We start from the raw sequence: 72089 nt of genomic DNA, 5'->3' as shown, positions 1-72089 counted from the left end.
AAAAAGTCAATATAACTTTTCACACCGGTTCAGATTTAAAGTTTAAACGTGAAAACTACTGAAACAAACCCGCGGGGAGGGGGGGGAGGCACTAGAATTGTAAACTGATCCCTATGTGCCGCACCAAAAACGAAAATAGGTGGCTCTGGAACCCATATTTGATCCTAAAATGGGGTCTCGAGAACTGCTCTAGGATCAAAGAATGCTCAAAGCATAATGCTCTGGAACGGCACAATTTCCTTGTTTCGCAGCGTGAATATGTTTGAAATTGGTCATTATTTGGAACGAGAAAATTAGTTTCTATGGCTTTCTAAATTGGTGATGCTCTGGAACGAAAATTTGAAAATAGGGGTCTTGACTGCGGCTCGATCGTACATTTTATACAGAGTGCCCCACGAGGTGGGGGGGGGTACAAGGGGATGACGTATCACCTGGATGTAATCAAGTTAGGAGAAATAAAGTCAAACAAATTGATCAATAGGACAAACAACAACAAATTAATTCATTTATTCCAATGTCATCTGAATTAAAATAGTTTCAGTAGCACATAACAACCCTTTATCAAGGGTCATTAAGTTCTCTACATCAAAATGCAGCACGCTTAGTTAGACGTCCGCTTGTGTTTCAAGGAACTCTTACCAGGTCCTTATCGAATAAAGTGCAGTACCGTGTGGATCAATTTCCTGTTGAAGGAAGTCTGGGCGAAAGAAAGTCTGATTTCGATATTTTTGAATTAAAATAATACAAAATAAGCTTCAATAAAGAAGCCTCAAAGAAACTTGTTTAATCCACCATTTTCAGTCCCCAAACTCATATTTCAAGTTTTCTCTTTACCTTGTCTGTCTTTCCTAATCCTTGTTTATTTTTGCATGATTCCCACTTTGACACCGAAACATAACTCTTCCGACGACTTTATAGTAATCATCGTTTGTCAATATTTATTTATCAAATTTGTTTAAATTTGTATTGAATCTCAAAAAAAATCAGGACCTTTAAAGTGTCCTGGGAACGATTCTTTTTCACTGGAGATGCTCACCTAAAATTTGACATTAAAAATATATTTTTTACCTCTTAATGAAGGTTATTTTGGAAAAAAAAAAGTTGGCATGCAATGAAAAAAAAGGAAATAAAGAAAAAATGTTTTCATTACAAAATGAAGGTTATTCTGGTCCAGAGAAATTTTCACAAGCAAAGAAGGAAACTAGACGGTAAAAATGGAGCTTTGAAAATAAGTGTTTCATTTTAACTGCCACCAGATCCTGCATGGTCTCATATTTAAGGAAGTGGGCAATTATGTGAATGACTGATAAGAATAATTTTATCAATAACAGGATACTTACGGATTTTGTTCTAGTTTTTCTCCGGAAAAGAAGATTTAAATGTTTTTTAATGGTTTTAAAGGTGCTTCTATGACATGAACTCAGCAATAATAATTCCAAGAAATTGATTGAGATTTTTGTGTTAACAAACCATTACCATCAATGGCATTGAGGTCACGACATTGGACCCTTTTGTTATTTGAACGAATTATAATATAGCTACTTAAACCATAATCAGAAATCATTTATTACATTTAAACAAATTGTTTATTCTATTTAACTCATCATTCATTTCATTGACTCGTGAGGAAATATCATTATGAGATCCTACACCAGATGTATCATCAACAACTAATGTGAAATCGATAAAGTAAGAGCACGAATCTTTGATAACGTGATCAGGCGGAGGTTCACGTCGGTAAAACAATTTACATGACTCATAAATATTTGAAAAAATCGTTAAGAGTGGATGACATACATGTATAAATCAAAAGAGGACTTAAAACGAAAAATACCTAAAATTCATATAAGACCAGTAGTCAGTGGTGACCATAATAACGCTATCTTACAATCAACATTGAGGCAGGATAACGCTTCCCTGATTGAGGTGACTGACGAATATTAGGTACATGGCTCTGGGAAGTGGGGTGCTCCCCAAGATTTTGTGTTGGGATTATGTTATCTCGAATGACATACCATCGATCGCTTTATTGTCGGATTCGGAAGGTATGATAGTCCGGGTTATAATTGAGCAAGGTGCCACTTGGAGAAGGAGAAATTTTCATATAGTGCCTCTAGACCAGTTTTTTACGCTGAATATGAATATATGAGGCAAACAGGCTGTATCCTGAAAATTAACCTATGAGGGCGCTTTTTTGAAAATGGCCGCCGAATTTTTGAATATTCGTACATAGATTTTGATACAAGCATCCAATTGCCATGAAATTAGTGTCATATGAAAGCCAATTAAATTTCCTACAATTTGATACTATTTATAGGGGATAAGTAGGTCATTTGGCTGAGATTTTAAGTAGAAAAATGCATTTTTTGTAATTTTTTCCCAAAAATTGAAAATTTTGCAAATACATGAATTGACATAATTCTAAGAAAAATAAATCAATTACCTTGAAATGTTCCAGAAAACTTTATTGATATACTATTATCACATGTATCAAATTGCAAGTCTGTATCATTTTGTTTAGCGAATTTATAAGGTGTCAAACTTGAATTCTTCAATATCAGAAATGTTGTTTTTTGTATGCATTTCCATAGACTAATATGTATAACATGTATAATACATGTATGTATGATGTTTACCGGTAGTTAAAATTTAAATGCAATTATCTCCGCTTTTTAACCACTTGGAGAGTTAAGAGTAGCTTTTCTTTATCAGATACATAAAAAAATGTTGGCACATCAAAGCCTGACCCTCTCATGGGGGTGGGTGTCGAAGTCACCCCCCCCCCCCTCCTGCCCTACTATATCATGTTGTTGTACACGTTGTACATTGCCTATTTGTTAGAAAAATAACTGTTTTGGGAGTACAGTACAGCCACTTTGATCGCTTTGAAACTACTTGCAGAGAAATAGTAGGTTTTGTTCTACCACCTACATCTAAAGAAGTGGCACATCGAACCCTACCCCATTGGGGGGGGGGCTTTTGCTTAATATTGCCTATTTATTCGAAAATTCACAATTTTTGACCCAGCATTGAGGCCAAAAAGCGTTTGTGCTTTGTTGTACACCCAATTTTATTGATTTGAAACCACTTAGAAAGGAAAAATTTACCAGCTACATATAAGCGCTGGCACGTCGAGCCCTAACCCTCTCAGGGCCTGTCTAAGTCACCCCCCCCCCCCCCTATATCATGTATATTGCCTATTTCATTGGATATTTCACCATTTTGGATCATCCATTGAAACAAAAGCGCGTTTTTACTATATAATACAGCCAATTTTATTTTCTTACGATGACTTGGAGACGAAAGAATAGGCTTTGCTCTATCAGCTATAAAGAAGTTTTGGAAAATCTAGGCCTATCTCCTTCAGAATGTTCAGGGGGCTGTAGAATTTACCTTACCAATTTTCGGTATTTGACTATCTGTTCGACATTCAAAATTTTGGATCACCCATTAAGGCAAAAGGGCGTTCTACTATTTTAGTACAGCAATTTCTATTTTCTTGCAATGACTTGGAGAGGTAAGAGTAGGCTTTGCTCTATTAGCTCCATATAAAGAAGTGTTGGCAAAGCCTATCTCCTTCAGGTGGCTGTAAAAGTTACCCTGCTATTTTCGGTACTTGGCAACGTGTTGAAAATTCTCCATTTTGGAGCCCCCATTGAAGCAAAAAGGCGTCTCTGATATATTGGTCTGCCACTTTTATTATCTTGAAACCCCTTACAGAGGAAAGAATAGGCTTTGCTCTATCAGCTATAAAGATGTGCTGGCAAATAAAAGCCTACCCTCTTCTGGGGGCTGTCGAAATCTCCCCCCTTTGCATTATTGCCTATTTATTGGAAAATTCACCATTTTTGAACCCCCATTGAGGTACAAAGGCGTCTCTAAGCAGTGCTGGCACATTGAAGCTTACCCATCTGGGCGGCTGTCAAACCATCCCACCCCTTTAGCATTATTGCCTAATTATTTGAAAATCCACAATTTTTCAAGCCCCATTTGAGGCAATATGCAATTCTGCTGTATGAAACACCCGATTTCATCTCCTTGAGACCATCTGGAGAGAAAGGAGTAGGTTCCCCTCTTTGAGGTATATATGTGAAAGCGTCGTGGTGTAGCGGTTCTGACTCTCGCCTTGTAATCAGAGGGTCGTGTGTTCGAATCCCACCATGGCCTAGCGTCCTTTGGCAAGGCGTTAATCCACACTTTGCCACTCTCCACCCAGGTGTTAAATGGGTACCCGGTAGGATGTGAAAGCCTATATGTAGTATGCCTAGCAATGGAGTCTTGGAACTCTTGTTGGAATGCTCCCCAGGGAGTGGAGAAGGTGCATACATTGTATGCGGGCATGCAAGGATCAGATTACCGGGGCAAATATGTCTGTAAAGCGTTTAGAGACGTCGTTCCGATGTATTAAGCGCTACATAACTGCGGAATATTATTATTATGTCGAATTGCTGCCATATCGAAGCCTGACCCACTTCAGGGGACTATAGATATTACCCCACCTTTTTTTACGATTTCTGCCAATTCATTGGAAAACTCGCCATTTTGGAGCCCCAATTGAGACAAAAAAGGTGTTTCTGGTATATAGTAGAGCCGCTTCTTTATACATGTATATAGCTGATAGAGGAAAGTCTTCTCTTTCCTCTCCAAGATTTTCAATGCGTTAATTAGCTGCAGAACTATATATCAGAACCGCCTTTTTGCCTCAATGGGGGGCACCAAAATGGTGAATTTTCCAATAAATAAGCAATAATAAAAAGGGGTGGGGTGATTTCAACAGCCCTCTGATGAGGATATGCTTTTATTTTCGAGCATGTATATATATGTAGCTGTTAAAGCAAAGCCTTTATTCTTTTCTCTCCAAGTTGTTTCAAGGGAGAAAAGGGGCATTCGGAAATGTCTTTTTGCCTCAATGGGGGCTGCAAAAATGGTGAATTTCAAGAAAGTGGGGGGGCGGGGTAATTTCGACAGTCCCCTGAAGGTAGTAGGCTTTTATTTGTCAGCACATCTTTATATGTAACTGATAGAGCAAAGCCTATTCCTTCCTCTCCAAGTGGTATCAAGGTATGAAAAAAGGCAGAATTATTATCAGAAATGACTTTTTTCCTCAATGGGGGCTTCAAAATAGTGAATTTTTCAATGAATAGGCAATAATGCCAAAGGGATGGGATAAATTGATAGCCTCTCGGAGGGGATAGGCTTTTATGTGCCAGCCCTTCTTTATATGTGGCTGATAAGGCAAAACCTATTCTTTCCTCCTTAAGTGGTTTCAAGGCAGAAAAAGTGGTAGAACTATATATCGGAACGCCTTTTTGCATAAATGGGGGCTCCAAAATGGTGAATTTTCAAATAAATAGGCGATAATGCCAAAGGAATGGAGTGATTTCAACAGCCTTCCGGAGGGGGAAGGCTTTTATTTGCCAGCACTTCTGTATATGTGGCTGATAAAGCAAAACCTATTCTTTCATCCCTAAGTGGTTTTAAGGCAGTAAAAATGGAAGAACTATCAGAAACACTTTTTCGGGCTTAATGGGGGCTTCAAAATTGTTAATCTTTCAATAAATATGCAATATTGCAAAAGGGATTGGTGATTTCAACTGCATCCCTGAGGCGTAGGTTTTTATTTGCCAGCACTAGTTTATATGTGGCTGATAGATCCAAGCTTACTCTTTCTTCTCCAAGTCATTGAAAGAAAATAAAATTGGCTGTACTATATAGCAAAAATGCCCTTTTGCCTCAATGGGCGATTCAAAATGGTGAAATATCCAATAAAATACGCAATATACATGATATAGAGGGGGGTGACTTAGACAGGCCCTGAGAGGGTTAGGGCTCGAAGTGCCAGCGCTTATTTATATATAGCCGGTAAATTCTTCCTTTCTAAGTGGTTTCAAATCAATAAAATTGGGTGTACAACAAAGCACAAACACTTTTTGGCCTTAATGCTGGGTCCAAAATTGTGAATTTTGAAATAAATAGGCAATATTAAGCAAAAGCACATCCCCCGAGAGGGGAAGGGCTCGATGTGCCAGTTCTTTAGGTGTAGGTGGTAAAACAAAACCTACTCTATCCTCTCCAAGTAGTTTCAAAGCAATCAAAGTGGCTGTACTGTATAGGAGAAATGCCTGTTCTTGCCTCCAAAAACAGTTATTTTTCTAACAAATTCTAACTTCGACACCCCCACCCCCATGAGAGGGTCAGGCCTTGATGTGCCAATATTTTTTTTATGTATCTGATAAAGAAAAGCTACTCTTAACTCTCCAAGTGGTTAAAAAGCGGAGATAATTGCATTAAATTTTTAACTACCGGTAAACTGCATTATAGATACATTTATTATACATCTTATACGTATTAGTCTATGGAAATGCATACAAAAAACAACATTTCTGATAATGAAGAATTCAAGTTTGACACCTTATAAATTCGCTAAACAAAATGATACAGACTTGCAATTTGATACATGTAATAATAGTATATCAATAAAGTTTTCTGGGACATTTCAAGGTAATTGATTCATTTTTTTTAGAACTATGTCAATTCATGTATTTGCAAAATTTTCAATTTTTGGGAAAAAATGACAAAAAATGCATTTTTCTATTTAAAATCTCAGTCAAATGACCTACTTATCCCCTATAAATAGTATCAAATTGTAGGAAATTTAATTGGCTTTTATATGACACTAATTTCATGGCAATTGGATGCTTGTATCAAAATCTATGTACGAATATTCAAATATTATGAAAATTCGGCGGCCATTTTGAAAAAAGCGCCCTCACAGGTTAATTTTCAGGATACATCCTGTTTACCTCATATATTAATATTCAGCGTAAAAAACTGGTCTAGAGGCACTATATGAAAATTTCTCCTTCTCCAAGTGGCACCTTGCTCAATTATAACCCGGACTATGAGTGTGACTGTGACATAGAGGTTGTTTTGGTCTCGTTTTAGCGAAATATCATGTCATACATTTTGACATATTTGCCCTCTTTCTAAGCATATTTAGTACAGTCATGAAGCATATCGATATTTTCGCTAATATATTATCTTTCATGTAGAATGTTGACATTGTGTATTAATTGCTGTTATTTACAAAACAGTTCAGGATTCATGAATAAAATACTCTGTTTTAAATTATTATTTGCATAATTCATGCAAATTAGGTAATAATAAACAATAATATCCCATTCAATTTATGTCAATTTTTCTTCCCTTTCTTATACCCTCAGTCTTTATTTCCTATTTTAGGGCAGTTCTGGTTTCTTATATACTTGTTTTCACTGTATCGACCTAACATGCAAATTTATGCAAACTACTTGCTTATTTGCATCGATACAGCGTGTCTCTTTGGATGAATCCTTTTCTTTTGACTCAAGGAACATTTGTGCAAGTGGGACATTTTTTACTAAAAAATGCAGCGTTCACCCCTTTTTTACAGTTAACAAGTCTACTATTAAAAGGGCGTCCTTGAGAGGTGTTGCGAGCTTATGGCAAGCTCAAAGATTAAGACTTTTCAGTAGGAAATGAAAATTATATATTTTGGGCAGTTTTTGCAGTCATAATAAAAATGTGCTTCTAACTGAAGATTAAACACGCGCGCCAAGTGCGAGCTGAAATTTATTGATCAGAGCTGAGATACTTTTGTCGAAAGTTAGTGGAATGAGACAGCAGATAATCCGAAAAAAATGCTGCAGAAGAACAATTGCAAATAAATATGTTGCAGTCCAGAGTCGAGAGATTATGATGCTGTCCTGTCCATCAACTTTCGACAAAAACCTCTCAGCTCTCTATTGCGATTTGACAAAGGAATTGGTGCGTTGAAGGGAGAAAGGACCAGATACATAAAGAGAAATAGATATTGATCGGGAGCTACATAATAATAGTAATGATAATAATAACAACAACAATAGTAATGATAATGATAACAACAACAATAATAATTATAATAATAAAAATAACAATATATATATATATATATATATATATATTTATATATATATACATAATAGTAAAAATTACAATCGATTACAAAGGCGAAAATATCACTTTCCTTTTATTTTGATTTCATTTTTATACCAACGAATACTTATATTTTATATCTGCCTTTGTATAACGTTAAAAAATAAAACAAAATGAAAAATCGACTGCAAAATAATTTAATGAAACAATGAACAAACAAAAATCATCTTTTTAATTATTATATTATTTTATTTTTGTATTGCAAAATTGTCATGGCTATAATTTTAGGAAAATTCATCAGGTTACTGTAGCATGTCTAGTGGCATCATCCAGATTTTTCAGTGCCCCCGAATCTACAAGAAACCACAACAAATGTATCTAAAACCAACGTTATACCTGCTCTCACCTGGATTAGTATACGGTCTACGGATATTTGCAATGAAAATACAGCGCTTGGATAGGTCAATTATTGAAGGGAAGTTTCATTCTAAAAAAAAGGCTCATTGTCAAAATGGCAGAAAATATATTAAATGATATTTCCGAAGGTTTGAGAAATATCCAGCAAATAACAAAATCTTAGTTGTGACGTCATATGCGAGCAGCTTTCCTCTGTATGGTAAAACAATGAAATTCCCTTTTCGGAATATTAAAAAAAGGTTTTTACTGTACCTTCAGTACATCAATATACACATCATTTAACACCCATTCGTTAAAAGAAAACAAAGATAAAATCATCACGTATCCTCAGTAAAATGAAATGTATGCAATTTATGTTACATTACACATGGGGAAGTTTTAGATAACAAACGATTATACAGGGGGGTATTAGTTTCTCCTATTTTGATGTCATTTATTTTTGCTCATGTAACCTTCCTAAACAAAAACTGGAAAAATAAAAAAAGAACTCAGAAGCCAAATGATGTTTACAATCCAACGATGAACTAAATTAGAGTTTTAATTTTCTAATATAAAATATTAACCTGGTAAATTACTTATTAATCTTGTATTCATATGATTTTTATCAAAATAGGTGAAGTTAGTGAGTTAAATATTACTTACATATTTTGCCAGGCACCAATATTGTTTACGTGGTAAAGCATAGAATACCTATATAGAAGCATGTAATGAAAACCGTGTGGTGTTGTTCTCCAGGTGTCTTGGAACTGATTTATGCTGCCTCCCAATGTTGAAAATATGATTAAAAAACACAGACTATATTAAATGCAATGTTAAGCACTTGGAAAAGTAAAGTATTAAAATTAATTGTAGCTATTATTATTATCACTAAAACTTCAAATTATTCTACAAATCTTATAATTCTTTTTCGATATCTTGAACAATTTACGTCCTTTTTGAAGCCTGGGAGTATTGAAGTCATGTATTTAGTGTGTAGAGTGATCCTACCATTGTACCTTATAGGGCAACCACACACCTTACGACTGCTCGCGATCCGAGTTTGGAAAAGGAATCGCATTTTGCTAATTTTCTGAAAATGTGAATAGAACATGTCATTTTATTTGAGGTTAAAAATCATTGAAAGATTACTAATATAACCATTTTGAAAGATGGCAGGCTTTTATTTTGGAGTGAAGGCCAAATTAATTTCAAATCGTAGCCAATCGTTACCAAAAAGGTGCATCTCATTACTGTTTGAAAGTTGTTGTTTTTTTATTATAGGCACAAACAGATTAGGAAACCATTGGGATTTCGTTTGGCTGTGTTGCATTTAAACATGTACCATTATTTTATTTGTATTGTTTTTTTGGGGGGAAATAGGTTCTTATTAACAGAAAAAATATACTGGCTTAGTATGTATAAGTTAAAAATGTAACTTATTAATGCGGTATATGCTGATTATATATATGCTGTAATAAGATTTTGTTTTTATATTTTTCATTATTAAATTTATTTACAACTGTATCGTGTACAATTTCATAAGATTAAAGCAGAGAAAAACACAAGAAGGGGTAGAATATCATTATTGGAAATGCCACAGCATCCTGTAAGCAAGGGCGAGCTGTGAGAGAGTGCTGCTTTGGAGAGGGTCGTATAGATGGGATCCCTTCCCTTCTTTTTTACTTGCAGGAATTACGAGCAACTTATTTAGGATTTCTGTTAGAGATAATTTTCTACAGTCATGGAAGGGATACAAATATTCAAATTGATCGACATTCAATTTTGTTTTAAACAATGGCGCAATAAATTAGAGTTAATCACTGGGTTATGTACTGCAGTTACACTAGGAAATATGTTGTTATGTCTAATCCTCACTCTCCCTATGAATAACGTAATGAAAATATTAGTTTTTATACCAAAAAATGATGGAATGATCTTTTTAGATTTTCCTTATGAACAGATGTTTAAATTGTATATTTGTTTCCTTAAATGTTAGAGAAATTAGATAATGCGCGAAAAAGGAGCATATATTTTCATGGTGCAAATAAAAGTGATATAAATTTTTACAGGAGACGTATTGTACAAAATATATAGAGGATAGATGGAGTTATGGGTGGGACGGGTCATGTTACTATAGTCATGGATCAAATCACAGCAAAGGAGTACTCATTCTTATCAAAACTTCGCTAGACTTTAAGCTTATAAATATAAAACAAGATGACGAAGGGCGATACATACTCACTGATTGTGAAATCCAAGTTCATAGAATGGTCCTTTGCAATGTATACTTACCGAAGAGGGATAAAGAAAATAATCCAATAGAATTTTTTTACAGAATATACATAAAACATTAAACAAAATTATTAGTTGTAATAAATCTGTTTTTACGTATTTAATGGGAAGAGATTTTAATATTATTATGAATTCTGAATTAGATTATAATGGAACAGTAAAACAAAAATTACATGACAAGGTTAATAAAGAAGTAGAAAATTTTATGGATGAACTACAATTGATAGACATATGGAGGGAGAGAATCCATTGAAAAGACAATTTACCTTCACTAAAAATAAATCGTTTATGCAAAGCAGATTAGATCATTGGCTAATTTTGCTATGAGGTGCAAAATTTCACCATCTGTAGCTCCTCTGACCATTCAGCTTCATTTTTGTTCTTGTATGATAAAACTGATAAGAATATGCATAAAAAAGAATGGTTCTTATTGGAAATTTAATAATAGCCTTTGTGGTAATATAGAATATGTGAAAAAAGATGAAAATGGAAATACTTACATTAAAGGAGAAAATAAAAACAGAATTTAAAGATAGAAGAGTTGTATTGGATCATTTGAAAATGAAAATAATGTATTTCACAAGAACTTCTTCAAAAAAATTGGCTAAGGAAAAAAAAGATTTAAAAAAGAATCTCTCAAAAAGGAAATGGAATGTTTAGAATGAAGTTGCGTAAATTCAGTAGATGAAACATTTATTAAAAAGATAATAAAATAAAAGGGAAAGAACTTGCAGACAGTTACGATTACATTAATGAAGGTATTAAAATTTGGTCTCGTGTGACATGGTACGAAAGTGGAGAAAGGGATCCAAAGTATTTTAGTCAACTATTACAATCTAACAAGAAGAAAAGTACTTTAAAAAATTAGTTAAGGTTCATGAGAAAGAAGTTTTAAATGAAATTAAATCATTTTATACCCACCTTTATGCTAGGGAATACACGGAAGATTTTAGGGATTTCTTTAAAAATATACCAACGCTAGCATCTGAAGATTCTGAAAGCTGTGAACATGGTGAAGGAGATATATTAGAAGAGGAGTCTATTTCGGTATTAAGAGAAATGAAGCAAACAAAAATCCACTGGAAATGATGGGTTAATAGTTGAATTTTATTGTACATTTTGGGCTGAAATAAAGGATGTATTGATAGGGGCATTCAATGAAGCCTTTGCTCTTTGGAGAACTTTCTGCATCACAAAAACAAACAATTATCATTTAATTAGCTAAAGAAGGGAAAGACCCACATTACATCAAGAATTATAGACCCATTTCGTTAATGAATACAGATTATAAGATCATATCCAAAGTTTTAGCAAAACGAATTAAAGAGGTTTTGGAGAGAGTTGTATTAGCAGAACAAATAGGGTGTATTATAAACAGGAATATAAGAGAAGCTGTCAAAATAATTGATGATATGATTTTTCATACGTTATATAAGGATATCCCTGTGTATATGATGGCAATCGATTTAGAAAAAAACCTTTGATTCGATATCCCACAAATTTTTACATCAAACATTATGCTCATTTGGTTTTGGCCAGCAATTTAGCAAATGGGTCCAAATATTATACACAAATAGCGAAAGTTGTATTTTCAATGGAGGAGATTCTACAAGCTTTTTTCATGTGGAAAGATGGATAAGGCAGGGAGATCCGCTTTCACCAAATCTTTTCATTTTATGCATAGAAGTATAAGCGCATAATATAAGATATAATAATGATGTTAAAGGAATTTCCTTTGGAAAGGAAGAAGTAAAACAGGTATGCAGATGATATTTCTATATTTGTCCGAGATCTAGATTCAGTCAAAAAAGTAATAAAAATTTTAGAAAAATTCAGAAAAGTGTCAGGACTTACAGTTAATAGCGATAAGACGAAGGTTGTATTATTAGGTTCCTCCCAAGGAAAATCATATGATCTATCTTTTAGCCAAAAGGTGAATTTCATAAAGATTATCGGTGTATTTTTTTTCTTTAGATGTAGAAGTAAAAGAAAGATTATAAAGAAATATTAAGTAAAATAAAGAAGTTGTTAAACTGGTGGAAGCAAAGAGATTTAACTTTGATGGGCAAAATACAACTATTAAAGCAGTTTATCTTTTCAAAATTCATATATGGGGCATCTCTTACACCAATCCCAGAATGGGTTTATGTTGAGCTTGATCGGTTGGCTTTTACTTTTTTGTGGGGTGGCAGAAATAAGATTAACAAAAGAACGATGTATTTAGATTACCATCAAGGTGGCTTGAAAATGGTGAATTTTCAATGGCTAATAAAGGCACAGAGAGTTATGTGGATTAAAAGACTAAAAGAATAATAATGCAATGAAATGGAAACAATATTTCAATTATGCCATAAAACATCTTGGAGGAAATTTTATATGTTCATGTGATTACTTGCTTAGATTGTTGGAGATAGCATTGCCGCAATTTTATATAGATTTGTTAGAAGTATGGATACAGACGAAGGATTTTCGTTTAAAATCTGAAATATTTAAAGGAAATGAGATTTTTTTACAATAAATTTGTACGAATTGAAGGGAAATGCATATTTAACCAAGATTGAAACATATTGTGGATTATGATGGAAACTTAGGGCCATGTTCGTACTTCCAAAGACAGGGTTTAAACATAAATGATTTTCATTTGATAGAGTCAATTTATATAACTTTTCCAGTCAGCTGGAAACGAAATATGAAAATAGATAGCAAAGAGGTTTCTCTTAGGGAAGAAATATCATTTATATCTGGAAAAAGAATTTTGTCAATAGAGGAGTGAGTATCTAGAAACGATTTTGCAAATTTTATGAAATGTAACTTCTCAATACCTGATGTTTTCGAAAGGTTAAAAAACGAATATAGTTTCTCTTATGAAAAGATTTGAACACATTTTTATGAGACCAAGACAATGTCCTCTGAACAGTAGATTAAGAGAATTTCAGTTTAAAATGTTGCACGGCATTGCTTATACAAATCATCACTTCTTCCGTTCTACAATCTCACAAAATAACCTTTGTTTTATTGTAAACAAGAGGAGGAACCATAACGCCATCTTTTTTTGAAATGTGAATATGCTTGTCTGGTTTGGGGTAATTGTAAGGAGATGTTTGGTTTTATTTCTACGGGTAATTTAAGCTGGGAGGAAATTCTTGTAGGTGTAGAATTAAAGGTCGAAGGAAAAGAACGCTTAATCAATCACTTTTTAATCTTTGTTGAATTTTTAATCTTCAAAGGGAGGGAAAAGGGTGCACCTATAACCATGGATGAAATTCAAAGGAAATATAAAGAAGAAAAATGGGAAGAAAGAAGGCTGGCGCTAGGTAGAGGTAAGATGTCTCTTCATTTAAGGAAATGGGAAAATCTTAATCAAAATAATAAATAGGGAGGGTGAGGCAAGGGTATAAATATACATACGAGAGACAAAGCCACAAAATAAATACAGAAAAAAACAATACGGAGAATTGGAGTCCCTTCCATGTAGAGTATAGGCATAAAGGGGAGAATGCTCCTAACCTTATCATGTCATATATTTTGTTAATATTTCTTTTTGTTATCGCTGAAACGCATTAGTCTTAATTTGTAGTATTATTTAGTCTTAATGTATAATTTGTATGATTATATTGCAGTGGATTTATTATATAATTTATAATTATGTTTCAAATAGTTTGTACAAATTGTTTACAGAAGGTGATTGTGTATTTTGATTTGAGAGAATATAATAAAACATCCTTTTAAAAAAATGAGATGCCGTGGCCGAGTGGTCTAAGGCGCCTGGCTATACATGAAAAAGTCCTGGGTTCGATCCCCGGCCGCGGCACCTATGCCCATGAGCAAGGCATTTAATATACAATGCTGTTTTATCATGCTTTCAAATAAATGGAAATGCAATGTGCATTATTGGTAACTAGGTGTGAGCTTGTTTTTAAAAAATTGATGTGCCGTGGCCGAGTGGTCTATAAAGGCGCCTGGCTATACATGGAAAGTCCGGGGTTCGATCCCCGGCCGAGGCACCTATGCCCGTGAGCAAAGCATTTAATCTACAATGCTCTTTTATCTTGCTCTCAAATAAATGGAAATGCTATATGCCTTATTGTTAACTAGGTGTGCATTTGTTTAAAAAAATGAGGTGCCTTGGCCGAGTGGTCTAAGGCGCCTGGCTATATATGGAAAGTCCAGGGTTCGATCCCTGGTGGCGGCACCTGTGCAAAAGAGCAAGGCATTTAATGTTCTGCTCTTTTATTCCGCTTTCAAATAAATGAAAATGCCATGCATTACTGGTTACGAGGTGTGCCCTTGTAAATAAATCAATAAAATTAAAAGGAAAAATGAAATAATTACTTAATTCAAAATTAAAAGGAGCTGCGTTAGAGCGGTCTAAAGGGCATGACTATGCAAGGAAAGTCAGTTTGGAGCAGCCTGGCCAGTGAACAAATCCAATTATGAGAGAGGAGCAGCGAAATTATGCTAAATCGCGAAAAATTATGCCAAACCGTTTTTTTTTTACAAGCAAAAACCTAAAAAACAAACAAAAAAGGTAATCAACCTAGAATTTAAGAGTGGCCAACCAAACTATTTTGACATGCAAAAAAGAAAGGTATCAACCTACATTTTAGGAGTGGATGAATGCATGTGAATGATTTCCCCCACTTCTGTCGGTGCTGGCGCCGTTCGCTAGTTGAAATGTGAAAAAAAATGGGGGGAGGGATCGATCAAAATTATGCTAAATATGATATTATTATGCCAGATTCTTTGCTAAAAAAGTATAATTATGCCAAATTATGCCAGGCATAATGAATGATGCTGAAAGGGTCGGAATTATGACAGGAAGCATAATTATGCCAGTTCTGGCAATGTTGGTTTGGAGTGTAGTATTATACTGTATGCATGGTATTTGATTACATGTACTGAGTGTATGTAAATATTGTATATATGTTGATATTGTGATGGATAAAATTAGTGATTTTTTTTAAAGGATTTTCACCGACAAATGGTCTAATATACTCAAAATTGAAAAAATACATGTTCATCACATATTTTTCCTCATATAGAGGTTCTCAAATGTGTACGGTCACAAATTGATAATCTTGGATGGATCTTCTTCAAACCTGCAAAAATTTGTGCATTTTTTTCCATTTTTATAATAAACGTTTTGTTAGGGTAAGCTTCCCTTTAATGCTGTAAAATGTTTTTTTTTTCTGAAATTTCTTTTTTAATCATATAAAATAAAGTGGTTTATTTTTGCGTTTTCACAGGGAGGCTTTTTAAGCAGCTGTGAGGGAACGAATTGAACGAGCAACATATTTGATCTCTTCAATACAAAAAAATGTTATTTTGTGATACATTTAAATATACCAGCAATAAGCTAGTAACTTGTGACAGACAAGTCTGCGGATGTTACTGTTAATCACATTAACGGATATTTTTTTAACAAATGCACAACTTATTACCAATAAAGCATATGGCATTTCCATTTATTTGAAAGCAGGATAAAAGAGCAATGTCGATTAAATACATTGCTCACGGGCATAGGTGCCACTGCCAGAGATCGAACCCGGGACTTTCCATGTTTAGCCAGGCGCCTTAGACCACTCGACCACGGCACCTCCATGAAGGATTGTATCACGATCACTATTTGCATAAAAAAAGAAACATACATTTTTTATCATCATAATCGATTACGAAGCTTATTAATGAAAAAATGCTTGTATGTCAGTAATGTTCATTAAATTGTAATGAAAGACAAACATTACGTAACATTTTTTTTATGATGAAAAAATACTTATGATGTAAATATTTTAAGGTTATTATACATATAAGTACAAACTTACATCACTAACTAGGAAATACCATGAATATATATTGTATGTAAAAGAAAGGAAGCTCCTTACAGGTGTGGACGGACGACATGTAGTCGTAAATGAATTATATTGGTTGTTTTTAGAAGACCACAACCGACGGACGTGGTCTAAATCATTGAACAGAAAGAACATGATCACTGTATCATTTCACATAATTTATTGTGACATTATCGCTCACAAATGTAGATGGACACAGCCATTGCGGATTTATTTTGAGTCGTTGAAATTCATTGGAGTGAAAAGCTTGCTGGACTTGGCGTATGAATGAGTCTTAACAAACATCTCACAGCTTGGGAGCCAAATATTTTCACCTAAAAAAATACAAAAATGTTATTTTTAGATAGGTTTTAAAATACTAGAATTAAACTCAAATACAATTCAGATTTTCCGGGGAATTCGCTCAGATTTCATTTTTAATATTTTTTTTTGCATTGAAATTAGCGCAGATCGTTTTTAACGTGCAATTGTCATTAAATATTTTCATTTTTGCATACGATTCAGGATGTTTGTCAAAGGTTTGTGAGTGTTTTTCATTAAAATTAGAAACGAACCAGTTAACATTAAAATAGTAATTATCGAAGCGTCATTTCTAGCTGCAGCTTTAAAGTTAGCGATTGGAATTCTTGTGTTTAAGAGATCAAGTTAAAAATGCAGGGAAATGTATACAAATCTAAGAATGTGCCGAAAGTGCCTGTTTGATGTTGTGATCTACTATGTAATTTCCTCTATTCGTTTTCAAGAACGAAGTATCTGGGTCTATTCAGAATTTTAGCCAAGAAGGGGAGTAATAAATGTACATTCTCCAAAGACATGTCTACAGCATATTGAGTAAGAAAAGATATATATAAATATTATGTTTTTGCTTCTAGGTAAGTTTTTTAAATGATTTGTTTATAAATAATTCGTGTTTTTCTGCCATTTTTATAAAAAACGTGTTTTTTTTTCAGGGTAAGTTTTCCAGTAATGCTGTAAAATGTTTATCTGAGATCTCTTTTTTTTAAATTATGTAAAATAAATGGTGAATTATTGGATGGTATAAACCCACTTGGTCTACTTATCCGTTTGGCAAACTTCAGTCTAAACTCATTTCGTCTACAACCAGTTCGTCTAATATACAATTCGTCTTATTCACACTTGGTCTAATATCCAATTGGTCTAATTCCCGCTTGGTCTTAGATCTAATTTATCTAATGAGAAGTTGGGTTAAAACCATTTCGTCTTATTTTCAGTCGGTCTAACACCACTTGGTCCAATTTCCACATGGACCATTTTTTTCATTTCGTCTAATTGTCACATGGTCTAATGACCGTTTTGGTTTAATTTCCACTTAGTCTAATTTCCATTTAGTCTAATTTTCACTTAGTCCAATATGCACAGAAATATGTAAATGTGGGGACTGGTGACATCCAGTCACTATCCATAATTTATTCATTGTTCGAAATAGACATGAAATGAAATACTCTTTGCCCAATTGATCGTGGGCCCGGCAGCCACTGTGCAGCGCAAGATCGACGAGGCTCTATCCCTTTGATCGTTGAATCCCAAACAGGGTAGCAGCAACTCCCATCTTTTCACGTCTTTTGGTCTGACGCGGCCGGGGTTTGAACCCCCAACCTCCCGGTTGTGAGACGGACGCTCTACCAACTGAGCCAACACACCGGTTATGTGCTTTGTGTTCCACATTATACCCCAAGTTTCTTGATGCGGGACGCCGGCGCGCTGAGTATCACACCGACCCTTTTTTCCGTCAAAATGTGATTGTCTGTAAAGCGCTCATTCTCGACTCGGTAGAACGGCGCTGGCCAAAAAGGAGCAATATTTGAAAAAGTTTGCACGAAATTTTTGCGAAATTTCTGCCACTGCCATCTTGATCAATGTGAGTTATAACAATATGCACAATAAAGTATTTGTTAAAAGTAGTTTATGAAAGATATTTTCCTTTTTAGCATAATATCAAAGTTATCAAAATGTAGTAATTTAAATTAAAGCAAAAATAAACATATCGTAAATAAATTATGAGATACTTATTTTTTCTTGAATATGGGGAAAAAAGGATGTGTATTGTTAGTCTTTATAATCGATTCTATGATTCTGTATTTGTTTTGTTTTACTTTTTAGAGCATGTTGATAGAGTGATTCTCAGGGCAGTGTTTCCAAAGGGCAAGATGAGCATATGCCTTGGAGTGGCGTCCGTCGTCTGTCGTCTGTCTCCGTCCAAAATTTCAAAATGCTTTTTTTTTCGCCATTTCAAGTCCGAATTAAATTCTGATTACTTTATATCATACCACTAGGTGGGGGATTCAAAACTTCTTCACAGAATTTGAAATCCATTAAACATGCTAATTTATGCGCATTTATCAAAATTCACAAAAAATGTTTCTTTAGAGCTTTATGAGGTTCACCAAACTCCTACACAGAGTTTTGACATTTTGACTAGAACCATGCTTATGCTAATTTATGCGAAATAAATGTATGCATATTTGTTAAAATTAACATAAAATGCTTCTTCTTCATTATTTGTTGACCGATTTTGATTTTTTTTCTTGCATCTGGTAGAGCTTCACGAGGTTCACCAAACATCTACACAGAATTTTTACATTTTGGAGTAGAAAATTAATTATGCTAATTTATACGAAATTCATACATCACAGAAAATGCCTCTTCTTTGTATGTTGACTGAATTTAAAAATGTTTCTTCTTCGTCATTTCAAGTCTGATTTCAATTCTGTTTACTTTATATGATAGCACTAGGTGGGGGATTAATAACATCTACACAGAATTTTGAAATTCATTAAATATGCTAATTTATGCGTATTTTTTAAAATTCACACAAAATGCTTCTTCTTCTTTATTTGTTGACCGATATTGATTTTTTCCATCTGGTAGAACTTCATGAGGTTCACCAAACGTCTGCTCAGAATTTTCAAATTTATTAGTAGGAAATTATATATGCTAATTTATGCGAAATTTATTCGTAAATCACAGAAAATTCCTCTTCTTGATTTGTTTACCGGTTTTGATTTTTCTTCTTCAATCTGGTTGAACTCGATGAGGTTCGCCGAACTTGGACACAAATTTTGAAATTTTCTCTGGAAAATTATTTATGCTACTTTATGCAAAATTTATTCATTAATCAGAAAAAAATATTTTGTCTTCTTCATTTGTTGATCAATTTCAATTTTGTTTGCTTTATATGATAGCTCGTGGTGGTGACACAAATTCATTAAATATGCTAATTTATTCATATATTTTCGAAACTGACAAAAAAAAATAATTATTTATTTGTTGAATGGTTTTGAGTATTTTGTTCCATCTGAGAGCGACATGAGGTTCACCAAGGTTCTACACAAGTTAAGACATTTTGACGAGAAAATTATTTACGCTTAATTTATATGAAATTTATTCATAGATCACAAAAATGCTTCTACATGTATGTCGTTTCTTCATCAATTTAAATTCTATATCCTCAATTTAAGTCACCAATATAATTTACTACAGTGTCAACTGGGCTGAAATTAAAATTGTGTTAAATTTCGTTGCGAGATCCCGGATGAGCTCCACATCATTGATGTGCTAGTTTTTTGTTCACTTCCTCTTTAGAAATTGGAATAAAATTCGAAATGCAAACTCGGAGAGCGAGCGGAATTTTTTAGATACGTATTGAGATAAACAGTGGGTTAAAATAAAATATGAGCATTAAAAATTTAAACGTTTTATTGTTTCTTATTGCAATTTTCGGATTACCTGAATTACCTGAAAATGATCCCGGGTAATTTTCTTCACATTAGGAGACACTGGAGCAAAAAAACTAACACGGTCAAGTATTTCTTCCTCCTTCATATTAAAATAATTTACAATATTTATTTCATCTTAAATTTGACTTTTTATGCTTTATTTTTATATTTGATACGATACCATTTTTTAGAAACCTTTGCGACAATGAAGAGTTTGAAAGTTCAATACCCATGGTCGAGATGCCCCCCCCCCAATAAAAAAATGAAGTAGTGTGTTATGTAGGAAAGGAATTTGCCCTTGTTCGTCATTTGTATTGTATCTTCTTATGTCTTTTTTTTGCTAAATCTGTCAATGAATTGGACTCAGATTCAGACTTTCTTCGGGTACTATTTCTGTTTCTTTTGGTTTGGTTTCATTTTTTTAGAAAGAGAAGAGATAAATTGGATTTTTTTCATTAAAATTGAGCTAGTATCGTCGAAATAATTGTTTTAGCCCCCGTAATCATGGTAATATTAAATTTGTTGAATGATAGGGGATTCAGATTTGAACGCGATTGTGTACACAATTATTTGTTTTTCCTTTCTTACATTTGAGTTAATATCAGGGTTCCCAGCCCTTCAGGGAAAATCATTTTAATTTTTTTCTAGTCCGAGACAAATAAGGGATTTGATTTATATAAAAATACCTCATATCAAAGAAAAATGCCTCAAATGAGAGAAAATTCAGGGAATTTCGATCGGCCCAAAAGTCGATAGCACGGCAGTCAGTCAGACTCTGTTATATTTTGTTGTATATCAAAACAACATCCATTGAATGACTGATTATGGTGGACTGATTAGTTATACATTATCTGTTTTTTTTTTATCCTGACAACACATGTAATTCACTGCAACAACGTAGAAATCGTGTGAAATTGGTAATGGGTTTAAACAAATATCAGGGTTTTTTTTATGTTATCAGGGGGGAAGTCAGGAAAGTCTGCTTCCGTGAAATTCTGGGAAAAAGAGGGTGCAGTAAACCAGTGCAACTTTGCGTAAGACACTAGTGAAAGCTGTGAGAGTTTAGTAGGTAAACTGGTACTCATTCTAAACACTGAATGGTGCGATCCAAAACTTCAGGATTTTTTAGTCCGTGAATGAAAATACTTCTTAATTGACGGACTATGATATCGATACACATTAAAGTCTTAATAAAAAAGTTCATTTGTATATTTTTCATTGGCATGATGATTAAGTAGTTTTTCGAAGAAATCAATATAATTTGAAAAACATAAAAAGAACTATCAAAAATATGAAATAATGCAATGGATATGATGTGACCGCTTGTTAAATTTGGGAAACTAAATCTGCTCGAGTTTCAGGAAAATACTTGTGATCGATTATCAAATTTTGTTTTATTCGTTTACTTTTCTATTGAATACCAAGAGTGAAGCGCTTTGAGCAGTCGTAGATTGTTAGCGCGTAATTTTAAAGAATTTTTTTTGAGCTACTTTGCCATGAATGGAATTGATAACGTATTTCTTGAATCATAGGAAAAGTTCATGATATTTATATTAATGCTTGATTAAGTATTGTATTATACTCTTCATAATTATGTATGAGGGAGAATAGAAGTATCATAGAATGCAGTCTTAGGATTGATTTTTTGAGAATTTTAAGATGGATAACATTCTTGGTTACAATTATTTCCTTACTTTCGTGTGATGTAGCACTTACTCTCAAGTGAGATCGGTGTTGATCAAATAATACTTTTTTTTTCTTTCAATGATTTTATTCATTGAAATACTTACATATATACAATATTAACACATGCTCAGTATACGTAATACATGCAAATGCAGTTGTTAACGTACAATCCTATTGCGACAACGGCTGTCGGCATTGCAGTGAGTGACACAAAGGAATATATACATTAAGCTATAAAATATGAATAGTTAAAGCATCTAATTAACATGTAAATGAAATAGTTTTAAAAACAATTTCCATTATTTATTTACCACTATTTTTTCAATAAAAAACAGTTTTGAATTGATAAACAGATTTTTATCGAAACGCATTTTTTTCTAAATTCATGTGTATAATCTTATTATCGATTCTCCCATTCTACTCAACCGTTGCCAGACGGAGGGGTCGGAGGATGAAACCATTCGCTGGGTTATCGGGGGGGGGGGGGGGTAGAACTGATTAGCTCAAGTGTATCATCCATCACAATTTACAATATTTCATTTATTTTCGGCTAAAGGGCCCCTTTTCTTACAATGATTTTATTCATCAAAATATCAACAAATATACAATATTTGCATCAGCTCAGTACATGTAATACACATACAATGCACACAGTAACTCCAAACGCTTATACATAATAGTAAACTTCAACTAAGAACATCAACAAAAGTAACAAGTCAAGTGTAAAACCACCACGGTAACTTGTTTGCACCTTATATTTTATTTTGGAAATATTGTTGTGATATATCTAGTTCGTGAACATGTGAACAACTAGAGGATTGAAGTAGTATAGGAAAGCGATGTCTATTCATTTCTATAGTGCAACCTTCCAACGAATTCCAAAAATACCAACAAGCTCTACTTTTACCTTTAGCTCCCCATATTCACACTTCACATTTTCTTTCTTTGTCATTATATTACAACTTTTTACAAGAATGCATTATGGTACTTTTTCCATTGTTATATTAAGAACACTTTCCATATTTTACGATATCTATTTATGCTTACCTATAATAATTTGTATTGTATGATATTGTTTGTCTTGTGTAATATTATTGTTTGTACTGAGTTATTGATATTGTGGAAAGTGTGGTATGTGTGATATGACTGCAACCTTGAACATTGATCCTTGAATTCGGAAATACTGAGATTTTCATGTACTTTACATGGCACTCATTCTTATTAAATACAGAATGGCGCGTTTCAAAATTTAGTTAACGTTAGACTACCATCATGTGGGACATCTATATAAGTATACACATTATAACATTTAATAAAAATAGTTTAATAAAAATAGTTCTCATTGTGCAGAATGCTGAAGTAATTGCTCGTAAAAATATAATGAAAAACTAAATAAAACAATAAAATATTTGATGATGCAATGGGTATTATGTGATTCCATGTTGAATTGGAACAACTAAATTGCATTGACGGATTTTTTTTTTTAAGGATAATGCATATGATCGATTCTCAAGTTTTATTTTTTTTCGTGTACTGTTCTATTTGGGTACAAACAGTGAAGCGCGTTGAGCAGTCATCGATTGATAAAGCGTAATTTTAAAGCAGATTATTTTTTTATATTGAGTTAGTTTACCATAAATTAGATTTATGTGATCAAGCATTTCTTAAATCATACAAATATAACATTTTTATTACATTATGCTAGGTCAAGTATTGTATATATTCGTTATAGTGTATATTCATATGTATGAGTGAAAATAAAAGTATTATACAAGAAGTAGGATTGAAATTTTGAGAGTTTTAAGATTATAATTACCACTAGATCCGTTTCATCATCACCAGGTTGCAATTCCTAACATTTAAGAAAAACCAAATAAGAGAACACAGTTTAAGGAAACAGCGTAGTAAGCTGTAACACGGTGTGTCATAAAAAAGTTACTTTCTGAACTGTGTTATGTTATAGTTTTAATGGCATTTTTACCGTACAAATTTAATTTATCAACTAAATTGGGAGAACGCACTCTTTCAGGCCATTATGTAGGGGAGAGTGGGGTAACCCCAAACAAGGGGTAATCCAGGAGAGCGTTTCATTAACATTTTCATCCGACAAGTTGTCAGATCTGACATCTTTCCTTGATTCTGATTGGCTGGGAGGCACTCTTACTATAGTAACTGTCAGATAAAATGGGACTTGTCGGATAAAATGGCCGACAAGTCCTTTCATGAAACACTCCCCCGAACACCTTAATATCTGTAGGAGAGGTGAGATTATGCCGTCACGGCATAATAGCAGTAACACAGAATGTTGCCTGACTTCCCATTCAGGGATCTGTTGACTTGTCTGTTCCGATTAAAGGAAAATCGAAAAGAATCTAAATCACAGATGTGTACTTGTTATGTTTCTACGAACGGCGTTCGCGATTACCCGTGGCCCGGAAGTGCGTGGTAATCCCGAAAATTTGCGTTTTGTATTATAAATTCTAAAGGAATGCTTGATGTTGAATAAAGACGTTGTTAGAGTCAATATATGGTGTTATGTTCTAGTTTTGGAATAAGGCTCACTTTGATTCTTGCTATCGATCTGATCAGAAAGGCGTTCGTCATTACCCCCACTTTTCCCTATTCATGACGCATTTTCCCCTTAAACTGGGAGTAATTTTGTAAAACACACACGCGGTAGAGTTGGTTGTCTCCGTCAGGGAAGAACTTTATGATCAGAAGAAAAAAAATCTGAGCGGGTGCTGCTACTTCTTATCGACATGTTATTGATGTTTTTTTTTTTAATGATTGTGATTAACATTTGATATTCTTTGTAAATTAGTGTAACTACAAAGTGAAAATGAAGTAGATTTCTTGAATAAGTTTGTCAGCAACGCGTTTTGGGGCTTGCCCAATGAATGAATTAAACACAATCTTGTGATATTAGGATGACTTTTAGTCTTCAGTGATATTGCACCACCGATCATAGCGGGGAAAAACGCACATCTCTTTCTATCATGATTTTCTTTGCATTTTATAAGAACTGAATATATATATATATTTTTTTGGTAATGCATCACAACGATCTATACCACCACTATCATCATCATCAGCATCATCACCATCATCATCAGCATCATCACAATCATCATCATCACCATCATCATCATCACCATCATCATCAGCATCATCACAATCATCATCATCATCATCATCATCATCACCATCATCATCATCACCATCATCATCATCATCACCATCATCATCAGCATCATCACCATCATCACCATCATCATCATCATCATCACAATCATCACCATCACCATCATCATCATCACCATCATCACCATCATCATCACCATCATCACCATCATCACAATCATCACCATCATCACCATCATCACCATCATCATCACCATCATCACCACCATCACCATCATTACCATCACCATCATCACCATCATCATCATGACCATCATCATCTTCATCATCATCATCATCACCATCATCATCATCAACACCATAATCACCATCATCACCATCATCATCACCATCATCATCACCATCATCACCATCATCACCATCATCATTACCATCACCATCATCACCATCATCATCATCACCATCATCACCATCATCATCACCATCATCACCATCATCATCACCACCATCACCACCATCACCATCATTACCATCACCATCATGACCATCATCATCATGACCATCATCATCTTCATCATCACCATCATCACCATCATCATCATCAACACCATAATCACCATCATCACCATCATCATCACCATCATCATCATCATCACCATCATCACCATCATCATTACCATCACCATCATGACCATCATCATCATGACCATCATCATCTTCATCATCACCATCATCACCATCATCATCACCACCACCATCATCATCACCATCATCACCATCATCATCATCATCACCATCATCCTCACCATCATTACCATAATTACCATCATCACCATCATCACCATCATCACCATCATCACCATCATCACCATCATCATCATCATCACCATCATCACCATCATCACCATCATCATCATCATCATCACCATCATCATCATCATCACCATCATCACCATCATCACCATCACCATCATCATCACCATCATCATCATCTTCATCATCATCACCATCATTACCATCATCACCAGCATCACCATCATCATCTTCATCATCATCATCATCTTCACCACCATCATCATCATCATTTTCACAGTCATCATCATCACTCACTATTATTAGATTCGGATATTTTTATTGTCCATAATGCAATCAGGTACAAATGGATATTCAATTCAATTCATTTTATTTTTTATTTCATCATAATACAATAAATGACGACTTTAGTCGCAAAAGGGGCTAGGTCCACTTTGGACCATTGCGAGGAAAAACGTGTTTTTTTATTCTCACTTATTGCAAAATTTCTTGTGAGAAACTAAATTGTCATGATGTACTACCTTATCATGTGAGCATAAAATTGGTTAAAAAAGGAATGTACATGTCTTCAATTTTTTCTATATTATGTTTAAAAAAATTATCATTGTGGACCTAATCCCTTTTGCAAGTAAATTGAAATGAATCCAATCTCTTTTGATTAAAAAAAAAAGATTTTTATTTGCCACTTTTATTCACGTTTTCATTTAAATTTCAGATTGTCTCTGGTATCATCAGAGTGACTAAAAATTTAGAGGTTTAGAGACAGAAAACAATAAAATTTATAAAACGTGATCTAATCCTTTTTGAAAAAAAAAGGATTAGGATATATGATACTTACAAACATATACACACTAAGAAATAAAGGTTCAAAATTGAACCCCGAAAGGTTGGTGCAAAATCAGCACCCTCGAGTTCAAAAATTGAACCCCTGATTTGGGGTTCAATAATTGAACCCTGCGGTTGGGGTTCATTTTGTACCCTGCGGGTTCAAAACTGCACCCCTAGGGGTTCTATTTAAAATTTAGGGGTGCAGTTTTGAACCCGCAAATCAGGGGTTCAATTTTTGAACCCATAGGGTGCTGATTTTGCATCAACCTATCGGGGGTTCAAATTTAAACCTTTATTTCTTAGTGTGTACTTTCAAATTGTTCGCTCTTCCATTTTTGTCTTCATCCTGTGGGAGAGATGATGAGATGACAAGATCTTGGATCTCATCATCTGCATCTCGTGGGAGAGATGATCAGATGACAAGATCTTTGATCTCGTCATGTCTACATCCTCAGTGGAGGAGATAATCAGATGACAAGATCTTGGATCCATGATCATGTCATCTGGTAAACTCTAAAAGATGCAGACACGAGTTACGAGATCAGGAAATTGCGTATACCTCAATTTTCCTTAAATCCGAAAAAGGAAAAAAAGGTCCGTTAATCCGAACATTTGTGGCGTTATTCCGATGGTTCTTCAATATGAAAACAAAATAAGGCTCGTCATTCCGAAGGTTCGTTAATCCGAAGGTTCGTTGGTCCAAAAGCGAAATAAGGTTCGTTAATCCAAAAGTTCGTTAGTCCGAAAATGAAATAAATTCATTTTCTTTTGCACTGTATATGTTGTATCATGTTCGTTTAGGTTCAAACTTGGCGTATTATTATGCCCCCCCTTTAATTAATAAAAGATTGCTGTAAATTGATATACCTAAAACATTGAAGTCATACCTTTACAAAGAAAAATTCGACGATTAATTTTCATAGCTATATTATTTTAATCATGTTGATAGTGAGTTTACTCGATTGATATTCTTTTGGCAGTGCTGTTGACTCGACAAGTTTACAAGAACAACTCAGATTTAAAGAATATATTTGAAATGATGGTTTATTTTAATATGGTTCTTTATTCAATGACAAATCATTTTCAATGAGTTTGATATTTCATGATACGTTATCGGATTCCAATGGTATTATATGACAATTTTCAACTTTCTCTTCCTTCTATATATATCATCATGATCAGGTGATCAAAGTGAATGGATAGCACAGTGAGGTTTGCGCCATCTGCGTTCGTTGGGGAAAACGATCTCGTGGGCATACAGGAGGATTACGGACGCGTATTTTTTTTTTACACCACTGCTCCGCCAAAATATTGAAAAACCCCACAGAAACGGCTCGCGCGAGAGTCTAACACGTTGACCACACACGTTTCGTCGTGCACACCTTGATTTCGTTCAATAGTCATACAAAACAAACCTTATGATTTCAAGCTTTTTAAAAGCGTTTAGTTTGTAGGGACCTTATCGCAGTTATGGCACCTCCAGACATTCAGATGCATGAAACAAAGAACTAGGGTTCTTAGCTGCAGATAGACTAGATTTCTTTTCTTCGTCGACTAAAATTTTCACCTCTCTGATCTTCAGCACTCAACCTCTCTCCAGCATTCTCCGTTCTGTATTTGGACGACAGTGGTCTCTGCATTGCCCTCTTGCTTTTTGCCCATTTTATTTTGTTGTCATTAAATTAGGCACAATCACTTTGTCGATGAATTTGGTCTGCATTTATTGATAAGTACACCTTGATACTTTTCTCTAGTTAATTACAAAGCACATAGGGACTGCTTCTGCAGTGATATGCGCTCTATTAGTCATATTTTGATCATTACTTATTATAATCATTATCATTATTATTTTTATTTGGCAGATAAGATCTTCTCTCTACCTCTCTGTTAATTCTTTCTTTCTCAATTTTTTTAAAGGAAAGTCTACGCCAAAATAACTTTTTTTTTCAACGGTGACAAGCAAAATCAGGTTGACAGAAAAGACAAAAAGTTTGGAATCTGACAACTAATAAGAATGTTATGAATTTTAATGAAATGAATATCACTAGGCGATTACCAACTTGCTGACATCATAGGTGCACGACTAACTATAGTTCATTAATCATTACTACAATCCGAAATTTTGATTTCCTCAAAACTTTTTCCAGGATATCTGTATATGATAGATATGTTTTTCATGTTTCCATTATTACAGACTTTATAGTTCTATTTAACAACCTTGTATATGAATTTATGATTCAATATTTATAATAATTGAGTGATTAAAGGTATAAAAATATATTTTGAGTTCATTATATTTTAAGAAGGCCTGCATAACAATTTATGTAAGACTTGATTCGAGTTCTGAAAAAATAATGCGATTGGTCAAATAATGATTTTTTGCAGTATAAATACATTTGTAAACAAAACGTGGTGAATCCATTACTTCATGAAATCGGCAATTTGTCATGTGATTTCCCCATATTTTCATGTGATTAAAATTTCATAAATTATTTAGTTGTCCAATGAACGTTTTAGTTTTGTTCATCTGATATGAGTCTGCTTGGGTAGACTCTTCTTTTATTCCCCCACCCCTCTTGCTTAAGGCCCATTTTTTTGACAATATCATTTTTTTTCCAAATCAATCTCCTTGTATCTCTTAGCTCTCACCCTTTATTTCTATTCCTTCGCACTCCCCACCCCTATAGCTTCTTCTCTCTTTTCGGGCTCTTTTCATCTTTCTCAGATCACAGCTACTATTGAACCATAGAGTTAGCTCCATGATTGAACTTTGTCCAACAGCTGCACTACGTACAAATTGCTGCAAATGTATACTCTGTACGTGATTCTGAATAGTATTTAAGGTTGGGGGTTGGGGGCCGGGTGCAAATTCGTCCGCCACAAAATTTGACAAGCAAAAATAAAAAAAAATAAAAAGGTCTTCAACCACAAATATAGGATCTCGTATCACCAGAAAAAAATTGACAAGCAAAAAAACTGGGCTTCACTGAGCTCGTCAGGGGAGGGGGGGGGGCAGGGATACGTCCCTTGCATGGGCGGCGTCAGGGGGGCAGACTGCCCCCTGACCCCCCCCCCCCGTAGAGACGCTAGTGAGGCCTATATACTAGTAGGAAAAATACTATAAAGTGCCCTCACACTTTCTTTCAGCAAATTCAATTCGCCACAACTTTAAATAGACAATATCTTTTTCATCATCTTCATTTTCAATACAAAATCAGTTCAGTTACAAACTAAAATGGTTTTTAGAACCTTTTTTTTCCGTAATATCAACATAACCTTAATGTGGTAACGGGATGATTTCAGGTGGTTTTGGATAATTTATACACATCTCACCCCGGCATCTCACGCGGGAATTCCGAGAGCTTTGCTTTAAAGTAGAAATATATTGAAAATCGTAAAACTGGAGAATCATATATCACAATAAAGGAGAAAATAAGGAGAACACGATGGTGTACATCATTTATCATGGAGACTGATGAAACTCAGTTAATTGATAGTTTAAAGTTCTCTCTCTGAATGCTTCAAACACGCAGAATTACGTCCGCGAAATTGGGGATATTTTTATGACGTCACTGTCTGTACGAGAGGTGTGATTGGCTCTCCCACGTGAAGCTCCACTTGCATGCAAAACCTGTTGCAAGGGTACATTTTCTCCACATTGTCACTGAATACTTCGATCCCGAAATGATCGAAAGAAAAACCAGAATTTTATCTAGATTTGGATTTTCAAATTAATGATTTTGAGATGAAGAGAATGATGATGAAGTGAAACAACACAGTGACGTAGTTGGAGGTAAATAGGGGGAATTACGCCGATGATGATGATGATGAAAATTCAACTTGCAACACAATCACAAGTAAAGTCATGTACATACCGATTCGCTACCCATTCATGCTGCTGGAAGTGCTAGCTACACCGCGCGGGCCAAATTGAATTCATGCTGAACATGAATAACCACATCCAGACAGTCTATCATAAGAAGGAAAATGATATAACTGTACTTACAAACAAGTGAATAATCCGAACCTGAAGGCAAATCAACTCAACGAATAGTACCAGACGATATGGCATATGCACTGACGATAAACTTCATGTGGCTGGATAGATTGTCACTCGTTCTGTTAGATGTAACTTTTATCTCATTAATTTGACAAAATTACGAAACTCGGGAATTATTATTCTATATAAAAATATATTAACATCTCTTATCATTTTTTGAATTACGATAAAACCTGTTTTGAAGGAAAACCTTGAGGTAAATTAAAATTAGATGTAAAAGATCATCCCATCATGCGTAGCATTATGTAATCGTAAACAAACCATCACAACAACACATGCCGTATTGTTTGCTCGCCTTGGCTGAGACGGAGATCTATGCACGTGTACGTTGCACAGCTCTCAATCAGCAAGGAAGGAATACGTGCATGTTTGCGATGGTTTGTTTGCAATGACATACAAGCTACGCATGTTGGGGGGGGGGGATTTAAAAGTAATTTAGTTTATCTCAACGTTTTCCTTCAAAAGAGGTTTTATCGTAATACAAAAAATAAGAGATGTTACTATATTTTTATATATATAAATAATTCCCCGAGTTTCGTAATTTTGTCAAATTAATGAGTAACAAATTACATCTAACAGAACGAGTGACAATCTATCCCAGCCACATGAAGTTTATCGTCGGCGGCGGCGGAAGCGGGGGGGACGGGGGGTGACGTGTCCCCCCCCCCCTAAATTTTAGGTGGGGGGGACGGTCCCCCCCTAAATTTTGTTTTGATAACCTTTTTTTTTTTTTTTTTTTTTTTTTTTTGCTTGTCAATTTTTTTTCCTGCGTCCCCCCTAAATTCACGTGGACTCCCTTGACACGTGTGTTGCCCCCCCCTAAAATTTAGGTTGATGACCTTTTTTGCTTCTCAAAAATTGTGTCCATCCCAAAATTTCAGGTGGACACCCCCTAAATTCATTGGCTTCCGCCGCCAATGATCGTCGGTGCATATCGTCTGCTGCTATTCGTTGAGTTGATTTGCTTTCAGGTTAATTCGGATTATTCACTTGTTTGTAAGTACAGTTATATCATTATTTTCCTTCTTATGATAGACTCTCTCTGGATGTGGTTATTCATTTTCATGGATTAAATTGGGCCCGCGCGGTGTACGTATAGCTACCACTTGTAGCAGCAGCTGCATGAGTTGGTAGCGAATCGGCATGTACATGACTTTACTTGTGATCGTCAGGCAAGTTGAATTTTCATCATAATCATCGGCATTGTTCCCCCATTATTTACCTCCAACTACCTCACTGTGTTGTTCACTTCATCATCATTCTCTTCATCTTTAAAATCATCAATTTGAAAATCCAAATCTAGATAAAATTCTGGGTTTCCTTTCAATTCGTGATAGAAGTATTCAGTGACAGTGTGGAGAAAACGTACCCACGCAACAGGTTTTGCATGCAAGTGGAGCTTCACGTGGGAGAGCCAATCACGCCTCTCGTACAGACAGTGACGTCATCAAATTCCAGTCAATTCAGAGACCGATGCGAGGCATATTTCGGAGGGGCATTTTAGCGTTTTTTAATCGGCGATTTTCACCTTTTTGTATTATTTTCGGTATTTTTGAATAACCCACTGATGATCCCCACATCATTACCTTTCCATTGATATATAATAAGACCACATTCATAATCAATATATTTCTCCTTTAATAGAGCGCACACATTAGACTTGCCCGCGAGTCGTTTCTTCCGTATTTCTGGGGATTTTGGCGGAGCAGTGGTGTAAAAAAAAATACGCATTACGGACCACATTCACTCACTTGTAGCCATAAAAAACAATCTCACGATAGATTTATAATTCACTGATATAAAATACAATGAACAGTACAGCAAAACTAGAGATGTTAATCGGTAATTCACAAATTCACTCTTCCATCAAAATCTGATAGCAAATAATGAAGTTATTAAATCTCATTTTTTTAGCAATATTCTGTGAAAAAGGTTATTTATTATCTCCATGGATATTTCTCAGGTGTGCCGTGTCAATTCCCCCACTTTCATCGTTTTTTTGTCAGTACATGTCATAATTTCGTACACTGTTAAAAAACTGCGATTTTACAGGGAAAAAAGATTTTGCAGAAAGCAAAAACAGAATCATTCTGTAAACTCATAAAACATGATTTTTTTTTTGCAATTTATCAGAACAGGTCTGTTTAAAAAGTCTGTTTTATTCAAGGAAACTTGTAAGATTCCATACACCAAATACCAATTTCCTGTAAGATTACGCAACCTGGTAAGGTTACAGGTGTTCTCGAGACTGCTGCAGGAACTTCTTTTATTTTAAGGATAAATTTTCTATTAGTCTACATATGTGTATGGCATGTCTCTCCGTGTACAAAAAAATACAGCAGTAATGACTATCTCATCCATGAAATAAATTTTCAGTCCAATTATTTAGTTCTTGGCGGACAAAATTTGACTGAGCATAATTTCATGTAATGAAATTCAAAAGAACAAGTGGGGATATGACATCATCGGTTAATGATGCAAGTCGTGCGAATAACATTTCATCAAACTAATGCAACATTTAAGATTTCATGACTACCTTATTCCTTGTGTTATTCTGATTATAATTTTAGTGTCTTGTCTGTCTGATCTCTTTATGTTCCAATCACATTAGTTTCAGCCTAGAGTCCCTCTTTAAGAAAGGCCGAGGAAGACGTAGGATTGACGAAAATATTCAAAATATCGCTATATTCAATGCTTTATCGGCCCGAAACCATATTAACATTCAGAAAAATACACTCATCATTGGGCTAATTTTTTGCATTGAAAATTTGCATTACAGAAAACGTATATTGACTGATGCTGAATACAGTATTATTAATATTATTGTAATGGATGAATGGATGGGAGTTATGTATATGATACCCCCCCCCCCAAAAAAAAAAAAACAAGGGCGATAACGATAACAAGCATACTTCTGATGCTGCCTGCTGGGCCTACTTGATATTACTACTACTCATGCTGTATGCTGTTGCTACTTCTACTACTACTACTACAACTACTACTACTTCTACCACTACCACTACCACTACTACTACTGCTGCTGCTGCTGCTACTACTACCACCACCACTACTACCACCACAACTGATACTATGTATTCTACATGTACGTCTACCACCCAACTCTTTCAACGCACAGCCCTTTTAAAGCACAATTCCAATAACATTTGTTACTTCGGCTATAACTTCCTACATTATCCGAAAAGGAATACTGTTCAAATATGAATTCGAGGTACCATGGACCTGCAATTCATATCGTGGTATAACGATTCGTGAGGCTACTGCCTGCATTTATAATTTTTTGTGCGGGGGAAGTCAGTGCGATGATAAATAATGCGTGGACGACCGACTACGAAGTAAAGACTGGCAAAAAGCCAAACAGATCTTAGCTGCCTTGTACACTCCCCTCGCACACCCACAAAGGAGTCCAGATTGAGCGCGTATGTTTCCCGCAGAGTTCCGTAACACGTTGGTGACATATTTTCGCACGCTTTCTTTATAAATACATGTACATGACATGTATACACAGAACGGTAACCGCCTTTCCATTGCTATTTCATTATGCATTTTACATATGTCATTTATGATTGTTAAGTGGTGCTAATGATAAGACAATATTGTTAAACCAGTGGATTTATGTGCCACAACGGGTCCACGAATTGAGTGTCGTGGGGCCTTTTCACTCGTTAATTTTGAATCATCATCGTTGGTGATTCTTATTCGTTCTAGTTTGGTTTTGCCCGGGGGTTTCGCACGTGCTAAACAATCGTCATTATTCCTACTTTAAACTGGGATCACCATTCAAATTACGATTTTTTTTTACTGTGGGAAAGGGCGGATAGTCTTAATTTCGCGCCAGTCACTGGCAAAATTGCTCTAGTGGTTTCCCCGAACGCGAATGAGCAAAAATTCAACTCATACATCCCTTCCTATTTTTATTTTTATTATTTATTTCATTTTATTTTACAATAACCATTATAAATCATCTATAAATAAAATAATGATGATTTTTAACAACTTTCATAATATACCGTTTAATACCTTAAGATTTCCTCTGATCCAGCACGCACGGCTTTTAATAATAAAAACAAAACAACAGAAACACCCCGATCAAATAAACAACGATTAAATTCAGGAGCACAGATGGCATAGTACCCGCAAAAACAATGATAATGACAATATCATCACTTGGCAATAATCATTTGAAAATCGTATAAATTTGGCCTAGTGTCGCCATTGTTATTGGCATTATATATTGCGATGATTATCATGATTATCGTTTAGTTTCATTATCACCATGAAAATTCGTTAGGCGTGTTAGGTACATGTATATTATGTTCAATATCCAAACAAATAATATTGAATAAATAAAACCACATCTTGCATCATGCTATGTGCAAGTAATTCTTTTCAGGGATTCCTTTACCAACGTTTACTATTTCCACAGTCCATTACATACATGTATATTCTTTTTTACATCGAATTGCGTCTTACATTTTAATATTCATTTATCAGTTTTGTATATACACTTAGGTATTACCCATATCATACTGAAATGAAAAAGTCATACATGATTATTTGGAAAGATTTTTTGTGGAAATTGATAAATACAAAATAATGTAAGTATGACTTTGAATCTACAACATTTTGCAAGAAATAAAAGCAAATACCTGATCAGTTAGCATGGCCTACACATTAGTCTACAATAAAGCGTGTTATTGTTTATATTTTGTTCCCATGAATATCACATCATATTCATCTCTTCCTTGTACGTATAACATGGTAGTTATCTATCACGTTGATGGTATAAAACGCTTCAACCAATACTAATCAGATAATTGACGTCAGATTGCACTTATCCTCTCGCCTGAGAGGCCCATCTCAGACAAGGTGATAATAATCCGTGACCAAGTAATGCTGAGTTTACGCCATGATGTCCACAATCACAACACCCACAGCTTACAAGGGAAAGTTTGTCGAACTTGAACGATGTCTAAATCGAGGCGCCACTGGGAGGGTTCGCGGTGTTATCTTAGGTAGCTATGACGTCACAGTGCCTTCTACTGTCGTCAAGAGAGACATTCACGTTCGATGAGCGTATAGTCTCGGTGTTTAGGATTCGATTAAACGAGGATACTCTATCCTCTGAATTGGGGGAATGTTTACTTAGAGATTACATTGATTCAAAGTATTGCAGGGAATTCTTGGTTTGTAAAATTATGTTATTCGAGGTGCGGATGTGTTTATCATTCGAATAAACCATGATTGTGAATAAATTTGCTCTTAAACCATTCCTACATGTTTTTTTTCTTTCGCCATTTTGTGGAAGGCCTACATGACAAGATGACCAAATATTCCAGGTTGGAGAGAGGGGGGGGGGGGGGAGGGGTCATTCGTACTGATTATAATTCAATTACAGAAGAGAACATTTTAGCTGTGAAAGAAAAATCCAGTCACGTTCAGAAGCATGCACAAATGTTTATTGTAATTTTAATATTTACATTTTGGTTTGAGATTAAAAATCAATACCAGCAAAAAAGTCATTACCAGGTAAATGTGGTTTTACACACAAACCAACAGTGAGGATATAGCATCCTCTATTTCAATGCCCAAATAACAAATTGCCCATTTTATCAGATTCAATGACAACCACTTGAAGACCCTCCCCCCCCCAAAAAAAAAAAAATAAATAAATAAATAAACAGCAACAGCCCAAATGGAAAAGAAAAAAATAGTAATGATAATAATAATAATGACAACAATAGTAATAGTAGTAGTAATGACAATATCGCAGAGAGTGGTGATCTGATCTCACACAATTTATGGAATCTAAACACGCAGAAAAATCACAATAATCATTTTCTATAATCGCAAAGAGCGATCATACAAGTTGTTTAAACGAGAAAATACACAGAGGGGAACCTATTTATACGTTTGAAACTGAAGAGCGCAGAAATATTCACATGATTGCTGGAATTATAACTCTATCACCTTATTGTAATGACCTCGAAAGATATGCGTATAAATTCCATATTGATTGGTACCATGGCGTCACAGTATCGCAGATGATGTGCGTGTATTGTAGAGATGTGTGAGGGTGTGGGTGCATTTCCTCGTGTGTGGTTTGTCAGATTTGATTTGGTTTGTGGAATAACGGGAATGTAAATTGTGGGATGATATCGTTTTTAGTTTTGCCTTGAGAATCGTAATTGGATGTAGTGTACTGTTGCATCGATGTGTGTCGGATGTGTATGAATGTGTGAAAGTGGCTTTCATAATTATGCAGAATAAGATGAATATTCCATATCACAGTTGTTATACATTTTACCAAGCGCTCTACTACGTTAGTACATAATTCATCGTTTGTTAGGCGTACTTGAACCCCTCCCCTTCCTTCAGTTAGAAATGGCCATAAAAACAGTATTCAAACAGAATTGGGAACAATTATCAGCACTGGTCACTGTCCATTAATCAGTCACTGGCACAAAGCCTTAAAAAATGGGGAAAAAACGCTCGAAAAAAAAAATGAAATAGGTAAGAAAAATTCTTTATCAATCATGTTAATGTATCTATTGATTAACTTTGGCACGTGATTGCTGAAATTAAGCAAACCCGGTATCATTCTGTCGACTATAAACACAATTGATGTAAACCCAGTAGACCAGAGTCCAGAAAATTTCCTAACAAAACAAGTCACATTTCTTCTTGTTATTTGGTCATTTGTTTGTAGTTTTACTCAGGACCAGTGGCGTAACAGGCGGGGGGGGGGACATGTGGGCTTGCTGTAATCTGTAAAAGGGCTCTATAACGGCCCCTTTATGGACACTTCCTGCATTCAACTGCGTTGACTCATGGCGTACCGGGGGGGGGGGGTCCCACAAAATAAAATAAAAGAAAATAAAGGAGGCAGCAAAATGAGATGAATGAACCCAAAATATGACAAATGATATTTGCTATGATGCAAAATCTACCACATAATTAGAATCTCATTTCAAAGGCCAAATTTCTTTCTGGCTCGCTTTGCTCTTTGCTTTTTAGAAATTTTTCCACCTTTGCTATGGTGTGCATCTTCAAGATATGGGGATGATTACAGTACACAACTGCATTAAATTTATGTGTTGTATGAAAGCTATATGAATATACACGCATTTTGATTAAAATTAGTGGCCATCTGTAATGTTTAAAATGGATTTAATATCAAGAGGTTCCAGGGCTCCGCCTCAGACCACACCCACATAGCACTGATGTATAGAGGAGTTTGGACCAGGGCTCCCAACGTTTCTACAAACGCTGACACAAAAAGGAGGACAGAAAGAAAAGCAAAGGAAAAGTTTATTATATTTTTCTGAATATCACGTCAAACTCTATCTTCATGTAAGATTCTAATAAAAAGATGATTAGTTTTTCATCTTGCTCGCTTCGCTTGCTCGGGACTTGTATTAAGCTACTTCTTGCCACACGTGCCATACTGGGCCCCCTCGAGCATATAGGGCTTCGCCATGATGCGCCCAATCATTACAAAAATCATATTCACCGTGGCGTACAAAAAAGAGAGAAGGATGAAATATGATATTATCCTTTTATGACATTATGTCAAAATCTATCACAAAATTGGATTTTTGTAATAAAAATGTCAAAGCTTTTGCTCGCTCGCATTTTATATTTTGCCCTTTACATCATATCGCCCCTCAAATTATTTGCCTCATGATGCCATTGCCTGTTCCATGATATGACCGGGAAATGTTGTTCCCCCCCCCTCTTGTTCCCCCCCCCCCCCCGGCCACTGATCATTGTTATGGCCCTGCTCAGGACTCTGAGCATTCATTGGATTCCGTTACAACCAAACCACCATTTTTTTTACATACTTTGCTGATTCTACTCTAGCACGAATTATCATGGTTATCCCCGATACCAAAAACAAATAATTTTGGAAACTGAAAGTGTTTCAATTCGGCATTTAAGCGGAAAAGGGCGTGAGACAAATACGAAAAAAAAAATCTGTCAGAATTGAATTTCTGTAGGGATGTGATCATTCTGGCAAAATGTGGTTTAAATGAAAACAGAAGTAGAACGAAAATAGTGGTAAAGGTTTGTTGAGAATCCATCAAATAATGGATAAGTTACCCTTTTTGAGATTTATTATTTATGGCGTCAGTGTTTGAGAAGCTCCCAAATGCCTAATATGACATAATTATAGGCCTAAGCTTTACAAATTTCTATTTTTAAGCAAAACATAAAGAATAAAAAATCTGAAACACTCATAGCTCTTTTTAAATATATTCATTAGCTAGAAAGACACTAACGATTGTAAAACAAAAACACCCACGGACACCCCCCCCCCCCCACACACACACATGACAATAGAGGGCAGATGTCAGTAGAATGGGCCTTATTGGGCACACGAGAGTAATTCATCTGCGCGCAATGCATGCCGGACAGGCGTAAGTAAAGATCACATGACTTTGTTGATTAAAATAATTCATTAAAAATAGATCAAATGTTTGTATATCAAAAAAAAAACGATAAAGATAATGCTACGTTCATACTCTTTCATAATTAAGGCGTTTGGGGAGGCTAGACTGCATTTTTGTATTTCATTTTAATTATTATTACCCACAATGCAGTTCTGGTTATTGTGGCAATGAACTGGGGGGGGGGTTCTTATTTTTATTTGGCAACCAGTCAATTTGACTATTTTCGCCATAGTATATATCATATTATTAACGTTTGTTTTCTTAAAATGGAAAAAAGTAAAATTCAAATATTTCTTTTTCCTTTCTTTTTTCTTTTTCTTTTCTATGCTTTTTTTTTATTTCTTTTTTTTTTTTAGGATACTAGGATTTAAAGTCGAGTAGGTGTGTCTCACAAATTAAAACCAGGGCTATTGCTAACAATTTGCTATATAGGCCTACTAGTATGCAAGCAGGATGGAGATGACAGAAAAAGAAATTAGGAAAATCACAACTCCAATCCTACACCCGTACCGGAGTATGGGGATACGTCTGTCCCGTTGATGTGAACATCAACGTCAGTGAAGTCTCGATCTTTCCCGGAGACAAGACGCCTTTAAATCCTACCTACTTTGGGAGACAAGCCCTTGTAGGATGGAATGTGACTTTGGGTGAGTTTGGGAAAAAAATTATAATAATCTATATATCAACATGCATACTTTCATCATTTAAAGATAAGCAAACCGTAAGGCAATCATCTGAAGGCTATACATGTTTGGTTAGTCATGACCACATAAAGATGTAATTGCAAAATAAACATAATGTGATTAAAGGTAATCAAGAGCAGTGCAACTTGTACATGAAAAGTTTTCTTTTTTCTGTTTTCTTCTGTCTCAATACTTCCTCCACTTTTTCCCCCTCTGTCTTGCTTTTTTTTTTTCATGAGTTTGAATAACCCGCATAAAGCTTGGCATATGATTATTGGCAAAACAAAGAGCTCAATTTTTTTAACTGCTCCTCGAATAGCTGGGTAACTGATGAACTAGATCGACATGGTGCTTTCATCGGCCGTTTTCCTCGAGTCACCTGTGACTAATCATCAGCCGAGAAGGAGACTCTCTCCAACCGTTGACCAACATAAAAAACATTGGCCCCAGTATCCGACTTACAGAATTAATTGAGGAAAGCATCCGGGCTTTCTGTGTATATTGCAGTGTTTCCCAAAGCATTATAATATATATTTCAAAATAAACTAACCGGAAAAGCATGCAATTACATTCATAAGACATTCTTCCTTCAATACATATATATACATATACACATATACACACACACACATATATATACATATATATATATATATATATATACATACATAAACATATATTTATTATTACTTTTTTTTTATTTTAGGTAAATTTGAGAAAATCGAACATACCATAATTCATGCCATTCTTTAAGTGGGGTTATATAATGTTTATTGTTTCACGATTGTTAATTATTACTCATAATTCAACGAACTGTATTATTGGGACTGCTCTGAGGAAAAGGTATATGTATTACTGTTTGTTATATATTCGTTTCGTTCTGAGGACGAAACGTATGAGTGATTTTTGTTTGTCGATGTCTGTGCTTTTTAACAGGGACGGAATCTCTATAGCTTCCGTCAAGTTTGTTTCAGTGAGCAGCATAGCTCTTTGAATGATATAACGTGGACATTTCACGAGAAAATGTTCAATAGTTTCCAATATTTTGCAGGAATCACAAAAACCAGTGGGATGTAATTTTAATCGGAAAAGATCAAAGTTAAGACCTATTATTCCGAAACGAAGTTTATGTAGTAAACTTTCGGCAAATCTGGCCGAAATTATAGTTAGTCTTATTTCAGGCCATTTAACTTTTGATTGAGCTGGGCAAGGACCTGATTAACATATCAAGTTTTAATGTACTGTTAATTGTGACTAATGTCAGTGAATTAAAGCAAAATATATCGAGGGATTGAATTTAATTTTTTTTATTTTTGATGAGCTATGATATAACACGTGAGTGAATGGGGTCTGTAATACTCATGTGTTCCATATTCTATGGACCAGGGGCCGATTGCACGAAAGGGTCTTTGCAAGGACCGTCTTTCGTGTCGCCCATCTTTTATGATGCGCCATGTGAAACGCATTTTAAATAAATCATCTGCAAACATATTTCATTCGTCCGTTAGAATAAACGAAATATTTGTTTATAAAATGATGTGATATATCATGAAATTGTATAAAATTTGATTTAAAACCAAGCTAACGAATCTGATTCTTATCATAAATTTCAAAAACACACCCGCTTATAGCGTATCATAAAAGATGGGCGACACGAAAGACGGTCCTTGGAAAGACCCTTTCGTGCAATCGGCCCCAGTATTCTGCCCTCACTTTGGAAACCGCACGTCTTACCAATCCGGGAGCCTTGTACTGTCTAGAGAGTTAACTAATCACAATAGAGAAGCTGAATAGCAATTATGATTGTGCAAAAGATGTAATGATAGGATTATGGTGATCATAAAGGGGTGAATAGCGCGACATGTTAATTTTGACATGTTTTAGAGCACGCCTTTGCCACCTTAGTCCTGGATTGCCCATGCTAAGACATTTACGTTTGAATCTCGAGATGTTTTAATTTAAAATCCTTTGAGATTAGACAGCGGCATTTCCTTTTCCAATCATTTTCATTTTATTCCTTTTTCATTCGCCTCATTTATATATATATATATATATATATATTAAAGTAAAATTAACAAAGCAAAACATTAAAAATTAATTTAAAACATCTGATAAGAAATAATAAAGTACTTAGTTCTTGAAATTTTAGTAATATTTTGCGGAAACGGTATAAGCATGCGGCCATGAATATCAATTGGGTAGGATCAGGCATGTCCCCACTTTCCATTTTCTTATGTTATTACATGAAATATTGTCATACACGTGTGTATGATACGTGTCCCTTGTAACACAATAATCTGCAGCAAAACCGCTGTATCGAATCAGTTGGCATTTTATCCCCAACCCATTCTTGGTGGACGAAATTTGCCCCCAAAATATTATTTAATGTAATAGAATGACAAAAAGAGAGAATTGGGCTTGCTCATTGTATATTCGCAAACACATGCATAGATTTACAGCAACACCGAAATAATGCAAACTTTTAATCTTCTCTTGTGTGATTTTGATGAATTTCCAGTTGCCGTTTTTTGCCTCATTTTTGTTTCTTTATCTGCTTTCAGCCTCGAGTAGCCCTTTATCGATCAATATACGCAATATGCACCAATCACTAACCCGGTATTCGGATATTTTCAACACTAATATTTAATAAAATACTAAAGAGCTGTTTAAACTGCAACATGATATCATGCCCACCTGCAAACATAGACACAGTGAGGTTGCATTACAGATGCAAACTTAAGACATGTGTTTTGCGCCCTTATCTTGAATTAACGTAAAGCACTAATCAATTTTGGGCGCTGAATACATGGAATAGTCCTTGTGTCGTTACAGGTACTATGAATTTGCAGTCTAGTTTTTTATTTATCTATTTATTTATTCACATTCTTTCAATGACAACTAAGTCACTAGTGTGCCAACTGGGCGTTGTGGCGTGCGCCTGTAATCCAAGCTGTGGGGAAGTTATAAATTGATGCAGAGGTTCGAGGTTCGAGCCCTGATCACGTCTTTCGGATGGTGACGTTAAAGGTCGGTCCCAGACGTAAATAATCATACCTGATTGATACACGTCTGACAAAACTCAAATACACAAAACTAACGGTGTGATAAAAAGTAATCGATCTTTTTATTGCACTATACCGGAAATTATTACATGCTCATCAATAGGTGCATGGGGCATGTATGGTCTAGTCTTGAAGGGAATGTCATCCTTGCAAAGGTTTATTTGGAACAAAGTAATAAAAATAATAATAGCAAAGGTTCGAGGCAAATCCCACTGGTGTTTAATACCGGCAGTTTCGTTTATTTACTACATGTATAAACCGGTTGCCGCTGGATTCTTCGTGTTTGATGGCTTTCTGCGAGTGTCCTCCTCTGGATAATCATAAACTAGCAGACATGATACCATTACATGAAACAGTTAAATGTTTGTTTTTAAAGGACCCCGCAATCTGTCAATATACATATTGGGCAGGGTGATAAGACGTCCCGTATTTCACGGGATTGTCCCGTATTTTGCTTCTTTGTCCCGGCGTCCCGACAAACCCAGCCTTCCTGGGACGCCTATTTGTCCCGTATTTCAGAATATTGAGCAAAATGTTAAAAACGAATTTTCATCAAAATAACAGATGACGAAGCAGCGACAACGATAAAATCGATAAATAAACTTTTGAAAGTTCTGCGGTGATTTTCTTGCTAACCCAATACATCGCAAACGAACTGGCCTCCTGCCAGTGTACGGCAGACTACTAGCAGGGCAAGTAGGATCGGAGCAGATTCTCTCCATCAAACATGCCAAAATAATTACAAAAATCGGGGGGAAATTTGTGTAATTATATCATGGGTTCTCAGATTACTGATTTGGAGATGTAATCGGAGCCCCCCGGGGGGGGGGGCACTTCCATTGACGAGTGGATACCATGCGCGACCATGGGGTCCATATTCTGAAAATGCACCCCTTAACAAGAATTGTCGGTCGTCGGTTTTACCTTTACACATCGTTTGCTTTCGTATTGCCCCACCTTCCACAGCTCTAAACACCGTAGTGTTGGGGCAAAAATGAGATCCTTTATACAACATTGTAATTTTGTTTTATCATCCCCGAAAATTTGACCCTAAACACGTAGCTTTCCTACCAAAATAGATACCATTCTTTCATTATTTTGTGTTTTTGACATCCTTATCACGTTACGTACGTAACGTGCATTATCTTGAAAAAGACATCCTTTTTACGTGTTTTTTGGGGTCGCGGATGGTATCCACTAGTGCCCCCCCCCCCCCCGGGACTCGGAGGAAAAAGTTTTTATAACTAGATCTAGTTGTTTCAGCTTTCGTTTTGAGTCTTCTTGTGTATGATGCCGCGATGTTTCATCTAATTCTTAAGTAAAAAAAAAAAGTTTTAGAAATTAATATTATTTCAAAGTGATTTTTTTTACTTAAGAATTAGATAGAACATCGCGGCATCATACACAAGAAGACTCAAAACGAAAGCTGAAACAACTAGATCTAGTTATAAAAAACTTTTTCCTCCGAGTCCCGGGGGGGGGGGGCACTAGTGGATACCATGTAAAAAAAAATCACTTTGAAATAATATTAATTTCTAAAACTTTTTTTTAATAAAAAAAAAATTAAAAATATAAAAAACACCAAATATCATAATGATAAATTGTTAGATGATTGGATTTTTTTTTGCTTGAAGTTTGAACTTTTTTCCTCTTTCTTTTCTATCCTTTCTTCATCCTTCTATCCTTTCTGCTTGCCCATTTTTGTTCCATCTATCTTTATTTCCTACTTGTCTTTCCTGATCCTTTCTCTCTCTCTCTCTCTGTTAATTTTTCTTTCTTTTCTCCTTTTTCTTACCCGTCTTCTTTATCAAATTTCCCCTTATTTCATTTCCTTCATTCTTTCTTTCTTTAAACTTTGTTCTTCCCCCTCTCTTCCTCTCATTTTCTTTTAATTCTTTATCGTCTTCCATTATGTTTTCATTCCCTCCTCACTTCATTCTTTCTCCCTCTCTTTCCTCCTTTCTTTTATTCTTTATTTTTCCTTCTAATTTTTGGCATTATTCTTTCTCTCACTCCCTCCCTTAATTCCTTCATTCCCTTCTTCGATTGTTTTTCTTCTTAGCTTGTTTGTTTCTTTTTTTTCTTTCTTTCAAAGAATGAAGGAAACATTTTTCTTTCCTTCATTCTTTAATTTCTTTCCTCCTCCCTTTTCTTACTCTTTTTCTTTCTCTCCTTTATTTTGTCTTACACACATGTATTCTTCTTCAATTCCTTTCTTTTCTCTCTTTCTGTATTCAATTCGAAGAATGATGGAAACTTTTTTCTCTCTTTTTCTCTTTTATTCTTTCTTTCATCCCTTTATTTTATTTCTCTTGTATTCTTTGTTAATTTTTTCCTTAATTTTCCCCTTATTTTTTTTCTTTTTTCTCAATTCATCTCTTTTCTTTCATCTTTTCTTTCTCTCCTTCATTCTTTCGTTCACCCTCCCAATTCTTTATAATTTTTCACATGTGTAACACTGTGTAGCCTTCTTTGTTGATCTTTTTTGTCGATTGTCCCGTATTTCATTTTGTGAAATCTGCCATCACCCTAATATTAGGGCAGCTGCTCGTTTATGACGTCGCAAAATTTAATATTCTAATAACGTTGTTAATCTGTAATTGATTTTCCTCAAACCTTCACCAATATTTTATGTATTTTCATGGCTAATTTTACAACAAACTTTTCTTCAGGTTGAACTTCCCCTGTAAGGGGGATTAAATAAATCATTTTGCAAAGGAGTGGGAGTGACATTATTTGCCTGTCTGAAGGTACAATAAAATCATATTTGTAATATTTCTGATATTTCTGACATTACATTTGTCATTACTACACGATTATTGAGGAAGTTGCTTGCATAATTATGACGTCACAAAAAACAACATAAGATTATATCAACTTAAGCATATTTTTCATTCCGAGAATTTTTTTGTTGTTCAAATCATATTATCTTCAGGCTGGAATACCCTTTGAAAGACCCTGCTGAAAAGAACACATGTGGTGTCACATGATGCACAGCAAAACATGTGGTGTTAACCGGTGTACATAGAGGACCACAACAGTTCACCGGTGTTATATTTGTGGCGTTAGTTTTACACCTACAGGTGTTATTACAACACCTTTTGTTGTTACATTTACACTCTTTGTGTTATGTTTAATCTCTAGGGTGTAATTTTAGCACCTCGGGGTGTGGTCCTCTATTAACTACAATTAGTGTCAGTTTTAACACCGCAGTTTTGGCAGTGTGTGTTCACATGGTCGACTATGTGAAGGGTGATTCACACTGTTAAAATGCTCAATTTATTTTAAGTGTGAATATATCTTCGCACGGTGGACACCTCGACACTAGTGTTACCGTTCACATTGTTAATGCTCGAATGCAGCTGTGTGAATGTGATTTAACACAGTGTACCACACTGTGGGACACTGAATGCTCCAGAAAGGATGACAAATATCGAAGGATAGATGATTGGATCCACATCTTGTCGGAAGGGAGGGGGGGGGGGTAGCATACTTTTCCAACAATCCGCCTTTCGAATTTTGTTTTCACAGTCTGGACAATTCTTTTGTGAAATACCGCACGCTTCATGGTCGAAAATATTTTTTTTCTTCAATTGTTTTTGTTTTTGGGAAGGCAGTTCGACGTCTAAGGCCTCTTTGCTGTTTGAATATATTACCGGAAACTTATTGTTTCCAAGGATATATGGAATAACTATTTTTTCCTTTTAAACCCAAACAGTACTTTATGCGCCAATCTGTAACAATGAATAATAGATAGCCACCGACATACATGTATGCGAGTGATTCGAAAAATAAACCCCTTTCGGCTTAAAAAAAAGTAAGCCCCTTATAACCGTTCAATTGGTTCTTGGCCCAGGGACGTGTCCCTGCTTGGCCTTACTGCGAATATCTATTTTTAAATCATAATACCTCGATCCTTTTATAGTCTGTTGCCTATTCAAAATGTCAGTCAAAACACTCAACAAGCTATTACGTAATCGTCTGCACGCGAAGGGGAAAGGGTGTACATACAGAAATCAATAAAACCCGACGCATTATACGCTCTCATACTGTCAACGAAATGTATATTCCCGGTGTATATTGCAGCGTCGGCAAGCCAAGATAGTGTGGGCTTCAACTTATTTTTAGTTGTTTTTTCATAAAAAGAGTAATTCATGTAATACATAAGCCTCAATCCATTATCGTCTTACGAATATGATTTAAATGATCAATCATACCTGTAATATAAATTCCATATCTGGAGCACAGACATACCATCGAGATCATAAAGCTGCCGCCAAGAATGCCAATCCCATTTTACTGGATCGCCGTCTGCGAACTTTTGCAATTTACTATGCATAGCTAGTCTTTGTCACCTATACCCTATTCGTTCTTCCGGAGGCATTATGATCGTTATCTTTGGGCTTTTGATACCATTCGGCATGTTATCAGGTTAATAATTATAACAATGAATGAAATTATAAGGAGATGATTAGTAATTGGGTTCAGTTTCATGAATTAATATCCATAAATATGAATGATGTTGTAGGAGTTACGAGGTAAGTGTCTCCTGATGTAGACTAAATTCCCACTCCCGCCTTCGTCAATGGAACCGGTTTGAACCAGTCACAACTCACCGGCTTCATTCGGCCATCGTCAGCATCCCATATTTGGCAAGTTGCAGTTTTACTACGACCCGGCATCTTCACAACCACGTTGCTCTCTCTGTTTACAAACACAAGTGTTATAGTTCGAGTCAGCATTTCATTGACGGTATTTCATCCGTTTCATCCGTTTTTGGGGGACACAACCACACCTTTTTCATTTCTGATCTGATATTTATGGGATAACAAGAGGTGAGTCAAGAAAATTAGAATTTTTTTTTAAATATACGGTTCTAATATAAAGAATAAGCAATGTTTTGAAACGAGAACTGGAAGCCGGTATATAATAATTACCATATACCGGTCTCAGTCTGAATCGATAAGATCATGTGATATACTGGCGCGCGGCAAAAAAGGGGTAATACTTGATATTAAACCTATATCCATCGGATATTTCAATTGATAAACATTTATGTGGCCGAAAATTATCGAGGAATTTTTTTTTTACTATATGTTAAATATTTCATATCAGTATGCAGGCTGAGCTTTGTTGAAACAGTCAACGATTAATATTCATGATATTTGTCTTTATCATTATCATACTCGTTGTTTCTATAATTCTATTTGGGTGAATTATGTGGTAAAGTAAACTAAAAAGTAGAAGTTTGGCCCAAATGCACTCGAGTTTTCGCTTTTTTGCATGTGATAAAAAATAAGTTTCTTGATGACTTATTAGGCCTAATGAATTTTCCACTACGATCAAATTTGTCTAAGTGATACAAATGATGATAGACCTACTTCTCTCTTTCATTTTTAGAAAAAAATAATTTTGTTAAACATAAACTACTATAGCAACACAATTGGAAAAAAACATGAGGGGATGAAAGATAGAGAGAAAGAGAAAAATAGACAAAGAGAGACGTAAAAAATACAGAGGAGAGAGAGATTGAGATAGAGACAGAAAACAGAAGAGGAGGGGGGGGGGGGGTTCATATTCGAGACCGTCAAAAAGGCATTTACTTTCCTGATAAACTGAAATCTATTTACGAAGTAAAATTCCAAAAGGGTTATAATATGAAAAATAGGACTTTTGTATTGCATCTTTTCGACTATTCAAAAATATTCTTGTGAATCTAGTAATGATTTTTTTAATTCAAAGTTTTGTATTTAAAGCATTTACTTTCCTGATAAACTGAAATCTATTTACGAAGTAAAATTCCGAAAGGGTTATGATATGAAAAATAGGACTTTTGTATTGCATCTTTTCGACTATTCAAAAATATTCATTTGAATCTAGTAATGATTTTTTTAATTCAAAGTTTTGTATTTAAAGCAACACATTTCATCCCAGCAGTCTTTCATCAGGATGCCCAATCATCATAAAAAATCTCTCCCTTGGGATGCTGCATATTAAAACCAATTGAAATATATACACAGTACAGTTTTCACGATAACATGATATACATACAGCATAACAGATAAAGTCAGAGATAAACAGTACTCATATGAACCAAGGCACGTGATTAGAAATGAGAACATTCCTAGGACATAATCGAAATTGACATCAGAGATATTTAATATTTGAAAATTTGGCTGCAATTGGATTTATAAAAAGGTTATTTTTTTAAATATTTCTTTAAAAACTGAGAGAGAGTTTAATATGTTTTGAGGTTCAAGTTAAAGACTATTCCACTATGAGACAGTTTGATGATAAAAGGAATGTTTGATGATTCAATATGAAATTTGGGGAAGTTTAACTTAAAGGTCAAGTCCACCTCAGAAAAATGTTGATTTTAATCAATAAAGAAAAATCAGACGAGCAATATGCTGAAAATTTCACCAAAATCGGATATGAAATAAAAAAGTTATATTTTAGAGTTTCGCTTATTTTTCACAAAAGAGTTTTATGCGCAAATTAGTCGCATGCAAGTGAGAGAATCGATGATGTCCCTCACTCACTTTTTTTGTTTGAATTATAAATTATTTTAATTTGTACAGATTTGAAAATATGGACAAACTTGATTGACCCATAAAATGTTAAACAGTGATAATTCCACATGCTCAGAAAGAAATATAACTTCCTTTCACAGGACGATTGGGAGAAAAGTAGAATATTTCATATTTCCTATAATAACATACAAAAGAAATAGTAAGTTATGTCATCAGTTCCTTCATTTGCATACCGACAGGGATGTGCATAGAACTGTTTTGTGAAATTAAGCGAAAATGAAATATGTCTTAACTTTTTGATTTTACACCTGATTTTGATGACATTTTCAGCATTATGCTCGTTGGATTTTTCTCTTATTCAAATAAACTTTTTGTTCGGGTGGACTTGTCCTTTAAGTTGAGCATTAAAAAAATGCTTAACTCCCTTTTATAACGCTATGCCAATTCTAGATTATGGTTGAATTGCCTGGGGTATAAATTCAATGAAAGAAGATACCGAAAGATGGAATAAGTTACGGAAAAAGCCACAAAAATTATTTCAAGTGCCGTTTTTTTTACCCCTTCGCAAATCTATTTGCCTCTTAGTCGGGAAATGGTTACTACACAATGTGTCGTATGAATGAGTATCTTTCATAAAATTGAATAAATTAGATAAATAAGGGAGAGCAATATATATTTCATTCATTTGAACTTTAAAAGAAATAAAAAAAACGAAATATATCCTCAAATTATTTGCAGTCTAAGAGAGCAAATAGATTTCCGAAGGGGTAAAACAAAATCGGCAATTGAAACAATGCTTGTGGCTCTTAATTATCCGTAACTTATTCAATCTTTCGGCATCTTCTTTGAACTAATTCACCAGAGAGCGTTTTATAAGGTGGGTACTAAGTATTCTTTCTTGTTCAACTTACTTTTTGTATTTTTCTCTCTTTTGACGATTGTTTTTATAACTTTGTATTTCAATGCTAAAGCGTCCACCCCATTTACACCCCTCCCCTATGCTCTCTAGTCTCCTAGAAAAAAGCTAACAGAAAACTACTTTTTGTAAAGAAAATGCATGCAAAGGAAAAGTAAATGAACTGAGACCTGAAGATATGAACATATGTAAAACTAATTTCCTTCCTCTTTCCCCCAAGTATGAAGATAAGAATGATGCAATGTACAATTGTAAAGGAAGTCTGGCCGGCTGTATTAATACTTCATAATTTGATCAGAATGCTGGCCAACTGCCAAATTCGAGGGCGGGAGGGGGAAAATACGCGTTGTCCACGTTTATGTTCAAATGTATCTACGTCATTTGCTTAATCTTGCGGTAATCTGGGCCCCCGTCTTACAGAAAGTTACTATCGATCCAATCAATCTCAATTGTATGGAAATCCATTCATACCATAAAAAAAATCTACAGGAAATTTGCATTATGTCCTTAGTAAACAATTAAAGCGAATCACACTGAATCTTATAGAGAACGACAAATGTATGTATATACATCATATCTTTTGCATTAAGATGTTGACGTTGTTGGCCGTCCATAGTTGTGGTTGATCAAAATCAATCACAAGTCTTTGTAAGACGTGGTCCAGTTCTTCGACAATGATTAATATTACCCAAGCTCCTTTCCCTTTATTTTCCCTCTTTTTCACCTCACCATCGTCATCACAGCCACTTTCGTGTATTTTTTTTGGTACACACGCACACATACTGCACCCCACACAGGAATATGCAGAGTGAAGACACGATTTCATAAAACCTTCAAACACACTCCCACCGTCTGGGCACGCCCTAACACACACCCAAAACAACCACATAACACGGGCAATGCCTACATCATTTACATCTATTCAATTAAATTAAAATTGTGTAAAAGATAATTCGCCTTTGTCCACTCTCCTCGTTTTTTTTTAGATCTCCCTTTGCTGGTTCCCCATTTGTTTCTATTTCGTTGCCCCCCCCCCCCCTGCTCTCTCACACTCTCTCCTCCAACTCCACCCCCCTCCTTATTATCTATTACTCTCCCTCTCTCTTGTTTCGACTCTCTTTCTATTTGCAATTTCTTTTTCGCTCTCTTTCTACTAATTTTTCTTCTGTAACGGATCTTGAATTTGTAAAAGGCCACCTATTCTATCATTATAACTACAGTTAAAACTTTTATTATGAATTATTATTCAAATTTATTTAACATGTATTGTCTAAACTATGTGATTTTTAGATATGCTTCTTTGAGATTTGGATGAACAAATGCAATTATTATAAGATATCCTGTCAATGTTTTATCTCCGAAAATCTAACCATAGCCGCCCGGCATCCCCCCCCCCCCCCTCCCCACCTAACCCATTCACATACCTGTGTGATATCTTGTACAACATTTAGTAGACTGAAGCGCGCACAAACACAAAAACACACACACACTCTCTTTCTCTGAGACCATACCCACACTCACCATACTCTCTATCTTGGATTAATCCCCTTTGTAAAATAATATTCATATTTTCCACTGCTGTTGCAAGTTATGACACTCGAAGGTGGGTGTTGTCATACTTAATTACTTAAGTCATTACTTAAACCTATTCAGTGGTGTTAAAGATATATTCAAATCTTTTTTGCTCATGTGGATCTGACTTGTAGAAAGGACACCAGACACTGGAGTGCATGAGCCAGCATTTTTCATGGGGGTCAGATTTGGCGTATTGAGCAACGATTATTTTAAAAAGTTACGAGTGAACGAAGCGATCGAGCAAAAATTTGAACATTTTTACGACAAAAATAAACTTTATGATAGATTTTGACATTATAATAAGAAAATACTATCAGATTCATTGCTCCTTGCTCTCTTTCCTTTTATTTCATTTTCTCTCCTCTTGGTCGTGACTATTTTTTTTTTTTTTGGGGGGGGGGGCGCAAAGCCACCCCCACTGAAACACTGAGCGTGCTGGAAAAGGAATGATTCACAGACCACCATTGCGTTTTCAGCTAACCAAAAGCAAACTTGGTGATTTATGATTAAGAAACCCGCCTGTTGGGTAATTTTAGAGGGAAATTCTTTGACGCCTCTGATATAATGTTTTCCTCTTCTTTATAATGGTACAATTAGGGACGGCGCCAGTATATTTTAAAAAGGCGATTGGAAAATGGGAAAAGGAATGTGATATCGTTGTTTCTCTTCTTGTTTCTGAGTTCAATAATAAGGTGCATGTAATTTATGATTCCCCCAATTCAAATTTTCCCCTTCGTTTTAACTTCTTGACTGAAAGGGGACACCTACTTGTTAATATCCCCAAACCCTTTAAATCTCCTTATGGTATTTTCCCGTAAATGTAGACAGGAGTTTGTCAAATAATGCACATTTGCTTTTCTTGAATTGAAGAAATCAGTTGTTCTTGTTTATTTGACCAGCAGAAACCAGAAAGGTTGTGTCGCTCTTTAAAAAAATATAATTTTGACGCAATTATGGAACCTTTCTGTAAGTTCTCACATGTATAATTTATTCAATTATGTCTGACTCCTTTCTCTTTTTCAGGTCGGTCTGTCTGCCAGGCAAAATGTTATCTACTCTGCATGTATGCAGCTTTCAAAACCGAGAGTGACTGAAGATATTCCAAACCATTCATTACGGAAATCATCATTTCTTACTCGATTGTAACAACTTACGATGCGTCAAAGCCAAATTTACAGGGGTTTTCCCGGAAAGTAATTAAGAAGGTGATATCAAACAACGAAAGCTTCGAGTAAGTGATCTGAACTATGAACGCCTAATAACCCGCTAGTTCCTAGAGCATCGTGATATTTCCCTTTTCCTTGAAACAAGCCGAAATATACTACTATTATTGATATTAAGTTATTGGACTATAGCCAACCGGAATAAAGCAAGACTTTACTGTGCTATTGATATAGGCCTACTTATCATTTACCTGAATTGATATACATTTCAGAAAACTGATTATTTCCGGTTTGAAACTCGAGAAAATTTGGCCAAAGCTTTCCGAAAACACGGTCAAAAGGATATATTTTTTCAAAGGACATCGTTGACGTCGGTGAGATGGCGAAGTCAAAAGCACACAGCATCGATTACGACTCTGGTAGAATGGACGGCGAGATAAAACTCAAGCGCGAGGTCGGACTCTTCGGCGGTATCTGCTTTGTCGTGGGGGCGATGATTGGTTCGGGAATCTTCGTATCCCCGGTCGGCATTCTTCGGGAAACCGAAAGCGTCGGAATGAGTCTCGTCATCTGGCTTCTCTGCGGCTTCCTAGCTCTTGGAGGTAAGTGTGTCTCCTTTATATATTCGTTAGTTTCAATCCTAAAATTGGGAAATGAATGAATCTTTTTTATCTTAGGCCTGGAATAAATGGTGACAAATGCGAGGGTGTAATCATTTTGTTCTTTTTCAAACTTGCTGCTAATAAGTGAAGTGAATATAAAAAATCAAAGTTATTGTTATTTTAAAACTGTTAAAAATATCAAACACCAAGGTTTAATTTAAAATACTCATTCTGCAATAATATTAAGCATGTTTGATTTTACAACTATAATAATGTTCATGATAATAGTAAACAGCATTGTAAAATACTTTAAACAACTTTTTACCGCGTATTCCCCGTTCATATCAAGAGAGTTATTCCAGTACAGCTGAAAACATGTATTATTATGGTTTTGATTTTTCTCCTCTCTCAATTTATAAATTATTGGTTTTATTTTTTTTGGGAGGCGGAAAATTAACATTTTTTATCAATAGTTTAATCTTGCTTTTCTTTGGATATACCATTACGACAGCAATGGTGACGTCACAAGTCCCCGCCCACATTTGCCTCTCACGGCCGATTATATTATAGTTTTCACTCCATTCCTACTCCGTTCTGACCAACCAATACTTCTATTTCCGCATTCATTAATGTCATCGTATACCCCAATTCTCTTCCCTTTCAATGTTGCAGTATGTATTGAGAACTCTCTTCCTCATTGTATGGACAGATTTATTTTTTTTCGCCGTATTTCATTTATTTTGCTCTTCATTGTAATTCGACTTCCGTATGGTTTTCCATGTACTGAATCACACACCGTTTTTACCATATTCAGTGACGACCATGTATCTATCAACAGTACACCATCCTGTAAAGCCGGTGTAACGTTAGTCCGGTGTCTATGTCGGAAAACACCAGCGAAGTTTTGAAATAGCAACACTTCGGCTTTACACTAACACCAGATATGTGTTTATACAACACCAATTAGTATTAAAACACTGACTTTATTCTACACTGGTGTTGTTTCAACACTCCGTTGGTATTATATAGATGTCGGGCTGGTATCAAATTACCACAATTGTTGCAGTGCATAATGGTGGAGAAACTGTTAATCCTCACCTCAGCTGGAAACATTTTAATTGCCTCTCCCAAAGCTGTCCACCAAATCTAAACTGGTCTCCATCTCACACCTGCTTTACCTGGTCCCAAAGACAATGACAACAAAATTTACAAAACGCCCATCCAATCAGTGGCGGATCCAGCTTATTTGCCGGGGGGGGGGTTGACAAGTATTAGGCGTTTTAGGGAGGTGGGCGATAAACACCTACCCCATCCCCCAGATCCGCCACTGCCATTATCCTGCTCTGATCACCCTCACACCTGAACATTACAATGAATCTGATTCCTCACGCTTCGACTCACCAATCGTCCTCACGAATCCTCTACTACTATAGTACTATTTATTATTATTATTATCATTATTACTATTATTATCATTTTACCCCATATCATGATCATCCAAGGTTCCCTTTGTTACGCTGAGCTGGGCACAATGATTCCCAAATCGGGAGGAGAGTACGCCTATCTCCTGGAGTGCATGGGTGCTCTACCGGCCTTCCTTTTCTCCTGGACTTTTATCCTGGTGATACGCCCATCAACCGTTGCCATCGTCTGCCTCATCATGGGCACCTACACCGCGGAGTACATCACAAATAGCGATTGCTATGACAACGACCTGGTAGCAAGGATATTCGCGATGATGGCGCTATGTGAGTAGTTTGCATATTATCATTTGTAGTTTTAGACTGATAGATTTTAGCAGACAGATAATTTTGAGATATAGATTGAGATGGATAACCTGAGAGAGGAAAGGGGGAGATATGCATGTAGATGGAAAGAGCGGGACGGGGGGGGGGGGGGTGAGTGATCAAGCCAAAATATGGAGACAGTCGGTTATAGAAATGGTGCCCAAGATACCTAGATAATCTGAGACAGTTATACAGTGCGTCCCAGAAAAAACGAAACCGAGATTAAGCGATCATTTATCATTACTTGATCATAAATAAAATAAACAAATGACCTACCAATGTAATGCTTAGAATCTCCTCTTTCATCTGATATTACTTAGATCATTTTTCATTCACGCATGAGTGAGCAAATACAATTTGAAGGAAGGATATCAAAAACTCATTTGGCGAGGGGTATCTGGGTTTCAAAAAGAAAACCACATTTTTGAAAAGTTCAATATCTCCTCTTTAATTTGATACCTAAATTACAGAAAATGGTCAAGAAATAACAAAGTTCTGGTCATTTGAAATAAGGCTTGAATTTCAATAATTTCATAAACTGAAGAGGTTCTCCAGGCTGGCTTTCAAACTCACTCGACACTCCGTTTTGTTGACGATCAGCCATGCATTAAATCTCTTGTTCACCATGCGAAAGCTTCTGTAGGAAACCGGTGAAAACTCGTTTATCTCATGAAATTATGGAAATACAAGCCTTATTTCAAATGACCAGAACTTTTTTATTTCTTGACCATTTTCTGTAATTGAGGTACCAAATTAAAGAACAGATATTGAACTTTTCAGAAATGTGGGTTTCTTTTTGAAACCCAGATACCCCCCCGCCAAATGAGTTTTTGGTATCCTTTCTTCAAATTGTTTTTGCTCACTCATGCGTGAATAAGAAATAACCTAAGTAATATCAGATGAAAGAAGAGATTCTAAGCTTTAAATTGGTTGGTTATTTGTCTATTCTATTTATGATTAAGTTATGATAAATGATCGCTAAATCTCGGTTTCGTTTATTCTGGGACGCACTGTATAGAGAGAGAAAGGGGGAGAGGGGAGATATGGGGGTATCATGAGAAAGTAAAGGGGGGGGGGATCAAGCAAAACATTTCTATTAGCATAATTATTTTTGTTATTACGATGAAAGACATAACAAACATTTATTTAGAAAGCAGTGACGTATCCAAACCTTGTGTACAATGCCTAACTTTGGTCCTATTCACATTAAACTTTCCAGTGATCCTGACCTTCATAAATTGCTACAGTGTGAAAGCAGCCAATCAAATCCAGATCTGGTTTACCATTGCCAAGCTGCTTGTGTGTGCAATCATCATTGTCATTGGCTTTATCAACATTGGAAAAGGTGTGTGTTCATAATTACGTTTCATATAGGCTATTCATTAAAGGGGAGGTTCACCCTGATAAAAACTTTGCTGTAAAAATAGCAGAAAAAATAGTAAAAATTATTGGTGAAGGTTTGAGGAAAATCCGTTAAAGAAGAAGAAAGTTATTAGAGTTCAAAGTTTTGGATTTGTGACGTCATAAACGAGCAGCTGTCCCATGTGTTATGTAATATAAAATTCATTAATTTCAAATATTTTATGGTTCCTGATGACTAAATTATGTTTTCTATTCATGATCGGGTGTGAAATGATTTGTCTATTGATATACAAAAGGTACAGTGAAAACAATTTTGAATTTCCTGAGAAAATGACATTTCATTGATTTTTTACCATTCGCTATGTAGGAATGCTGCTCGCATATGACGTCACAAATCAAATAATTGAAATTCTAATAACTTTTTAATTATTTGATGAATTTTTCTCAAACCTTCGTCAATATTTTTTATTATTTTTTCTGCTATTTTTACAATAAACTTTTTGTCAGGGTGAACTTCCCCTTTAAGAATATCTCCGTATTTAGTTCCGTATATTAAAGCTACTAGAGTGAGTCGTCTATACGATAACCGTTATTGTTCCTTTGAAAACAATACAGCATCGTTTATCCAATAAATTGTTTTTTAATGAAATTTCATCTTCTTTTTGTTTTGTGTATGACATATGTGAGTAATTGTATGGAAAATGCAATATAATTCTGTGCGGGTAGTTATCATATGCATTAGATGACTTATACGAGTATTGAATTCATTGAAATTTCATAATAATAATAATAGGCCTACATGAGATTTGTGTAGCACACTTTTCATCTTGATTAGATGCTCAAGGCGCTTGAGAGCAGAACAACAAAAAAACTATTTACATGTAATACATGTCTGAACAATAAGTCAATATCTATCAAAAAACACTCTTATACAGGTATGTTTTCAGGTTGCCCTTGAAGGTGGTCACTGAAGTCTGGGTTTTCAAACTAGGTGGGAGAGAATTCCACAGGCTGGGTCCTGCATGAGCGAAAACTAAGCATAGATCTTTGAATTATATTCTGTTCCAAAAACTCAGAATTAGATGAACGCATCAATTGCCAAGGTGTTGGCATACTAAATATATGTTTTTTGATGATTCATTATGGACTTTCTTCTTACTAAGCCCATATAGATGCATATAATGTAAATTGGGTTTGTTCACCGTCTCTATTTCTTACATTTCTCTAAAATGTTTTATCACCAGGCAATACGGAGTTCATTGCACCCAAAACATCGTTCATGAATAGTTCGCCCAATGGACTGTCTTATGCCTTAGCCTTTTATCAAGGACTTTGGGCGTATGAAGGATGGTAAGTAACCCAGTCATTTTAAAAATGTAATAATAATGATAATAAACGGCTAGCAGGGCATAGTATCATTTTTGTTTACAATTTCTATTTTCATAAAGTGACTAGTACTTTTATTGATCGCTGTAACTACATTTAAATTAACACACAATGCACAAAAATGTTTAATATCCAAATAACTTTAACCTAAAAGATTTGAATCCTTTGGACATTATATGAACGAATACAAACATATACATTATTTTCTGGTAATGTGCAATAGTAGGAGCTCATTATTCATTCTTTTATTTTGTTTTCATTGTTTCTTTTTTATGTGTGTGTGATTCAGGGGTTTCCTAAATTCATTGACTGAAGAGATTAAAAACCCACGAAGGTAAGACGCTTTCATTGTTTATAAGTTCCGATATTTATTTATGCTTAATAGGGGTTCTTACATAGAATGTACATCATACATGTATAAAAGTACCGCTGGAGATTGTAATGTCTTAATCACCTTCTTTAAATGCGGCATAGTTTGATTATTTACTTATTTTGCTCTCCAAACAAACAAACAAAATGATATGTGTTCGGAAGGTAACTCCCAGGCAAAATTAGTTTAGCCTGTAGTATATGGTCAATTCCAGCGTAACGGACATGACGTTCAGACAAATTTTTGTAATTCAAAGGTTTATACAGTAGAAATAGCAGTCTTTTGATAATTGTTACTAAGCTTATCAGACACATTTAAGTATCAGTTACATACACATAAAATTTCAAATCGTTTCGTTGAACAGTTGCGGAGAAATTGCACTCTTTGTGAGCGTAACGGACATGACACGAAATGGACGAAGCATTTTTACCTCCTATTGCTTATCAAAATTCCTGTGAATTCTTAGATTGCATGCACCTGACGTTGGTGTTAATTTAACCTTAAGATCATGCTCTATCCATAAAATGGTGTTTAACAACAGTTTTACAGTGCATTCTGTATTCCAAGCTCAATATGTAGCGTAACGGACATGACACACGAAGCGTAACGGACATGACAGTTTCGTCCACTTTTTGTAAGCGAATATAATTATTTTATTACAAGATATGGTACAAGTCTAATTGTTTACATGTTAAGGCTAGAGGTTAGAGACACATATCATAACTGGTAATCTGTAATATCTCCTATTATTTTGCAATTTGAGAGGGGGTCTTTTTGTACAATTTTTATAAAACAAAAAAATATTTAGAAAAATTTATTTTACACCGATTAACAACAGTTAATGAGTATTTTCCAGTTACTACCATCCACCACACCTAATTAAAGGAGAAAAAGTTGATAGAAAAGATTATTTTTTATTCATGCCCTAATATTTGATAATATACTACCGTAACGGACATGACACCCTTACGAAGTGAACTTAAATAGCACTTCTTAGTTTCAAAATGAAAGAAATATGAATAATAAATGTAATTATGTAACAGCAAAGAACCTTTACTAACACTCTAAAGAAAAATATGTAGATATTATTAGCAGGTATCATTAAATTAATAGCTATAGCCTAAGTGATAATTCTATATTGAATACAATGTTTATCATACCACTACGACACACTGAGAAGACCAAATCTCATTTTTTGTGACAAGAAAACAAAATTTACCAGACCTGTATAAATCCAAGAACATATTATGGAATGTATTGTATGATAAAGAACATGTACTAGTATTAATGTCAGTTTTAAGATTACAAAAAATGGTATTAAAATTTAATAGCAGTACCTGGAAAGCGGTCTTTCATTATCGATTATGTACGAGTTGAAAGGTAATCGGAATGTTTGTAAATAGCTTCTGAGATTTTTTTTATTCAAAATAACTACAGTATCATCCTGAGTATAATCATCCTTTCATCAAATCTTGAATGTTCTACATGTAAATCTTACAATCTTGCTTGCTGACAAATGTGGCTGTATCTAATTTTGTTGTATTGTCCGCGCTGCTTGTGTACAATTGAAGATACATCATTCAAATCGTGATTATGGCTGACCAAAATACTATGATGACATAATTTATTGATCGCGCCACATTCTTTCCACGGCCCCTTTGCTTTGTGATACTGCAAAGAAGTGCCACTGTAGATTCATGGATTCATAGAGCTACATCATGAAACACAGATATCCGAATACAAACTTGCTTTTAAATGTGAGCCCAATTCCCATGCCATCACTGAAGAAGTACATGTAGAGGTTGGTGAAAGTCAGATACTTTGAAGTAATATCATCAATGATCATGAATTCACAAGTTGGAGTTTTATCATGCTCCAAACTGTCAGTGCAAGAACCTAAGATAATCAAATGTTTGTTCAAACACGAATGATGCAGATTGTGATCTGAGTATGTTGCCAGATCTAGCTGCATCTTATCCTAGTATTATGTGGCATACCGTTAATTCTCAGAAAAATCTACCAGAACAAGAGCTGAACTTTCTTCATTCACCAAGTTCTAAAAATAGCTTGAATGACATGCAGATTCTAGGAAATATTACATTCAGCTATCCTCAAACAACTGAGACTAACCTCAATCTGTGACACTGAGCCTAATATTTTGTTTTTGTAAATGCTGCCATTTGCCATATATAAGGCGTCATGTCCGTTACGCGAATTGTCATGTCCGTTACGCCATTTTTATGAAAATGAAAAGTGGTAAGGGAAAATGATTGCTACACATGGTAGGGGGTTTAATTCTAACATAGAATCTGAATCTGCAGTACCTTTAGACAAATTTCCTGTAAGCTGTGAAAACTTTAAGTGAAAAACGTAACGGACATGACACTGATAATGGTAAAGAAATCACACAAATCTGAAGACAGATTTCTGTAAAATTGATGAATGGCATAAAATTTAACGATTATTTTCTGTTGATTTAAACATTAATCAACTATTCAAAAGTTAAAAGAGACCTCTGGGACCTTGTTTGCTTTTAGTAGAGACAGGAAAGATGAATTGTTTAAAAATAGCCACATTTTTTACATTTTGCAATATACTATTCTATTTTTTTTATGATGGAAAAAACTACAAAATTTTATCAGTATTGCGATTTTTCTATTGGAAATTGAGACTTTATAGATTACTTTTTAAGAAAATTTGACTGCTTGAGTGAAATCTGAAACTTCATTTTTTCTCTAAAGTGAACATTTTCCATGGAATTGCCCATATATTACTGATATTATAAAAAGAGAATGTTTTACGGGTTGGATAAGTCTACTAATGATTTGCTTGCATAATTGTCCTTATTTTTGCCTGAATTCTTAGAATTACCCATTGCTACATTCTCCCCCTCAGGAATCTTCCGATTTCTTTGCTGGTCGGCATCCCCTTCGTCGCTCTTGTATATATCTCCATGAATATCTCATACTTCACTGTTGTTACCCCAGATGAGATGCTTGCAGCAAAAGCAGTTGCTGTCGTAAGTATACTTCACTGCAAAACCTCCGGTGTTGATTTAACACCAGTTGGGAATCAAACTGATGCTATATTAATACTATTCTATAAACACCTTAAGGCCTGGTCATACCGCCAGAACTAATTTGCTGGACCGTTCCTGGAGCGGTGAACAAAATTCATCGCCGCTCGTTACCGGCGTTCACCAATGTTTATCAGAAGTTGGCCCCCGTAAGCAATATCTACATACATACCAGGTTTCTGAACAACACATGAAAAGTAGGACAAAACGGCACGCCCCAAATAATTTAGATAATTGCATATCCGAGATCCTAAAACAAGTGGAGCGTAGTTCCTTGTTTGTTGATATTTTTCATAAAGTACAAGCGCAGTGTATTTCTAGAGTATAAAAAGTTGTGTATTGACCACTTTTTCGCTGGTATTGTCACTGACAAATAGTAAATGAGAAGCCGAGTGATTCTTTTTAGTTTTTGCTTTTTTTTCGGTATAATTTTTAAGAGGATTATCATAATCATCCTCGGTGATACTTCAGTGTGAATTCGTTCATTTAAGTCACGTTAACCCTACACTGTTTTGACATACACTTCAGAAATATATTCATAAACATTGCTATAATATGGGACCTCTCTCTGTATTCGACAACACCTGCATCTAAAATAGTCACCGTCTGTACTTATTTGTCATAATTTACCCTTTCCTGACCTCCAAATCGACTTAATATACAAATTTATTGAAAAGGAAATGAATACACATTTACCAGACTGCACTTTTCGGCTCCATAACAAAGCTTCCCCAGACAATGTGATTCCATTTTGACAAGAGAATGAAAAAGTGTGTGTTAAAGGAATGCTATTCCGGGACGCGACAATGGAATGCGGTGCAAGTTTACACTAATTATCATGTCGATATACAGCCTATTGTGTACATATTTCAGAGTCACTGCAGTAAGTAGTGCAGGCCTTCTATTCAGATAAATAAAAATCCATGTTATTGTCCTCTTCACAGACTTTTGCACACCGCACAATGGGATCTTTCGCTTGGATCGTTCCTCTTGGTGTGTGTATGTCGACTTTCGGAGCAGCGAACGCTACCCTTTTTACAGCTGGCAGGTACGTGGAGGGCAGATGAACTTGATGATAATAACAAATTTATTGATATATATCATGGTTGAATAACTTGACATGCATTTCCCGACCATTTTGTTCGAGCAACAAGGGTGAATTTGTTTGTTCCAAAGGGGAGTCGCACGATGGCGATTCCATAATAGGCATATTTTTAACGACCCTATTTTCAAATCTGACTCCCATTTTCTCAATTTTTCTGTCACTGCATTAACTGCTCAAGTGATGGAGTTCTTGACAGGGCTACCCACTGAGATAATCATTTGAAAGTCTCGAAAGTTTTCATGAGATCTGTATAAACAAGATACAAATAATATTCGGAACTGGAAGGTCCCGCGTAATTATTTATGGAATCGCGTACAGAAAGTAAAACAAAATCACGATCATAGTATTATTTTGAAGAATTTTTGCTTGGAAGTCATACGCATCCATCGTAAATGAATGACGTACTAATATCAAGTCGGCATGTAATCTCTCTTGCTGTTGGAATATACATCCATACATGCCATAGGCTGTAATAAAAAATGATATAACAATTATATAAACAACAATATCAATAGTAGACAAACCACTTTCTAGTATAGTCTTGCACGTCTTATGACAGTAGATATTATTTTGGCAATTTTCCAGGGCTGTTACGTTTTCAAGCTTTGCCTTTCTGACGACCCCTGTAAACATATTTGTTGTGTAACAGAAAATACCACTTGATATTTTTTTTTATTTATGTATGATATATTTGATGATTTATATACAAAACTATTGTTCATTATCTTGATGTCAAATTTCAGATATGTGTTTTCTTGTTGCAAAACAAATAAATGAAATGAAATGTATGGATTATACATTATTTTATGTATGAGGAAGTTTACATTGAATATTGACTGTTACAGGTTACCCTTCGTAGCAGCAAGGGAAGGCCACGTGGCTCAGATCTTAGGAATGGTGCACGCTAAGAGGCTTACCCCACAACCTGCTGTTATGTCAGTGGTAAGTTATTCACTGCAAAAACGTCGGTGAACACCTTACACCTCTGCCTGGTATCTGTATCGGCCCCACACCTGAGAAGCATTGAAAACGCCAGTTATACCAGGGTCACATTGTTCTACGGCGGCCGACGGCGAGTCGAATACAGCCGTTTTAACATTTTTTTCTCCAACTACATACATAAAGGTGGTTTGAATCAAAATTAATAAAACAGCTGTTTTCGACTCGCCGTACGACCGCCGTAGAGCAAATGTGACCAAGGTATTAAGAATCAAACCGATATTAGTTTAACACTTATATCTTTTGATTCATGTACATTTTCCTTTAAATAAGAATTCAATTATTGCTTGCTACATGTATGCTCTTCGGCATAACTTGAACTATGTAATGGCAATGCTGCCAATGATCTTTATAGCGTTTTCATGTACTATAAATCCTAAATATACAATTATTTCCTGTTATTGATTCACTAGTTAATTCAATGTTCATTATTTGTTTTATGACTTACACATTATTTGTTTTTTTTATTTTACATTAGACGGCGATTGCAATGGCTCTGATATGCATTGGGGATTTTGATGGTCTCCTCAACTACTTTACCTTCGCCGTCTGGCTTTTCTACAGTCTTACCGTACTGGCGTTGATGATAATGAGATATACACATGCTAGCTGGGAGCGTCCCATCAAGGTATATATCAGCAAGGAGCTTCAAACAGATCCGTTTGAAGCTCCTTGATATCAGCGTATGTTAGCATCCACTTCACATATGATTTATGCAACGCTCAGGATCTATTGAAGATGTCCATCAAATCACAATGAACATATTAAGACGTCATTGTTGAAATTTGGTGGACCAGGAGGGTGTTTCATAAAGCTGTTTGTAAGTTAAGAACGACTTTAAGAACGACTGGTGATCCTTGTGGAAAATGGTATATTCATTGGCGATGGTCAAGCGCGTAAGTAAGGTTCACCAGTCGTTCTTAACTTACAAATAGCTTTATGAAATGGCCCCCAGGTCAGCTTATCTTCTTAAGAAGATTCGGACACGGCAAATCATATCAAGTATGTTGTTTGCCCTGAGTCCGCGACGACACTTTTGTTTTGATTCATCGATTTTCGACAAATGGTGCTTCGTTATGAAGGGTTTTTAATAGAATATTATCTGTGTTATAGTAAGCGTATGTACAGTGATTGCTAGGACACTCTAATGTTTCTGGAAATAGAAAGAATGTCATGTATATCATAATACATCTCAAAATCTCCAATATATATGGTAACCATTGTCTTTGGAGAAATAAATAAATATTTAAAAGAAGAAATGTAAAATATATTAAAGTAAACATGAAGCAATGTTAACTTTTATATTTTTTTAGCTTTTTTGGAAAGAGCATATTTACTATGCTATTTTATTTATTCATTTACTATTTCCCCTAGATTTTTTTAAAAACAAAGTGTAACATTCTTTCCTCCTTTCTTTCCTAGGTTCCGTTGGTGGTTCCGATCCTCTTTTTCTGCGCATCTCTGTATCTTATCTTCGCTCCTATCATCAACTCACCTGCCCTGGAGTTTCTCTATGCCTTCATCTTCATCATATCAGGCATTGCGGTCTACTTCCTCTTTGTCTGGTATAAGCTTCAGCTCCGAGGAATGAGTGAGTATTATACCATGGTGCTAAAAAGTTAATGAACCCCTCCAGACAATGCACCCCTTCATGCCGAGTGTTAAATGTTGAGAAACGGACTGCATAGAATGTAATATTTTATCACCTGACTTCATAATTGAATATCTAAAACATGGCAGAACTTGAAACCTTTTTTTTTCATTTTCTGGTGGGGTTGACGAACTTTGGTAACATTGTTCCAGGAGCTCTCATAGTTATTATTTAAGTACAGCCTATGTTTTCTTAAAACAAAGCACTTTAGTAAAGCAAATACAGCAAACGGAGATTGGATTCCCCTCCATTAGGAACAGAACAAAACCAATAAAGCAACAAAAAAGGGGGAGGGAGGCGAATAGGTATTGGAGAGAGAGAGAGACAGACAGACTGAGAGGGAGGGGGCATAATGATAGAAGAACAAGGAACAAAGAAAACGAAGACAGAGCTGCAATTCGCATTTAACATTTCAAAGTTTTAATTTAAATTTTGTTTTAAAGGAGAATCATATCCTTGGAACAAGTGGGCTTGTGTTGAAACAGAAAAGCCAAAGAATAAGAACAAAGAAAGTTTTATAAAAATCTGACAAATAATGAGAAAGTTATGAGCATTTGAATATTGCAATCACTATGCTATGGAGATCTCCCATTTGCAATGCGACAAGGATGTGTGATGTCACATATGAACAACTTTCCCTTTGATGGACTATAAAATACCCCCAAAATGTCTCTTTGCATTTTCTTATGGTGACACAAACTCTATCAATGATGTATTCTTTAAACATCTGTATTACATGCCCTCCTATAGAAAGAATATATGCTGTACTGATAGATGTGAAAAAAGAGGCAGTTTGCATGAAATATATACTGAAGTAATGGTGAGAGTTGTTCACAAGTGACATCACACATATTTGTGTCATTGCAATTTTGAGGATCTCCATGGCATTAGTGATCGCAATATTCAAATGCACTTAACTTTTTCATCATTTGTCAGATTTTTCTCAAACTTTCGTTGATCTGTTTCTGTGATTTTTCTTTTTTCACACTAGGTATCCTGTGCAAAGGTTTAATTCTCCTGTAAATTTTGAACGTCTAATTTCAAACATCGGTTGGCATATTTCAAATGAAAAGCCTACTTGAATGCTAGATATCATATCCCCCTTTCATCTATTTCTTCAATGCACAGATTCCCTGACGAGATTTCTGCAGAAATTGTTCTTCGTTATACCTACCAGCTACAAAGAGAAAGACGAAGTGAAGACACCTCTCTGAAACCACATCGAATGAATGGACACTCAATATACAAAAGCATCATTGACAAATTCCACGATCAGTAAACAATACAATATTTGTATTGTATGAAGCATGTACTTCAACGTTCGCAGGTTACACAATCTTGTAGCCATGATAGCTTCATCTAAACGTTCAGATAGTCCTACCTTCTATTGCCCTGCGGTGATCCTTAATTGGAGCTAAAAGAATTAGGATTCAGAATGTTTTATCATATATAGGACTCACATGATATTGATCAACAATTTCTAATCGTAAAGATGATTATTTGCAGGGTTGATATGAACCGATCAGAGAAAAGGGACTTGCATTCGGCAGTTAAAGCAAGCAGACTCGACTCCATGAACACATTGAAATGGCGATGCCCCATGTATGGATCATAAGGTCTACTTTGGAGGTTTGGATGTGGATGTTCTTCCCCTTGTGGCTCGATTCTTCATCATGTCTGATGGACAATATTCTACGGGAAGAACAATCAATGCATCTGGAAGCCATTACACGGTGTGACGTACAGAACTCGGTCCTGGCGAAACTGTTCACCGTCCTGCACCAGTAGAGTAGCTACCCATGCGTGCTCGAACTTCTAAACGTGCAATCAAGTTGAGAGTTCCTTTTACAGGGTCTAATCTATCACTCCTCTCCGAAGAAGGACTTGATGATTCCAATCAGAACTGGGATATCTTTTGTGCACAACAATAATGCCCTGTGTTTTATACGTGCAATGACACGGACACTACTCACAGGGCTTGTATTCCACAACCTATCAGAGGGACAATGCCGTGTTTATTTTAGATAACCTTGCCCCGAATCTGAAGATGAGGTGCAGATAGTCACGCAACTGGATGAATAGGGTTAACTATCCACGCCGCTGCCTCTCCGCTCTTAATTATTTAGAGAGCTTTCTAATCTATATTCCTGCTTCCCCTTCTATTTTGAAGGAAATGAATCCATTCTGCCCGTGATATAAGTCTCTCTCTCTTGATCATCTATTTGGAGCGTGATTATTAGTGAGAGGCAAAACGACAATTTATTGTCATGCGATAGAGAGGGTGAAAAAATATATTCACTTTTTCTCCTCTTGTTTCACTCTTTCATGGAATGATTATAAACTAAAAACTAAACAAGATAATGTGTTGTCTTTTGTCAAAAGAATCTTGCATGGTTTCCGAAGGCATGCAGGGATGTTCTTTATTAATACCACCGTGTAATTATGTGCCGTGAATCTGTTCTTAATTTATGAGCATTTTCCGTCCTGTAAATATGAAATGATAAAATAAATATATTTTGATAATATAATTGTACCATTTGAAGGTATGGCTTGATCAAGCAATATACTTTTTTTCCACCGTTCAATTCAAGGAGTTGTTCGTGAATATTTGATTTTTTTTCTGTATGAATTCCTAAATAACAGGGTTTTTTTCATTCATGTCATTGCGATCATTTTTGAGTTATTGAATGAATTCATCGAAATATAAATAGTCCTTGGTGAATTCATTACTTCCGTTTTTCTTGATTAGGTTATGCTAAAGTAAATGTATTAGCATGTTTTAAGCTGAAAACCAAAGTTTATAGTCCTTAAACGAGAAAGCTTGTGTGGGCATACGCTATATCCCCCCACCCTTGAAGAAAAGGTACGTTTTCCTACTTCAAAAGTGCTTTCTTTGTTTTGTTTTGCATCACATTTTTTTTCAAGTTCAACTGGCCACTCTCTGAATTTGTGGTTTATTAATGTTTATTTATTCAATGATGTATATATAGATATAATAATAGCCATCATTTCAGTTATTATGTAATTTGAAAAGCAGCTCAAATTGTCCATGTTCAAGGAGATGAATTTATATTTAAAAAAAGGTAATATTATTTATTTTCATCTTGGCTATCCATTCCGTGTATTCTTCGGTGATTTTAAAGGAGTATGGTTTTATTCGTTTCAGAGGCTGTACTAAATGCATGTAAATATGAGGCGTCCTGAGAAGAAAATATCCAACATATATTATGTCTTGATCAGTCTGATCAAAATGTGATTATTATAATTTCATTGAAATATATCGCATGGTGTTCTGAAATTCTTAATTTATGATTTCTGTATATATGACAATGATGAGCGTTTCAAGTGAAAATTGTTCTGGTTTATTTATATTCCTTTACTGTAGTCCTGAAATTTGTTTCGCTGAAAGCGATAATGACGTAAAGATTTCTAGTATATAACAAATAATGAATTTATTATGAGAAGTGCACAGCCTTTCTCACAGGGTAAGAAAAAGAAACAATATATCGCGTTGGTTTATTTCATTTATTTAACAGAATGGAAATAATATCGTATAAATGTTAATATCGTCTTATGAATGATTACCATTATGATCTGTTATGCTTGCCTCCATGTGGTGGTGTTGAACTGTGCTGAAGCTAAAATATAATGGAATGCTGCAGCCTCAGCTGTGAGGTGTATGGTGCGCCAAAGATCTCTGGTCTATTTTGAACACTCTGAAACCGTCTTCCATTTTCTTTTTGTAAATGTGAATGAAACTGTTAATAAGGATGAAATTACATTGGAAAAGATAAAATGATTTAACTTTTAATGTAAGTTGTATTAGTAATCGTTTAAGAATTCATTTCAGGGGGTCGTTTCACAAAGCTGTTTAGTTAAGATCGACATACGAAGAGCTTTATGAAGCTCCCACCAGTTCTTGTTAAAGACAAGTCGACGAGTGTTTTAAATCAAAGAGTGGCGCTCGATTTATAGGCTAAACTCAACATGCGTAATACTGGCTCTAAAATGTCTGATAAGTCATGCTGTTCTTCATGGGTAACTGTGAGATCAAACGCATCATGCCCGAGCCAGCAACTTGAATTCAAATATCAAACGAGAACAAATGTAACTAGATTAATATCACCTTGTCTGAAAATGTTCGTGCTTATATTATATTGGATGACTAAGTTGTTGTGTTTCATTTTGTGTAACTGTATTTGTTATCGGCCCAAGTCTGATACTGGGTTCGACCGGAAATAGGTCTAGCTGGAACGCTCAAACACTGTAAATAGAACGATACCTTGCCTGCGTTTACGTTTTCCTCTGCGTTGTGAGTTATCACTGTAAGTTGTTTCTTAATATTATTTTCATAGTGATGTCGGCGTTTCGCGGACACACTGTCAACTGATGCTCAAAGCATTAAGATCCTTTTTTTCTATGATGTTGATATTGGCTAGTTTGAATGATAGTGGATAACCTATCACGAACATCGCATTTTCTGAATAACCATTATACTTCCAAGTAATCCCGCGATATGTAAATTGCAGTACATAATACACCTAAAAACAACCAATGCATATATATATTACTAACGTCTTGTCAGTCATATTGATCAGTCGTTTTATGTTATATATAATCGCACAAAGTGTTCCCTTCCTTAACAGGGTATGTACTTTAAAGGGTGAACCGTGTTCATATTGTGGTTGTATATCGGTTAACTGGTGCAATAAGTGTCTTTGTTGCACTAATGCGAATAAGTGGTGATCAATGATGGAAGATATATGCCTTTGTAAATATAGTTAAAGGTCAAGTCTACCCCAAAAATGTTGATTTGAATGAATAGAGAAAATCAGATTAGCGTGACGCTGGAATTTCAACAAAATCGGATGTAAATTAAGAAAGTTATGACATTTTAAAGTTTTGCTTAATTTCACAGAACAGTGATATGCACACCTGAGTGACATGCAAATGAGAAAGTCGATGTAGTGACTCTTTTGTTTTATATTGTTTGAAGTATACAATATTTCATTTTTTTACAAATTTGACAATAAGGACCAACTTGACTGAACCCTATAGTATTAAACAATGCTAATTCCACATGTTCAGGGAGGAATTTATTGTAGCTTCACTTGACAATGAGGTGAAAATTTAAAATATTTCATATTTATATATAATAAAATACAAAAGAAATAGTGAGTGGGTGAAGTCATCAGTCTCCTCATTTGTATACAGACCAGGATGCGCAGATAACTGTTTTGTGAAATAAAGCGAAACTTTAAAATGTCATAACATTCTTATTTTACAATCTATTTTAATGAAACTTTTAGTTTATGCTTGTTGGACTTTTCTCTTTTTACTCAAATCATTTTTTGTGGGAATGGACTTGTCCATTAAGCAAAACATGGAAATTATTAGAATTATTTTATATCAGTATTAATTTAATTGAAAGAACGTATGTAACTCCATGTGAATATATGCTAAAGCAATAATTATTGGATATTTATGCCAAGAAACCTGATGTGATCGCCGATGTATGTGTGTATGGTAAAATATAATGTACAAATTCATTGTGCTCCTTAAAAGATTAGTTTGATTCACAATAAAATTGTGTCAATCAGACAAACAAGTACAAGATGTTTTAATTGGATTATTGGTCTGCTCATCGAGAAATGTTTGACTGCTATGCGACGTAGTAATAATAGTGTACAACGGGATGATATGAGTGACGGAATGGGTTGTGGGGGCAGAGATATATACATACACACTAAGAAATAAAGGTTTAAAATTGAACCCCGAAAGGTGGTTGCAAAATCAGCACCCTATGGGTTCAAAAATTGAACCCCTGATTTGGGGTTCAAAAATTGGACCCTGCGGTTGGGGTTCATTTTTGCACCCTGCGGGTTCAAAACTGCACCCCTAGGGGTTCAGTTTAAAATTTAGGGGTGCAGTTTTTAACACGCAAGGTGCAAAAATGAACCCCAAACGCAGGGTTCAATGTTTGAACCCATCGGTTACTGATTTTGCATCAACCTTTCGGGGTTCAATTTTGAACCTTTATTTCTTAGTGTGTGGAAAGAGAGAGAAGAAAGAAAGGTGAAGACTGAAAGGGTATTAACGTGATACAATAAAGGGGAAAGGGGATGAAATAGAGAACTTTATGTCGCGCACATCATGTACCACTTCACGTATTCGTGTCTGTCAAACTTACCGATGTTCACACACCCTAGTCGGTGTTTCATGAAGCTGTTTGTAAAGTTACGAACGACTTTACGCACGACTGGAACATGTTCTTAGGTCCTAACTCAATTACATAGGGATATGACATCGCGCGAGAAAGGATATCACAGTCGTGCGTAGTCATTCGTATCTTATGAACAGCTTTATGAAACACCCGTCAGGTGAGTGTGTCTGTATTGTCATTATTTGGAGATAGAGAGAGATAGAGAGGGGGGGGGGGGGGGGGGTGCGGTGGCCAAGAAGGGGGGGGAGAGGGTTTATTTTCGATTTGTCTAATTCCAATTCGTCTAATTACCAGCTCGTCTACTATCATTTGGTCTACCATCATTCGTCCACTATCCATATGGTATAATTGCCAATTCGTCCTCTCACAA

The 72089-nt window shown here is 35.2% G+C and overlaps 1 protein-coding gene and 1 long non-coding RNA gene across 2 annotated transcripts; both read left to right on the top strand.

The window, feature by feature from the left end:
* Nucleotides 1-47059: 47059 nt before the first annotated feature.
* LOC121416933 lies at nucleotides 47060-53199 on the top strand. The gene is made up of 2 exons (XR_005970277.1): nucleotides 47060-47806; nucleotides 53019-53199. It is a non-coding gene; the product is annotated as an uncharacterized LOC121416933 (long non-coding RNA).
* Nucleotides 53200-53465: 266 nt separating this feature from the next.
* Nucleotides 53466-67424, top strand: LOC121416762 (b(0,+)-type amino acid transporter 1-like; the record flags this gene model as incomplete). Its single annotated transcript, XM_041610219.1, has 11 exons — nucleotides 53466-53760; nucleotides 55263-55508; nucleotides 56767-56892; nucleotides 58154-58259; nucleotides 58585-58629; nucleotides 61561-61684; nucleotides 62686-62789; nucleotides 63692-63788; nucleotides 64324-64473; nucleotides 65268-65436; nucleotides 66625-67424. Coding segments are annotated over 11 exons (1548 nt in total), but the record flags the coding sequence as incomplete, so codon positions are not given.
* Nucleotides 67425-72089: the final 4665 nt, after the last annotated feature.

The sequence above is a fragment of the Lytechinus variegatus genome, chromosome 6 (assembly GCF_018143015.1).
Source record: "Lytechinus variegatus isolate NC3 chromosome 6, Lvar_3.0, whole genome shotgun sequence".
Classification (NCBI taxonomy): Eukaryota; Metazoa; Echinodermata; class Echinoidea; order Temnopleuroida; family Toxopneustidae; genus Lytechinus; species Lytechinus variegatus.
This window is presented reverse-complemented; position numbering and strand designations above follow the sequence as displayed.